Below are 72089 nucleotides of genomic sequence, written 5' to 3' on the forward strand. Positions count from 1 at the left end.
AAAACTCATCCTGCCAGTGCTTCTGCATACCAGCCAGCCCCTCTAATCCCTTAAACTTTACCCCAAACTTTGGACAGGCAAGACAGATTTGAGAGTCTTGCCTCCTGTATCCTTGCTGGTGCACGTTGCAATAAAACTTTTTCTTCTCTGAAAAGCTGATGATGTGCTATATTGTTTTTTTATGTGCATCAGGCATTGGGCCCTCTTGCCTAGTAACAAATGTACGTTTTCATATTTTGCTTCATCATACCTAAGGTCAACTCTGACTCCAAGGAAATTTATTTATTCATATTTGTCTTTCCATGTAGCTCCCAGTTGGAGACATTTTTAATCAGTTTTCACCAGTGTCTATGGTAGGCATGGTGAACACCGAGCTGAATAACAGACCAGGATCCTAATGAGTAGGAAAAAAACACATGATCAGCTATAAAAACAGCATCTTAAAGTCTGCTATCAGGAAGAACAATTAAGGTAGATATACAAAGGAATGATGTTCACAACAGTGAAAAACAGTTATCTCAGATTTTCCTCTGCTATAAACTTATATAAATACCTGTGGTTGTCAAGAACAGTCTTTTTCCATAGGAGTAGTACAACTCATGACTGTTCTCTTGGTCAAACAAAAGAGGAAAAATCAGTATTATATATTTCAATTGAGAAGAAATTATTTTTAAGAGATCCATGTACTCCCTCAGATAAGTGGGAATTTCCAAAAATTTCACATCAAAGGTTGGGAATAACGTTGGGAGAGCAGGAAAATTACAAAGGGAATACCTCTTGAATATCAGAGAGGTCATAAGCTTAATAAGGTGAGTTACATAAATTGTACAGAGAAGTTGGAATCAAAGAAATGAAAATTCCAGGAAAAACTGGAGGCGGCATATTCTACTTCCACAGTCTAATACAAATCACAATTTCTGGCTCTGAGCTTTGAGTTCTGAAATCAAGGGCACTTCTTAAACACTAGGACACTTGTTCCTTTTACAGCTGCCAACCCAAAGAATAATTTCAGAGCCCTCTTTATGTCTTTCTTCCTTAGACTGTAGCTGAAGGAGCTCAGCATCCGTGTGAGCACAGTGTACATCACTGAGGCTGTGGCACTTGATTGTGAGCTGTGGATTGCAGCAGAGCTGAGGTACATACCTAGGTTCATACAATAAAATAAGGAGACAACTGAGAGGTGAGAAGCACAGGTGGAAAATGCTTTATACTTCCTTAAGCTGATGAGATTCCTCGTATTGAAAAAAATATCTTAAAGCATGAGTAAAGGATCTCAAGAAAGGGACTACCACCCCACAGCACAGCTCCAAAACACACCACCGTGTTATTAAGAAAAGTGTCTGAACAGGCAAGTTCGACCACCTGATTGAGTTCACAAAAAGAGTGAGGAATTTCCACATCTGTACAGAAGGACAGCTGCAACACCATTAAGCTCTATAACAAGGAATGCAGGACTCTTATGATCCAGGACACCAGAACCAGCAGTGCACAGAGATGGGGGTTCATGATGACCACGTAGTGCAGGGGGTGGCAGATGGTCACAAACCGGTCATAGGCCATCACAGTCAGGATAAAGATGTCCAATTCCACAAAGAGTATAAAAAAATACATCTGGATGATGCATCCTGCATAGGTTAGGCCTTTTCTCTGAGTCTGGATGTTCAGGAGCATCTTTGGGATGGTGGTGGAGGTGGAACAGATGTCCACAAAGGACAGGTTGGAGATAAAGATGTACAGGTCTGGAGGTGGGCGTCTGAGTGATGGTCAGGATGATGATCAGGTTTCCAAACACAGTGGTCACATGCAAGGAGAGGAAAAGCTCAAATATGAGTGGCTGCAGTTCTCGATTCTCTAACAATTCCAGAAGAAGAAATTCTGAAATTCCTGTATTGTTCCATGTTTCTATAGGTGCAGGTGACCAACAGGAAAGAAGAAAATAACGTGGTTAATTTTTAACACACTGGCACTACTCACATAGTTAAATAATTCTCTTGGCCTTCGGCAGTCAGGAAATTAACTTCAATGTTGTGTGTATGGATATGGTCCCCTTCAAGCAATCCCTTGTTTCATCTCTGATTAGGTATTTTGAGCCAACATCAGCCTTTTCCCCAAGAGGTCAAGTATTCCATAGTTTTAATGACAAAGTAGTTCCTGCATTTGAGGAATATCTCTTAGTGTCAACCATGTTCCAGGCCCTGTCTAGTCAATGAGCACAGAATGCCAAAAAAATTAGCTTCTACAGTCCAGTGATGGTGAGAGAATATCAGCAAATTAAAAAATGTATAAAATATCAGATGGTGACTGGCACGCTGATGAAAATGAAAGCAGGAATGAAGGTGAGAGTAGACACACACCCACCCACAGCACACCGTGTCCTGGGCTGTGTTACTTCCATGTTTTTCTCACCAGCAGTCACACTGATTAAGCTAAGAGAAGATATGACACAAATTATCTAGATAATATTATGTTAACCCCTAAAGAGTATATAAATGTTACCCAGAAATTTCAGTTTGTGAGCCTCCCACGTAAGATAAACTTGGAACTCCATATTGGTATGGCCATTTTATTCCCTGATGTAAAAAACGTAAAATCCCTGTGTGTGTGTGTGTGTATGTGTGTGTTTGTCTGAGAGAGAGAGAGGGAAGAATTGAAATGGATGTGTAGGGTAAAAATGATCCGATAAGCCCAGGTGGTCCTGAGATACTGTGAGTGAGGAAAATCTTTCTTGGTTCTGGTGGCATTCCACCCAGTTGTATCTCTTGTTACCCAGCAAAAATGATAAAAGAGTAAAAGTAAATGGTCCAGAAAAACACCTTACAATTGAACAACCCAAGAGAAAAGTCAGCAAAGAGATACAGTTGTATTAAGCAAAATTGAATGGAGTATCAAAACATAACTGAAACACATGATATACAACAGCAGTAAATGACAAGCATGAACCTGGATTGATAATGAAATTAGCAAAGACTTTGACGTAAGAGACTATAGCATGATATGTACCTAGAACTTGCCGGCACATAGCAGATATTCCGCTATTATTTTTTGAATGAATCAAGAATTAGGTCTCACTAGATACGGACATTTAGCATATGAGAAGGTTGTATTTCAATTTACTTGGGAAAGGCTGGATTATTCAATAAAAGTTGACATACATGGCTAAATGTCTGGAAGAAAATGAAGTGGTTCTTTATCTCACACATCTTTAGAAAATCAGAGAGATTAAAGTCCCCAGTGTAAAGAGGAAATTTTAGCTGAAGATATAAAAAACTTCATATAAAATCTAAAGGGGGGCAAAGCTATCATAATTAAGGTGAGAAAATTAGAAGTAAGAAGAAAGACATATTCAACCATGTAAAATTTAAAACATTTTTGTGGTCAAAAATATCCAACAAAAAGTCAATTGAAAAACAATAGTTTGTAAAATACATTTGAAGTGCAGCTAACTGTAGAAAAACAGGCATACAATATATGGGCATATAGTAATAATAGACACATGATATCATGTTCAAATATACGGATCTTTGTTCACATGGAGTAACAGTTTAAGCAAACAAGAAATCTCTTTCATACCATCAGCCTGGGAAAACATTTAAAGATCTCTCACCTTGATTGGGGTTGGAACTTTAAATAGGTAGCAAAAATGCAATAGAGGGAACATTATAAGACTGACTGATAGATTTGAGCACACAAAAATTATAAACTGTCATACATTCCTCACAAATACATCCGTGCATACATAAAAGAACTAAATGTGTAAAGAAAGTCCAATTCTTTAAAAGAATTCAATCAAGAAAAAGGAATAAAAACATATGACACCACTATCCAAAAGCACAGGACTCACTGAGACAATTTGTAAAGGAGAAACTAAAGGGCTAACAAACCCACAAATATATTGAGCCTCACGCTGATGAAATAGTTGCAAAGTAAATCACATTCGTATACACTATTTCACCTATTAAATGCATCATTTTTTTGCGTGAATACCCAGAGTAAGAGAAGATACCCTGATCTATGTGCCTCATCCACCATTGTTGCAAGGATGTACTTACAAATATTCCTTGGTTGGATCTTTTTCATCAATATGGAAACAGTCTAACATGCTCCATTTTAAAATGAAAAGAAATACTCTCACTTCACTGTATGTCCCTCCACAGCTAATACTCTATTTGTCTACTCCTGCTAATTAATAAGATCCTTGGACTTAGGTTCTACTTTTGCAGGAAACATCTATGCCTCCCAAAGCCTACTTTCATTGGACATCCATCAATACCATTTAATTGTCAACATTGACACTTGCATTTCTGAGTACAATGTTCTTTTTTTCTTTTCAGCATCATAAATATATATATCAATTTATTAATAAAGCCAGCAAACAACCACAGAGATCTGGGCTATCTGTCACAGGCAGGGCTGGTTCTCAGGTGACCTCTGCTACAAGTTATTGGCTTCCATTTCACCTGATCCTGTCCTGCAGTGTCTATTGGGCATTTGGACTCACCAGCATGGGGATTCTGAGAGGAAGGTCTCCCTGCCAAAGTCAAAATTTCTTCTGGATTGTTGACAATGGAGATCGAAGCTCTGTTCCCAGACAAAACAACAGGAAGGAGCCAAGCATTGGTCTCCCAGCCAGATTTAGGATTCCAAAAGGAACAACCGTGTTCTGTCCAACCAAAGGTTCATGTGCCGAGGGACTGCAGCAGAGGATGTTTTTGCAGCTCCCTATACCTGCTCACTCATTAGGCATGTTTTCTTCTTGTTATTCCAACCTCTAAGTAGATGATTTCCCTGTGGGGCAATGGTCTGGACAGAATGGAATTTTTTTCTCTGTTCCTAGGAGACTATGTAATAAGGAAGGTGAATTTAGTTTTTATTACTCATTCTCCATTAACTCTCTGTTTCCAGAGCTTTAAAGCCCCCCAAACCTCATCACAACCCTGAGTTAAAGTTTTCTCCGAAGTCTAACATTGAAGATTTGCCTTGACTAGGTCCCTGGGGTCTCAGAGCTTTGACTTGTGGTGGGGGCACAACCCTGATACCTCTAAAAATTACTACTCTCCTCTTCAGGAATGGAGGGCAGGTAACTTTACTCTTTTAACATGAAATCTTGGGGGTTATACTCTTTAGCTTCATGACAGTTTGCCAAGACAAAAGGAATTTTATACTAATATCACAAGTTAAGAGATGTGATTTAGGCCCTCATTATAAGTGTTCATTAATTATGAGATATATTTAGATATTTTTATGCAATATAACCTGAGTTTAGTACCTTGTAGGCGTTGTCTGTTGGATTTAATTTTATGAAAGTCAACTCTGCGAGGTAGTACTAATATGAATTCCATTCTCCCTTGCAGAAGCAGAGCTTGAAGAAGTTTAGTGACCTGCCCAAAGTTATAGTCCAGGAAAGGAAAGGGGTTTGATTGTATTCTATCAGGATGCTGCCATTTTTCAAATTCTGTGCCAGTAATCCCCATTAAAAGATGATTTTGCCCCTGAGGATATTTGGCAATATTTGAAGTGATGCTAAATATGATAATGCCCATGACAGCACCCAACACAAATAATTATCCTGCCACATATGTGAACATGAGAATGTGAGAAAACCATGTCTTGAACAGCACTTCTCCAACTCCAAAGTGCATATGTATCCCTGAGGATTCAAATTTAAATGCAAATTCTGATTTAGCAGATCATGATAGGTCCAGATATTCTGAAATTCTAACAAACCCCTAGGCGGTGTTGATGCTACAGGTTTTGGTATGGGGACCAGTCTTTGAGTAGCAAGGCTGTGGTCCCATATTAGAGTCAGGTGTAGGAAGTTTTGGGTCTTATGAGCCAGAATTGTCTATGCATGTAATATGAAAAGAATAGTGTATTCACTCATCCCATAGACTATATAAACTCTATGTTAAATTACTTTATATACAGACTCCTTAATGACATCAAATGATATACTTCTAAAGAGGATTTTGTTTGATTTTTTTATATAAGGGCCCTTGAGTGACACCAAATAATATATTTCTGAAAAAGACTTTATTGTAGGCCAAGTAAAAGTCTTCAAATGCTGTCTGCATCCTAATCCTCAGAAACCTTAAATATGTTATATTTTTATAGTAAGGATGGATTAAGGTAGCAGATGGAATAAGGCTGCTAATCAGCTGATCTTAAGATAAGAAGTTTGGCCAAGCATATGCATCTGGGACTAATGCAACAGCCATGGTCCTCTGAATGTGGAAGAGAAAGACAGGGGAGTTGGAATCTGAGAGAGATTTGAAGATGCTACACTGCTGATTTTGAAGATGGGGCAAGAGCAGTTAACCAAGAAATGCATGAGGCTATTAGAATTGGGAATAGGAAACTTAGGAGATTCTCTCTTGAAGCCTCCATAAGGAATCTGGCTCTGCAGACTCTTGATTTCAGCCCATTGAGACTCATTTCGGACTTCTGACCTCTTGAATGATAGGAACATAAAGTCATTTGATTTAAACCCCTAATGTGGTAATTGTTAAACAGCAATGGGAATGTAATACAGACAGTATTTTTTTTGAGAAAACCAAATACAAACCTCTCAATTCATTTATTTAGCTTCCCTAGGATAAGGGCATTTTGTGTTGAAATCCCACCTTATGTAGAAGAAAAACTTTAAAGTCAATTTGGAGATTATGCCCAGTTAGCTGGTACAAAGAATTCCACATTGCATAAATGTAAAAGTGGACCTGACTTTGAGTTCAGGCGTCAATATCACAAGTAATTCATTCTTAAAATGAAGCTCACCAGCAAATCAATCAATATGATACAGTACATTAACAAAATGAAAGATAAAAATCAGTGATCATCTCAATAGATGCAGAACAAGCATTTGACAAATTCAACATCCATTTATGAAAAAAACTCTCAACAAAGTGGGCATAGAGAAAATGTGCTTCAACATGGTAAAGACTATATACGACAAGCCCATGGCTAACATCATATTCAACAGTGAAAACCAGAAAATTATTTCTCTGAGATCAGGAACAAGACAAGGATGCCCACTCTCACTACTTTTATTCAACATATTACTGGAAGTATTAGCCGGAACTTTTAGGTAATACAAAGAGACAAAAGACACTCAAATCAGAAAGGAAGAAGTAAAACTGTCTCTATTTTCAGATGGCATAATATTATATATAGAAAACCCTAAAGGCTCCACCCAAAACTGTTAAAAAAAATGAGCAAATTCAGCAAAGTTGTAGGATTCACAATTAATATACAGAAACCTGTTGCATTTCTACACACTAACAATGAACTATAAGAAAGAGAAATTAAGAGAATAATCCCATTTACAATTGCATCAAAAATAAAACACCTAAGAATAAATTTAACCAAGGAGGTGAAAGACCCGTGCCCTGAAAGCTATAAGACATTGTTGAAAGAAATTGAAGACAGAAATAAATGGAAAGACATTCTGTGCTCACAAATGACAGAATTCGTATCGTTAACATGTCCATACAACTCAAAGCACTTTAAAAGCAATCTTTCTAAAAAGTCCAAGGGCATTTATTGCACAAATAGAGCAAAAAATTCTAAAATTGTATGGAACCACAAAAGACTCCAAATAGTCAAAGCAATTTCCAGAAACAAGAATAAAGCTGGAGGCATCACACTCCCTGATTTCAAGCTATGTTACAAAGTTATAGTAATCAAAACAGTATAGAATCAGCATAAAAACATGCACATAGATCAATGAAACTGAATAGAAAGACCAGAAATAAACCCATGCATAAGTGGTCAATTAATTCATGACAAAGGAGCCAAGAATATGTAATGCAGAAAGGACAGTCTCTTCAATAAATAGTGTTGGAAAAACCAGACAGTTACATGGAAAAGAATGAAACTAAACCACTGTCTTACACTATACACAAAATGAACTCAAAATGGATTAAAGACTGGAAAGTAAAACCTGAATACATGTAACTCCTAGAAGAAAACATAGAAGGTGAGCCCTTTGACATCAGTCTTGGCGATGTTTTCTTTTCATTTTACACCAGAAGCAAAGGCAACAAATGCAAAAGTAAACAAGTGAGACTACATCAAACTAAAGGGTTCTGAACAGAAAAGGAAACCATCAATGCAACGGAAAGCCAGCCTACAGAATGGGTAACAGTATTTGCAAACCATATATCAGATTAAAAGTTAATATCCCAAATGCAGAGGGAATACAACTCAATAGAAAAAATCCAAACAATTCTGTTTTAAAAATAGGCAGAGGATCTGAATAGACGCTTTTCCAAAAAGACATACAAAAGGCCAACAGGTACATAAAAAGGTGCTCAAACTCACTAGTTAACAGGGAGATGCAATTCAAAACCACAATGAAATATAACCTCAGGCCTGTTAGAATGACTATCATCCAAAAGACAAGAGATAAGTGTTGGAGAGGATGTGGAGAAAAGGGAACCCTTGTGCACTGTTGGTGGGAATGTAAATTGGCACAACCACTATTGAAAACAGTACAGAGATACCTCAGAAAATTAAAACAGAACTACCATATGATCCAGCGATTCCACTTCTGGGTATTATTTTGAAGAAAATAAAGTCATTATCATTTTTTACAACAGTCAAGATAAGGAAACAACCTAAGTGTTAGGGATGTTAGAAAACAAAAAATTAAGGTCACCTATTCTACTTTAAATCCTTGTGTCTTAATTTCTACATTATTTTTATTATAGTTCAACCATTCATTCTTTTCATTTCCATCCTCTCCAATTATCTCTCAAATTTCCTTTCAGTGTTACAGATGGGATTATGAATGAGTCTCTGTGTGTATACATGTGTGCAAGCATGTTTATTTGAAATAAAATTATATATAAATATACATATACTTACACAATTCCTTGCCCGTGAACTTGTTCTTGGACTCAACAAAGTGTTTCCACACATTTCATTAATTTCTCACAATATCCATCTGAATTAGGTTTATTATCCCATGTTACTGTCAGAAATAAGGAAACTGAGGCTCAGGGAGATTTGATTTTTAACATTTACATAAGGAAGCAATTAAAGGTTTTGTGCATTTTCTTAAATTAGATATAAATAAATCCATGCTGTGTCTTCTTAATTTTTTACATCTTCCTTAATTTAGCAAATTTTACATTTTAATATGTGCAATATATTACATGAAATTTTACTCCAATAAATTAATTAGAAAAAATCTAATGATGCACATCTCCAGGTAGGATCTAGAGCACAGGGAGCTGAGGCACACGAACAGGGCAGAGGGGAGATATACCTTCTAACTGGGTAGAAAGCAAAGTGTCATATATGGATATAAAAGCAGTGGATTAAACTAGGCAATTCACCTTTGTTAACTAGATTAACCTACATATAGAGAGTAAACCGATATAAATTGGTTCAAGATAGAATTTTTACTACAGCCTCACACGGCATCATGGATGAGCTACAGAAACACAATATAGAAACCCACAGCTGACCACAGACTCACGAACACCTGAACAATGATCAGAACAACTTGCCACAATGTAATTCCACTTAATAATAAAGGCATTGCAATAAACAATTTGATTTAAAACAGCTTGTTAAGCAGCAATATCTAACTGATACAATCAACAAAGCGAACAGCAATGAGAGAAGTTGTCATAATCTGTTGCTTTTTACTTTGGCATTTGTGCTGATATCGGAGGCAGCATTCATGATTATTGTTATTCACGTTTATTTCAGGTAACCGTATTAACAAATGGCTATACTGGGGTTCCAGATAAGTTGGACAGGTTGAAAGGACATGTATGTTTGTGCAGAAAAATTGGTGACCCTAAATCACATGACAGGGCAGGTATTCAAGCTCTCTTGTGAACTATCCTTTGGTCATAAGATTGAACATTCCTGAGCATGGAGGAGATAAGTAAGGATGACTTTAATGGTGCTTATTCACGCCTTTTTAGTGGTTATGACAAAATTTAGAAAAGGGGAGATATTTTAGAGCAATAGGGGAGTCATAATTGTAGGCACCACTGAAATTTTTGAAGCAAAAAAAGAAATGAATCAGTAAAAAACATAAAATATACCAACCAAACATTCACTCCAATGCATAAACCCACTCACATGTGGACACCAATATTCCATACTTCCATGAGTAGATGTATGGCAACTGGAAAAATTTTCTGTGGTTAACAAAATGTGTGGTTTAAAATTTTGCTTCCCCATATTTAAGGTCATCTCTGATGCTAAGACCATATCAAGCCAATCTATTTATTCAAATCTGTCTTTCAATAGAGACGCCATTGGGAGATATGTATTTGATAATCAGTTTTTGTCAGTGACAGGTAGACATCGGGGCACCAGGCTGAATAAGAAAATAACACTATGAGACCAATTATAAACCTCAATGGTGTCTTAAATTTGAAATTATCGGGAAGAATAGAGTTGTGATGTAGAGAAGAATGATGGACCCAAAGTGGAAACTTTGATTTCAGATTTTACTCTGCAATAAAATTATATAATGGCTTTAGTTGACAAGAGTAGTTTTTTCCATGTGAGTAATACAATTTGTGACCATTCTTTCAGAAAAATCTACTGATAAAGGACTTAGGAAGATAGCTGACATTTCAGAAAAAAAAAAAATTTTTTTAAGATTGGCAACTGAGCTAACAAACTGTTGCCAATCTTCTTTCTTTTTCTTTCTGCTTTATCTCCCCAAATCCCCCCATACATAGTTGTATATCTTAGTTGCAGGTCCTTCTAGTTGTGGCATGTGGGATGCTGCCTCAACGTGGCCTGACGAGCAGTGCCATGTCCACGCCCAGGATTGGAACTGGCGAAACCCTGGGCCACCACAGTGGAGTGTGAAAACTTAACCACTCGACCAGGGGGCCGGCCCCCAGAAAAAAATATTTTTAAGAAATCTAATTTGGGTGGATTCCAAGATGGCGCCGTGAGTAGTCCTCTTTGTCTCTCGCCCTTCGAGTCTACAATTATTTGGACACTTATCGCTTGACAAAGGATATCCAGACAGCATCTCAGGACGTCTGAGACACCCACGCGACTATACATCGGAAGGCGGACGGACTTTCCTCCGGGAGGATGTGGAAATAGGTGAAAACTCTCCGACCCCAACGGGCAGCCTAGTACCCGCAAGCGGCTTTCTTCCAACGGACGCCCCCAGAGGATCCACACACATCTAGGGCAGGAGCGAGAACACAACAGAGGAGCGACGGTGGAAACAGGTGACCAGAACCCTACTTAAACCCCCTGCAATTACTCCTAAACGCAGAGGGAAACTTTGGAGTTGCACACCTGAGCCCGCGGGGAGAGTCTCTCCCCGCCATTGGCGGGGAGACCCAGCCTGGTGCTCGGGGCGCCCGGAGGGTCCCAGAGAGACGCCCGCCCCGGGGGACTAGGGATTGCTGGAGATCTCGGAGAGGACCGGGGCGGGGGAACTTTCAAAGGCGCATCCGGCGACCCGGTGGGGAAGCGCCGGAGCTCCGCCAGGCAGCAGACAAAACTCTCTGTCTGCCAGTAGCAGAGGGGCCACGCTGAGCACTCAGGGCTCCCGGCAGAGGCCCGGAGAGAAGCCCAGAGGGCGGGGCGACCCCCAGCTGCCGTTGCCCGCCCCGGGGGACTAGGGATTGCCGGAGATCTCGGAGAGGACCGGGGCGGGGGAACTTTCAAAGGCGCATCCGGCGACCCAGTGGGGAAGCGCCGGAGCTCCGCCAGGCAGCAGACAAAACTCTCTGTCTGCCAGTAGCAGAGGGGCCACGCTGAGCACTCAGGGCTCCCGGCAGAGGCCCGGAGAGAAGCCCAGAGGGCGGGGCGACCCCCAGCTGCCATTGCCCGCCCCGGGGGACTAGGGATTGCCGGAGATCTCGGAGAGGACCGGGGCGGGGGAACTTTCAAAGGCGCATCCGGCGACCCGGTGGGGAAGCGCCGGAGCTCCGCCAGGCAGCAGACAAAACTCTCTGTCTGCCGGTAGCAGAGGGGCCACGCTGAGCACTCAGGGCTCCCAGCAGAGGCCCGGAGAGAAGCCCAGAGGGCGGGGCGACCCCCAGCTGCCGTTGCCCGCCCCGCGGGACAAGGGATTGCCGGAGATCTCGGAGAGGACCGGGGCGGGGGAACTTTCAAAGGCGGGTCCGGCGACCCGGAGGGGAAGCGCCGGAGCTCCGCCAGGCAGCAGACAAAACTCTCTGTCTGCCATTAGCAGAGGGGCCACGCCCAGCATTCAGGGCTCCCGGCAGAGGCTCGGACAGAAGCCCAGAGGGCGGGGCGTCCCCCAGCTGCTGTTGCCCGCCCCGTGGGACTAGGGATTGCCGGAGATCTCGGAGAGGACTGGGGCTGGAGAGAGTTCCAGAGACCCAGCTTAGTAGCCTAGGGGGAAACCCTACAGGCTCACAGAAGCCTTAGGGAAAGCCTCTGCACAGCACCAGTAGAAGGCACCCAGCCGCCAGCCACAAGGCTGGAAGACCCCAGGGCAAAAGCAGCATAGCTAGGTGTACTAACCACAGACTGTAGAAGATGCCAATAGCTCTCCTGCGACCCATAGAGGACAAGTGAGATTTGGTGGGTGCCGACAGCAACGGAGCGACAAATATAAGTGATCCCACCCCTGGCCGCTGGAAAAGCCCATAACACCGTTGCAGACCCCAAGGAGAGAGCGCATCTAGGTGGGCAACAACAGTAGGCCCCTGCAGCCTGAAGCCCCCCGTGACGGCCCCCACGGCAGAGGAGGGAATCCAAAGGGCCACTGTGGCTACGAAGAGGGGCCCAGGCCCAGTTAGCAACTACGGACAGGGTTCCTGGTTGGTGAAGTATAAACAGCTGCTCCCCCCACCGCAGCAGCTGAAACAAGTGAAAGGAGCAACTAAACTCTATCTCCATGCGGAGGCACAAATCAACATCATCAAGCAATATGAAAAAATACATTAAATCTCCAGAACAGAAAGAAAGTAACAAATACACAGAAAACAATCCCAAAGAAAATGAGATATATAACCTAAATGATGATGACTTCAAAACAGCCATCATTAAAATACTCACTGAGTTAAGAGAGAATTCTGACCGACAACTCAACGAGTTCAGGAGCTATGTCACAAAAGAGTTTGATACGATAAAGAAGAACCAAACAGAAATATTGGAAATGAAGAACACAATAGAGGAGATTAAGAAAAATCTAGATGCTCTGAACAGTAGGGCCGATAATATGGAGGAAAGAATTAGCAATTTGGAAGATGGCAATATAGAATTGTTGCAGGCAGAGGAGGAGAGAGAAGCAAGACTTAAAAGAAATGAAGAAACTCTCCGAGAATTATCAGACACAATTAGGAGATGCAACGTAAGGATTATAGGTATACCAGAGGGAGAAGAGAAGGAGAAAGGGGCAGAAAACCTATTCAAAGAAATAATGGCTGAGAACTTCCCAAATCTGGTGAGGGAGATGGATCTTCAGGTGACAGAAGCCAATAGATCTCCAAACTTTATCAATGCAAGAAGACCAACTCCACGGCATATAGTAGTGAAGCTAGCAAAAGTCAACGACAAGGAGAAAATATTAAGGACAGCCAGGCAAAAGAAACTAACCTACAAAGGAACCCCCATCAGGCTATCAGCAGATTTCTCAGCAGAAACTTTACAGGCTAGAAGAGAGTGGAATGATATATTCAAAAATCTGAAGGACAAAAACCTACAGCCGAGAATTCTCTACCCAGCGAAAATATCCTTCAAATACGATGGAGAAATAAAAACTTTCCCAGATAAACAAAAATTAAGGGAGTTCATTGCCACAAAACCTCCTCTTCAGGAAATCCTCAGGAAAACCCTCATTCCTGAAAAATCCAAAAAAGGAAAGGGGCTACAAAACCAAGAGCAGAGGAGATATGTAGAAGGACAACAACAGAGAGTAGCAGCTCTACATCAGAACAGATTAAACCATGGGACGAGAAACAAAGGAAACTGAAGAAAACCGGAAAACAAGACACAAAATGGTAGTGGTAGGTCCCCACGTCTCAATAATCACTCTAAATGTAAATGGATTGAACTCCCCAATCAAAAGACACAGAGTGGCAGGATGGATCAAAGAACAAGATCCAACAATATGCTGCCTCCAGGAAACACACCTCAGCCCCAAAGACAAACACAGACTCAGAGTGAAGGGATGGAGAACAATACTCCAAGCTAATAATGAACAAAAGAAAGCAGGTGTCGCTATACTAATATCAGACAAGGTAGATTTCAAAGCAAAACAGATAAAGAAAGACAAAGAGGGACAGTATATAATGATAAAAGGGACTCTCCACCAAGAAGATATAACACTTATAAATATATACGCACCCAACACAGGAGCACCAAAATTTGTAAAGCAACTCTTAATAGAACTAAAAGAAGACATCAACAACAATACAATAATAGTAGGGGACCTCAACACACCATTAACACCAATGGATAGAACATCCAGACAGAAAATCAACAAGGAAATAATAGAATTAAATGAAAAATTAGACCAGATGGACTTAATAGATATATATAGAACACTTCATCCAAAAACAGCAGGTTACACATTCTTCTCAAGTGCACATGGAACATTCTCAAGGATTGACCATATTTTGGGAACCAAAGCAAACATCAATAAATACAAGAGAGTTGAAATAATATCAAGCATCTTTTCTGATCATAACGCTATTAAACTAGAAATCAACTACAAGAAAAAAGCAGAGAAAGGTGCAAAAATGTGGAGACTAAACAACACGCTTCTCAACAAACAATGGATCATTGAAGAAATTAAAGAAGAAATCAAATATTATCTGGAGACAAATGAAAATGAGAACACGACATACCAAATCATTTGGGATGCAGCAAAAGCAGTCCTAAGAGGGAAATTCATCGCAATACAGGCTCACCTCACTAAACAAGAAAAAGCTCACGTAAGCAACCTCAAACGACACCTAACAGAACTAGAAAAAGAAGAACAAACAAGGCCCAGAGTCAGTAGAAGGAGGGAAATAATAAAAATAAGAGCAGAAATAAACGATATTGAAACAAAAAAGACAATAGAAAGGATCAATGAAACAAAGAGTTGGTTCTTCGAAAGAATTAACAAAATTGACAAACCCCTAGCCAGACTCACCAAGAAAAGAAGAGAGAAATCGCAAATTAATAAAATCAGGAATGACAGAGGAGAAATCACAACAGATACCAATGAAATACAAGAGATCATAAGAGAATACTATGAAAAACTATATGCCAACAAATTGAACAACCTGGAAGAAATGGACAAATTCCTAGACTCCTACAATCTCCCCAAACTGAATCAGGAAGAAATGGAGAATCTGAATAGACCAATCACAAGTAAGGAAATAGAAACGGTAATCAAAAACCTCCCCAAAAATAAGAGTCCAGGACCAGACGGCTTCTCTGGAGAATTCTACCAAACATTCAAAGAAGACTTAATACCTATTCTCCTCAAACTGTTCCAGAAAATTGAGAAAGATGGAGAACTCCCTAACACATTCTATGAAGCCAACATCACTCTGATCCCCAAACCTGACAAGGACAACACAAAGAAGGAGAACTACAGGCCGATATCACTGATGAACATAGATGCAAAAATCCTCAACAAAATTTTGGCTAACCGATTACAGCAATACATCAAAAAGATTATACACCATGATCAAGTGGGATTTATACCAGGGACACAGGGATGGTTCAACATCCGCAAGTCAATCAACGTGATACACTACATCAACAAAATGAAAACCAAAAACCACATGATCATCTCAATAGATGCAGAGAAAGCATTCGACAAGATCCAACACCCATTTATGATAAAAACCCTCAGTAAAATGGGTATAGAAGGAAAGTACCTCAACATAATAAAGGCCATATATGATAGACCCACAGCCAACATCATACTCAATGGACAAAAGCTGAAAGCCATCCCTCTGAGGACAGGAACAAGACAAGGGTGCCCACTTTCACCACTCCTATTCAACATAGTTCTGGAGGTGCTGGCCAGAGCAATTCGGCAGGAAAAAGAAATAAAAGGAATCCAAATAGGTAACGAAGAAGTAAAACTCTCGTTGTTTGCAGACGACATGATCTTATACATAGAAAACCCCAAAGAATCCACAGAAAAACTATTAGAAATAATCAACAACTACAGCAAAGTAGCAGGGTATAAAATTAACGTGCATAAATCAGTAGCATTTCTATACACTAACAATAAACTAACAGAAAAAGAACTCAAGAACTCTATCCCATTCACAATCGCAACGAAAAGAATAAAATACCTTGGGATAAACTTAACCAAGGAAGTGAAGGATCTATACAATGAAAACTACAAGACTTTCTTGAAAGAAATAGGCGATGACATAAAGAGATGGAAAACATTCCTTGCACATGGATTGGAAGAATAAACATAGTTAAAATGTCCATACTACCTAAAGCAATATACAGGTTCAATGCTATCCCAATCAGAATCCCAAGAACATTCTTCACAGAAATTGAACAAACAATCCTAAAATTCATATGGGGCAACAAAAGACCGCGAATTGCTAAAGCAATCCTGAGCAAGAAAAACAAAGCCGGCGGAATCACAATCCCCGATTTCAAAACATACTACAAAGCTACAGTGATCAAAACAGCATGGTACTGGTACAAAAACAGGTCCACAGATCAATGGAACAGAATTGAAAGCCCAGAGATAAAACCACACATCTATGGACAGCTAATCTTCGACAAAGGAGCAGAGGGCCTACAATGGAGAAAAGAAAGTCTCTTCAACAAATGGTGCTGGGAAAACTGGACAGCCACATGCAAAAGATTGAAAATTGACCATTCTTTTTCACCACACACCAAAATAAACTCAAAATGGATCAAAGACCTAAAGATTAGGCCTGAGACAATAAGTCTTTTGGAAGAGAATATAGGCAGTACACTCTTTGACATCAGTTTCAAAAGAATCTTTTCGGACACTGTAACTCCTCAGTTGAGGGAAACAATAGAAAGAATAAACAAATGGGACTTCATCAGACTAAAGAGCTTCTTCAAGGCAAGGGAAAACAGGATTGAAACAAAAAAACAGCTCACTAATTGGGAAAAAATATTTACAAGCCACTTATCCGACAAAGGGTTAATCTCCATAATATACAAAGAACTCACACTGCTTAACAACAAAAAAACAAACAACCCGATCAAAAAATGGGCAGAGGACATGAACAGACATTTCTCAAAAGAAGATATGAATATGGCCAATAGACACATGAAAAGATGTTCATCATCGCTAATCATCAGGGAAATGCAAATCAAAACTACACTAAGATATCACCTTACCCCCGTTAGATTGGCAAAAACATCCAAAACCAAGAACGACAAATGTTGGAGAGGTTGTGGAGAAAGAGGAACCCTCATACACTGTTGGTGGGAATGCAAACTGGTACAGCCACTATGGAAAACAGTATGGAGATTTCTCAAAAAGTTAAAAATAGAAATACCCTATGACCCAGCCATCCCATTACTGGGTATCTATCCTAAGAACCTGATATCAGATATCTCAAGAGTCCGTTGCACCCCTATGTTCATCGCAGCATTATTTACAATAGCCAAGACGTGGAACCAGCCTACATGCCCAGAAACTGATGATTGGATAAAGAAGATGTGGTATATATACACAATGGAATACTACTCAGCCATAAAAAAAGACGAAATTGGCCCATTCACAACAATGTGGATGGACCTCGAGGGCATTATGTTAAGCGAAATAAGTCAGTCAGAGAAAGACGAACTCTATATGACTCCACTCATAGGTGGAAATTAGCATATTGATAAGGAGATCTGATCGGTGGTTACCAGGGAAAAGGGGGGGTGGGGGGAGGGTACGGAGGGGGAAGTGGTGTACCCACAACATGACTAACAAAAATGTACAACTGAAATCTCACAAGGTTGTAATCTATCATAACATTAATAAAAAAAATAAATAAATAAATAAATAAAAAAATAAAAAAAAAATAAAATAAAATAAAAATCATCTCGTTTGAAATAAAAAAAAAAAAAAAAAAAAGAAATCTAATTTGTCCCACAAAAGAAATGGACATTTGCAAATATTTTTCATCAAAGTTTGGGAAAAACTTGGAGAAATTAGGGAAGTAGAGAAATGGAAAACTGTCCATATATCAGACAAAGCAGAAAGCTTAATCAAGCGACTTACTTAAATTGTATAGGGAAGCTGAAATCAAAGAAATGGAAATATCAGGCAATAGATAGAAGGAACAAGTGCTATTTCCACAATCTAATCAAAGAATAGCAATTTTCTGGCTCTAATGCTTTGAGCCCTGCAATTACATAAGATTCTTCAGCCCCAGGACAATTAACCCTTTTGCAGCTGCCATCCCAAAGAATCTTTTCAGAGCCTTCTTTATCTCTTTGTTCCTCAGACTGTAGATGAAGGGGTTCAGCATGGGGGTGAGCACAGTGTACATCACTGAGGCTGTTGCACTGGAGTGTGAGCTGTGGGTAGCAGCAGAGCTGAGGTACACGCCTAAGCTTATACAATAAAATAAGGAGACAATGGAGAGGTGAGAAGCACAGGTGGAAAATGCTTTATACTTCCCCTGAGCTGATGAAATTCCACATATGGAGGAAACTATCTTACAGTATGAGTAAAGGATACCAGCCAGGGAACCACCACCCAGCAGCACTGCTGAAAAACACATCACTGTGTCGTTGAGAATGGTGTCAGAACAGCCAAGTTGGACCACTTGTTTGATTTCACAGAAAAAGTGGGGGATTTCCAAGTCTGTACAGAAAGAAAGCCATAACAGCATTAAACTCTGTAACAGGTAATTCAGGGCACTCATGATCCAGGACACCAGAAGCAGCAGTGCACAGAGAACTGGGCTCATGGTGACTGGGTAGTGCAGGGGGTAGCAGATGGCCACGAGGCGGTCATAGGCCATCACTGTCAGAAGGAAGGTGTCCAACACTACAAACAGCATGAAAAAATACATCTGGGTGATGCAGCCTTCATAGGTTATAGCTTTGCTCTGCGTCTGGATGTTCACTAGCATCTTTGGGATGGTGGTGGAGGTGAAACAGATGTCCACAAAGGACAGGTTGGAGAGGAAGAAGTACATGGGTGTGTGGAGGTGGGAGTCTGAGCTGACAGCCAAGATTATGAGCAAATTTCCAAACACAGTGATCAGGTACATGGAGAGGAAAAGCCCAAATATGAGAGGCTTCAGTTCTGCTTCCTTTGATAATCCCAGAAGGAGAAATTCTGAAATTTGTGTGTCATTTCCTGCTTCCATGTGGTGGTGGTCACAACTAGGAAAGAAAAAAATAACAGGATAAATTTCTACACATATGTTTGTGTTGATCAGATTGCCTTTAAGGGATCTCCCCGGATACATGTGATTAGGAATTCCTGTCCCATGCTCAGCCTTTACCCCAAGAGGTCACATATTCTACAGCTTTAATGTAAAATTCTTTCATGTATTTGAGGAATTTATGTTGACTACTGACAATCTTCCAGGTAAGATTATAGAATGCTAAGAAACAAAACTACCTAAAATCCAATGATGAAGAAAGAACATAAACTAGAAAAAATATATATATACATCACGTCAGATAATGACGGGTGCTATAAAAAAAAAAAGCAGGTATAAAATAGGATGAATGAAGATGCTATATTTTATTGGGAGTTCAGGAAGACCTGCAAAACAAGGTAAAATTTGACCAGAGTCCTGGTAGACAGAGCAAGAGACACTAGGTTATCTGGGGGCAGCCTGTGCCCTGTTGAGAAAAGAGTCAGTGCAAAGGCCCCAAGGATGGCACTTGTTTCAGATATTCAAGGCTCAAAAGGAAGCCAGAGTGTTGAGGGGAATGGGCAAGACGGAGAGAATGAGAGGTGGTGTCAGAGAACATTGAGAAACAAGGTGGTCTCCCTGCTGGAGCTGAAACTTCAGGACACAGGGAGTCCCTCGATCACATGTTGTACATTTGTAATTTTGTTTCAAAGGAATCCTATTGATAGAAGTGGATCTCCTCTTTATCTCCATCTGCTAGTTGACATTGTGGTATCTGTCTTTTAAGGGTCACAAGCTTAGGTATCACTGTCCAGAGAACTGCTCACACCCCCACAAAGTACACACACACACTCACACACAGCACACTATGGCCTAATGCGGCCGTGTTACTCCCTGACTCTTCTCACTTCCAGCCACAATAATTAGGAAGGGAATGATATAAGGCAAGTTGCCAACATCAAATTACCCTTGACAAATAGAAATGGCAAGTAATAGGATATATTGGAGTATATGAGGAAGCCATTTTGTGTAAACCGAATTTGGCCTGACCTTGTTTTTCCAAAAGGGCCTGACCAAGGCCATTGAGCATGCATTGTGTATCTGCTTTAGACTTTCCCTATGGCAAGAACAAAGGCCCTTGAGATAAAGGTGCAACTTCCCTCCCCCTCCCAACGTTGGCATTTCCTTAAGGATTAAGCATCTTTCCTTAGGCTAGGAACTGATTGCTGCACTCACCTGTGACCACCCAGCTCCAGACAACAGACTTGCTTCCTACTGTGCCCGCTGAGAGAGCAGACCCACTACCTGCTGTGTCCATCAAGCGCTGTGCTGACAGGGCAATCTTGTGACTATTGTGGGAGGGACATTTCGATCATATGTAAAGCATCCTCTTTGGGGGTGTATAACCACCCTGTGTACCCCTACTTCTTTGGTGCCCTTTCTTCCTTCGGGAAGAAAGGCCCCAGGCCATGGTTCTCAGATTTTAGCTCAGGATAAACTCTCCCAAATTTTCATTTATAGATTGACTATGAATTATTTTTGTTGACACCCTAAAAATGTAGAAATAGTACCCAAATTCAAGTCTGTAAGCTTCCCATGGACATGTCAACATGGAGCTCCACTTTAATATGACCATTTTGTGCTCTATATTAAAAGAAAATTTAAAAAGCCATTCAGAAAATAGAGAGAGGAAAGAAAGGGATACATGGAGAAAAATAAGACCTGGTAAGCTCAGGTAGTCCCTGAGAGATTGTGATGACGAGAAAGCTTCCTGGGGTCAGGCAGCATTTCAGCCCCAGTTATAGCCCCTTGATGCCGAGAATAACAAATAAAGCAGCAAAAAACAATGTACCTAAAAGAGAAAGGACCCTGTCATAAAACACTTCTCTGAATGATTTTACATGTAAAACTTTTGAATCAGAAAACTGAGTTTTGAACTTCAGATTTACCACATTTTAGCTGTTTGAACTTGGAGGGACAACAGTTCCATTCTAGATGTTAACATGCTCGCTCAAATAGCAGGGATACTGGTGTCCATCCTCCCATGGTGGTAAACAAATTCGGTTGATATATGTAGAAAGCTCAGCATAGTTTCCTCCTGTTACTAAATGAATGGATATCACTGGTGATGAGATTTGGCCAATGTTTTATTCTACCTGGCAAATGTCCCCATTGCTTCCCCACCTCCAGGTAGTGAAGTATAGCAAAGTAGAGTCATTAACAAATCCTTTTTTCATGTTAAATATGATTTTTTCATGTGAACACCCAACATGAGAGATGACACTATGAAACGTATGACTCAAGAACTACTGTTGCAAGGTGTTATCTAACTCCACAGCTCTTTCTAATAAATACAGAATGTGCTCAAATGCATCCCATCTTAAAAAGTTAAAAAAAATGCCTTCAGTTCACTGCACACACCTCCACACCTAATACCGTATTTTCTTACTCCCCTTACCTGCAAAACACCCTGGATATGTTCTAACTGTATTAGAGCCACTTTATGCCTCCAATTCCTTCCTCAGTCTTACCCAAGTAGACTTCCATCCCCATTCCTTATTTGTCAAAAATGACCCTTGTGTTAATGAGTCCGACAGACACTTCTCTTTTTAATACATTAAGTAAATTGATTAGACTATTTGACAAATGAACACAACAATCTCTCCACTCTGGGCTAGCCTGGTCAAGCTCTCAGGTGAGCTCAGGTAAAAGTTCTCCACTTCCATTTTCCCTGAACCGCTCCTGAAGAACCTACTGGGTTCTCAGTCTCACCTGGATAGAGTCTCTGAGAGGAAAGTGTCCATGTGGAAGCCCAAATTCCTCCCTGGATGGGTGATGATGGAGACTGAAGCTCTGTCCCCTTCTGGACAGCATTGGGAATGAAGCATTGGTCCCCTCGCTGGACTTAGGAATCCAAAAGTAACAACCATGTCCTGCTCAGCTCCAGGTGCCCACCCTGAAGGACTGCAGCAGAGGAGATATCTACCACCCTCTATGTCTGCTCATTAGGTGCTGTTTCCGTTGTTGCTCCCACCTCTGAGCACATCATTTCCCCTTGAGACTGGTCTGGAAAGAAAGAAAATTTTTCTGCTGATACTCTGTTCCCAGAAGACCAGGTGAGAAATGAGGTGAATGCATTGGCATTACTCCTTCTGATGAACTCAACTGTCTTCCAGAGTTTTAACCTCCTTTCACCTTACGCTAACTTTGAGTTAACATTTTTTCCAATTTTGCAAGTGAGGACCCTGTCTTGACTAAGTCCCACGGACCTCCCAAGTATTGACTTGTGGCAGGAACATCTCCTGATATTTCCAGAAAATTGGTATTCCCCTCTTCAACCACGGAGAGAGGCGTGTTTCTTTGCTACAAAACCACAGGAACTATAATCCTTGGCTTCATGAAGCTTGTGACAAATCAACTAGAAGATCCATGCTTGTAACTCTACTTAAGAGTTCTCATTTATTTCTTCTCTTTAAAAATGTTTGTAGATTTTAAAACATATTTAGATATTTTTATACACCATGAACTGAGCTCAGAATCTTATATGGATTGTCTGGTTTAATTTTTACAAAAGTCCATTGTATGTGATCAGTACTTTCATGAACCTCAGTTTACATCTGCAGAAATGGGACTCAGTAGGATTATGTGATCTGTCCAAAGTTATGAACTGAGTAGAGGATAAGCTTTGATTGGAACTCCCTCAAGATATTTCCACTTCTCATACTTGATGTCCGTGGGTCTCATATGGGGCGATTTTGCCTCCAGGGAACATGTAGCAATGTCTGAAGAAATTTTTGGTTGTCACAACCAACGTGGGAGGTGCTACTGCCTCCTAGTGGGTTGAGGCCAGGGATGCTGCTACACATGCTACTATGCACAGGACAGCCCATCAAAAATAATTATCCAGCACAGATGTCAACAGTGGGAGGAGGGAAAGTTCTAGACCAGAACTTCTCCAGCATCAGTGTGTGCAGGAGTCACTTGGGGATCATCTTCATGAGCAGATTCTGAATCTGCAGGTGTAAGACGGGCCCAGAGAGTCTGAATCTGCAACTCGCTCTTAGGTGGATGCTGCAGATCCCGGTCTGTGGACTTTTCTTTGAGTGTCAGGGCTGTGGTCCAGTGTCAGAGTGAGATGTAGGTATTATGAGGCCTTCTCCACCAAGACTCCTCCACCCAGCTCAGGTCTCACCTTAGGTCGTCAAATGATGGACTCAGTAGCCCAACTTCTGCACGCTCGAGTTTACATGTGATCCTTGAGTATTTACCTCATAACAGGAAATGACTCCTTAGGCCTTTGATTCCTTATCTATAAATAGGGAATTCCACCTATGCTATGGATTTAGTGTGCAAAGCTGGTAATAATTTAGAACTAATAGGAAATTACCTGGCCCACAGCAGATGCTCAATCTACAGCTGTCATTGTGACTATGTCCCAGTTCTGTGTTTACTAAGCTCATTGTGACGCCAAAGAATCTCTAGGGACAGGAAGTGAGCCCAGCATTTGCCCTACTCCTGGGAGACAGCGAGTTGTGGTCTTGAAGGGGGATCTTCTTCCAGGGCCCCGCCCACAGAGAAGAGTGCTTGAGAGGCCACCATTCTATGCCCTGTTGTACTCAGGGGCATCATCCTTGAGCCCCCCTACAGGCTTCAAACGGCCACAGTAAGAATTTTAGACTCTTCAAGATGCTTTATTATGTTGCTATGTTCCACTTGGGAATATCTGAAAAGCAGCTGTTTCTTGGTGAATCAAATTATTCCACCAACTCTTTGTATCTTCCTGTTGCAAGTCTATAGCATAAAATTAATAAATGTTTGTTGTCCAAAAAAAGTGTTAAATATTTGTGTGCCTGTCTGCCCTATATAGAATTTAATTTATTTTTCACGATAATTTATTCACTTCTCCATTCTCACAGGTAGGTGTACCTGCCCACCCACTGCCTTTTAGACTACAAATAAAATTTCCCCAGCTTTACTGAGATGTAATTGACATATAACATTTTATGATTTTTTTTTTTAAGGATTGGCACCTGGGCTAACAACTGTTGCCAATCTTTTTTTTTTCTTCTGCTTTATCTCCCCAAACCCCCCCTGTACACAGTTGTATATCTTAGTTGCATGTCCTTCTAGTTGTGGGATGTGGGACAACGTGGCCTGACGAGCAGTGCCATGTCCGTGCCCAGGATCTGAACCCTGGGCCGCCGCAGTGGAGTGCGTGAACTTAACCACTCGGCCACGGAGCCAGTCCCCAACATTTTATAATTTTAAAGTACACATTACAGTTTGATATACACATATATTGCATAATTATTACCCCAATAAGATTAATTAATATATCCAGCAGTTTATATAATTACATTTTTTTGTACTGAGAACATTTAAGATATACTTGCTTAGCAATTTTCAAGTATATAACACAGTATTGTTAACTATAGTCACTGTGCTTCACATTAGATCTACAGAACTTACACATTTTATAACTGGAAGTTTGTACCCTTTGACCAACATGTCCACATTCCCCTCAGGCCGCTGTCGTAGGTGACCATCTATTTACTCTTTGGTTCTATGAGTTTGGCATTTTTAGACACCACATATAAAAGAGATCATAAAGTTTTGTCTTTCTCTCTCTGACTTATTTATTATAATGCCCTCAAAGTCTACCCATGTTGTTGCAAAAGAAATGAGTTTCTTCTTCTTTATTGCTGAATAATCTTATATATATGTGATAAGATAATAATCTTTTATATATATATATCCCATTTTCTTTGTCCACTTGATGGTGGAGACTTAGGCTGTTTCCATGTCTTGGCCATTGTAAATAATGTTGCAATGAACATGGAGTGGGAGCAGATATTTCTTCGAGATAGTGATTTTCTTTCCTTTGCATGTATATCCAGAAGTGAGATTGCTGGATTATATGCAGCTCTATCTTTGATTTTTTGAGGATATTCCATACTGTCTTCCATAGTGGCTGTACAAATTTGCATTCCTATCAACAGTGTACCAGTGTTCTCTTTTCTACACATCTTCACAGGATTTACCTTTTGTCTTTTGTTTGTTTGTTTGCTTTTGATTTTTGCTGAGGAAGATTGTCCCTGAGCTAATATCTGTGCCAGTCTTCTTCTATTTTGTCTGTGGGTTGCCACCATAGCATGACTGCTGTGTGGTGCTAGGTCCACACCAGGGACCCAAACACGTAAACCTGGGCCACCGAAGCAGAGCACATCGAACATAACCACCAGGCCACAGGGCTGGCCCGATCTTTTGACATTTTGATAACTGAATTCCTAACAGGTGTGAGAGGTATCTCGTTGTGGTCTTGATTTGCATCTCCCTGATGAGAAGTGAGGTTGAACACCTTTTCCCATATCTGTTGGTTATTTGTTTATCTTCTTTCAGAAAATTTCTAAGTCCTCTGCCCATTTTCATTCAGATTATTGATTTTTTTAAAAGATTTTATTTTTTTCCTTTTTCTCCCCAAAGCCCCCGGTACATAGTTGTATATTCTTCGTTGTGGGTCCTTCTAGTTGTGGCATGTGGGACGCTGCCTCAGCGTGGTTTGATGAGCAGTGCCATGTCTGCACCCAGGATTCGAACCAACGAAACACTGGGCCACCTGCAGCGGAGCACGCGAACTTAACCACTCGGCCATGGGACCAGCCCCTGATTTTTTTCTTTCTTTTTTTTTTTTGGTCATTGACTTGTATGAGTTCCTTATGTATTTTGGATGGTAACCACTAATCAGTTATATGGTGTCCATATATTTTCTCCCATTCTTTAGGTTGCATTTTTATATTGTTGAAGGCTTTTTTACTGTGCAGAAGCTTTCTGGCATGAGATAGTCTCTCTTGTTTATTTTTCCCTTTGTTGCCTGTGCTTTTGGTATCATATCCAAAAAATCATTGCCAAGACCAATGGCAAGAGGCTATTTCCTTGTGTAGTTTTCTAGGTGTTTTACTGTTTCAGGTCTTACATTTAAGTCATTAATCCATTTCAAGTTTATTTTGTAAGTGGTGTAAGTTAGGGGAACTATTTAATTCTTTTGCAAGTGAATATCCAGTTTTCCCTGCACCATTATTAAAGAGACTATCATTTCCTCATTGAGTATTCTAGGCTCCCTCATCAAATATTAATTGACCATAAATGCAGGGGATTCTTCATGGGCTCCTAATTCTGTTCCATTAGTCTATGTGTCTGCTTGTATGCCACTACCACATGGTTTTGATTACTACAGCTTTGTAATATAGTTTGAAATAAGAAAGTGTCATGTCTCCATCTTTGTTCTTAATTCTCAGGATTTCTTTGGCTGTTCAAGTTTTTAATGATTCCATATAAAATATAGAATTGATTTTTTATTTCTGTGAAAAGTGCCATTGCAATTTTGATAGAGATTTGTGTTGAATCTATAGATGTCTTTGAGAAACATGGATGTTTTAACAAAATTAATTCTTCTGATCCATAAGCATATGACGTTGCTTCATTTATTTGTGTCTTCAATTTATTTCATGCACATCTTAAACTATTCAGTGTACAGATATTTCACTTTCTTGGTTAAATTTATTCCTAAATATTTTTTTCTTTTCAAAGCTCTGAACTACAATAAAAGAGGCAGCAGAAACTGTGAAGAGTCAAAAAACCAAAGATGGCCACAGAGGAAAGTGTAGGAAGCATTTTTCCTACGTCACATCTTTTAGTCCAGAGAAGTTTGGTTTCAAAAGAGTTCCCCATAGTGAGATGTTAACCCATGAATAAAAGGAGAACAAGAAGACCCCAGTAGTCCTCATCACTGCCTTGGTCATCTGCAGTTTTTGAGACCAAAGACCCCCACAGTCTTTGCCAAAACTGAGCCCAGCTCAAGGAGTTGCCCACAGATCCCACTGCTGTATCTCCTGCCCAAGGCTGAAACTGTCACTTTGGTGAGACCTCTGCCTGAGGCCCAAGTCACTGCTGCAACCCACTGTCCAGCATCAGGACCCACAGTGCTTCTCCATCTACGAGGACCAGAGGTGCTGCTGCACTGCCCTCTGCCCTGGGCTTTAAGTCAGGGGTTTAACCCACCATCACCAGTGTTGATCCTGCTCTGTGCCTTCCCCCCTGGGTCCTGAGTCAGAGCTTTGACCCTCTCACCAGCACGATCTGCTGCAACTCTGTGCCCCACTTCTGGGTCCTAAGTTATGGCTTTGACTCTCCATCATCAGGAGTGTGCTGTTGCTGCTCTCTGCCCCTTATCCTGGGTCCTGAGTCAGGGAATTGAACAAAGAGTTAGAAATCATGATAAAACCCAAACAGAAATTAAGGAGCTGAAGAATACAACAATTGAAATTTTAAAAATAGAATAGAGAGCTTCAACAACCAGCTTGATCAATCAGAATAAAGAATCTTTGAACTTGAAGGCAAATCTCTTGAAATTATCCTGTCAGAGGAAAAAAAATGATAATGAGAGTAAAGAAAACCTGTGTGAGTTGTGGGTTACCAATAAGAAAAACAATAATTGCATTATGGAAGTCCCAGAAGGAGAAGAGAAAGAGAAACAGGCAGAAAATTTATTTAAAGAAATGATAGCTGAAAATCCCAAATCTGGGAAGAGATATGGACATCTAGGTACAGGAAACTCAAAAATACCTGGACAGATTCAACCCATTTCCGATGTGTGTGGATATTCCCCAAAGAGCCAACCAATTCTCCAACACCAGCTGGGTGTTCTATAATTCAACTCAGTTCTGACACTGTCCACCTGGAGATAGTTTGAGATTCCATAGGATAAGAGCTCAGTCCCACAGACTGCTCCCAACTTCAGATGCCAATCTCAAGTCCAGGTTGTTACCTGTGCTCCTGACCAATTGGCTATAATTCAAAGGTTCCCTTGACCCCTCCTTGAACTCAATTAATTTGTTAGAGTGGCTCACAGATCTCAGAGAAACATTTTACTTACTAGATTACCAGATTATTATAACAGGATATAACTCAGGAACAGCCTGATGGAAGAGATGCATACAGCAAGGCACGAGGAAAGGATGTGGGGCTTCCATGCCCTTTCTAGTGCACCCCTCGACTAAACCCCCATGTGCTCACCAATCTGGAAGGTCTCTGAACACCTTTGTAGGGGAGCATAATTTGCCACCTCAAGATGTGTCTCCTTGGCATGAAGATTATTTGGGGCTGGTTACTTTTTTTTTTTTTGCTGAGAAAGATTAGCCCTGAGCTAACATATGTGCCAATCTTCCTCTACTTTACAAGTGGTGTAGGTTCACATCCAGGATCTGAACCCATGAACCTGGGCCACCAAAGTGTAGCGTGCTAAACTTAACCACCAGGCCATGAGGCTGGGGGCTGATTACTTTTAAGAAACTGCAGACATGAGAGAAGCTCTGAAAACCAAATAGAAGTTACCCTCTGTAAGAGGCATTTACATTTGTAAGGGAAATCTCCATTTGTAAAGGTGTCTCCCTCTCTGTACCGGAAAGAGAGGAATAACCTTATCTCTAGAAACTCTTATCAAAAGAAGACAAGGACTTAAATCTGCATAATCACCTTACTCTTGTTTACTGTGCTTTTCTGGTAATCTCCCATAACTGACTCCCCCACCCCCAACATCCTGCTTTGTCTTTAGCTGAAAATGGTATTTAATGGTGGCAGCTTTGGCCATTCTGTGAGTTACTCAGCTTTCCTGGGTTTCTCCCAGATACACATGTTATTAAACTTTGATTTTTCTCCTGTTTTTCTCCTGTTATTCTGTCTCATGTTAATTTAATTCTTAGACCAGCCAGAAGGACCCAGAGGGTAGAGGAATTATCTTCCTCACCTACACCTTCCTCATGGGTTTTCATGAAAGTTTTATCACACAGGCATGATTGATTAAATCATTGGCCATTGGTGATTGAATTTAATCTCTAGCCCCTCCCTCATCCCAGGAGATTAGGGGATGGAACTTAAATTTTAACCCTCTAACCACATGGTGGTTCTTCTGGCAACCAGCCTCTATCTTTATGTGCAGTCCAAAGATCACCTCACTAACATAACAAAAGACACTGTTATGGCTCTCACCACTAAGGAGATTCCAAGAACTTTAGGAGCTCTATTCCAGAAATAGGATGAAGACCAAATATATATATTTCTGATTATAAATCACAATGTCACATTTATAAACAGAGTACTGGGTGGAACCCTGATTGGAATTCCGTCAGGTTGCTTCCAGTTCTCAAACTCTGGCACAGTGGTTCTCAATCAGATGATTTTGCCCCTGGGGATATTTAACAATATCTGAAGGGAAACTGCTCAACTCTTCTAATCCACAGGACGATATCCAGTACAAATATTTATATAGGACCAAATGTCAACAGTGAGAAGGTGAGAAAACCTATTCTAGACCATCACTTCTCCAAATTACGTGCATACAAACCAATAAAGTTTATAATTCAAATGCAAATTCATCATGTTTCCAGTGGGCCCAAAAGCTCTGTATTTCTTACAAGCTCCCAGGTGGTGTTGATGCCGTGGGTCCTGGTCTGTGGACCACAATTTGAATAATGTAGGGGGGGAAGACACTTCCTCTACCCTCTGGGTCCTTCTGGCTGGGCAACAAATTAAATTCACATGAGACAGAATAAAAGGAGAAAATTAAATAAGTTTTATAACATGTATACGTGGGAGAGACCCAGAAACTGAGCAACTCGCCAAAATGGTGGAGGATCTTACCATGGGAAAACTATCTATATATCAAATTGAACAAAAGTTTAATAAAGTGAATTACTTAAATTTTATAAAGAAGTTTAATCAAAGAAATGGACACTCATGGAAAAAATAGGAAGAGCAAGTTTTACTTTCACCATCTGATCAAAGAAAATCAATTTCTGGCTCCAAAGCTTTTAACCCTGCAATCAAGGGCACTTCTTCAGACAAGGACAATTATTTCTTTTATAGCTTCCATCCCAAAGAATGATTTCAGAGCCCTCCTTATATCTTCATTTCTCAGACCATAGATGAAGGGGTTTGCCATGGAGTGACAACAGTGTACATCACTGAGGCTGTGGCACTTGATTGTGAGCTGTGGGTAGCATCAGACCTGAGGTACACTCCTAGGCTCGTACAATGAAACAAGGAGACAACTGAGAGGTGAGATGCACAGGTGGAAAATGCTTTCTACTTCCCCTGAGCTGATGAGAGTCCACATGTGAAGGAAACTGAGTATGAGGAAAGGCTGCCAGCAAGGGCCCACCAGCCAGCAGCGCAGCTGCAACACACATCACCATGTTATTGAGAAAGGCGTCAGAACAGGCAATTTGGAACATCTGATTGTGTTCAAAGAAAAATTGGGGAATTTCTAAGTCTCTGCAGAAGAACAATTGTAACACCATTAAGCTTTGTAACAAAGAATAAATGGTACTCATGAAACAGGACACCAGAACAGCTGTGTACAGAGCTGGAGTTCATAATCACCATGTAGTTCAGGGGGTGGCAGATGGCCACAAAGTAGTCGTAGGCCTTTACATTCAGGAAAAAGTCATCTAATCCTGCAAAGAAAATGTAAAAATACATCTGGGTGATTCAGCCTTCATAGGTTATGCCTTTTCTCTGGGTCTGCATGTTCAGCAGCATCTTTGGTATGGTGGTAGAGGTAAAACAGATGTCCAAAAAGGACAGGTTGGAGAGGAAGAAGTACGTGGGTATGTGGATGTGGGAGTCAAAGATGGAAGCCAGGGTGATGAGCAGGTTTCCAAACCCAGTGATCAGGTACACAGTGAGGAAAAGTACAATATGAGGGGCTGTAATTCTGGTTCCTCTGAAAGTCCCAGAAGAAAGAATTCTGAAAAACATATATCATTCCCTGGTTCCATGTGCAGGAGGTGACTACCAGAAATAGAAAAAATAAATGACTAATTTTCATACAAGCAAGTGTTAGTAACCTACCACAAATGCCATATGTAGAAATATATTTTAGAATCAAGAAATTAATTTCAGTATTTTATGTATGGTCTGGTTTTCATTAGGGCATCACTAGTGCTATTTCTCATTAGGAATTCCTTTCCCACTGGCAACTTGTTCCTCAAGCATAATTTATACTACTGTTTTACTAAATATCTTGCATGTATTTGAAGAATATATTTGGAATATAGACCATTTTCCAAGAACTTTCCAGAGAAAAAAATGCTGAAAGACTGAAGTCCCTAATCTAATGATGGAGAAAGAATATAATCAAGTAAAAATAATAATATAATGTGTGATGGTGACAGATACTATGATGAAAGGAAAACATATAGAAAGGAGAGAGTGGTTAGGGGATGTTACCTTTTATTGGTAATTCAGGCAAGAGCTGCAAATAAGGTACATTTTAACAGACACCTTAAAGAAGAGTGAGTGGGGACACAAGTTCATCTGTGGAAGTATGTCCTGGCAGAAGGAATAGCCAGTGCAAAGTCTTTGAGAGAAACGATTGTTTTAGAGAATCAAATTTCAAAATGAGCCAGCATGTTGAGGAAAATGAGCAAGTGGAAGAGTGATGAGATGCTTTCAGAAGATGATGAGGAACAAGGTGGCCTCCCTGTTGATGTTAAAACTTCAAGACACAGGGAGTCCCTTGTCTGCACTATGTAAACCTTGCACTTTATTAATCTTGTTGGAAAAGTGTTCCACAAAGTGAAAAAAATCCCATCTTTAGTACCTTCTCTTGATTATGTTCCCTGTGTAATGAGTCACCTTGGAATACATGAGTCCAGGTACCCCAGCTCTGAGGACTCCTCTCAGTTCACAAGGCTCATACACACAAGTAGAGCATGGTCTCCTCGTCTGTGCTATTTCTATGTCCTTCTCACTCTCTTCCTCAGTATTTAGGCTATGAGTGGATACAACTCAAGTTGTTCACATCAAATATACATCCCCTAAGGAATTTAGAAATTGTACCCAGATATTCCTATTAAAAGCCTCTTGTGGACAAATAGACCTGGGGCCCCATAATGAAATGTCCAATTTCTGCCCTGTATTTAAAGGAACAATCTGTTGAAGAAACTAGAGGGAGAGAGAAGAATGAGATAAACGTGAATAAGAAAAAGATCTAAAAGTTCAGTTGGTCCCTAAGAGTCTTTGAGGGGAAAAAACCAAACTTCATTGGTTTCTGACAGCTTTCCAACCCCAATTACATTCCTTTGATGCCCAGCAAAATCAAAAAAGGAGAAAAAATAAATGTGTTCAAATGACACAAGTAATGATAAATTTATGGTGTGAAATACCTTACAGATTGAATATCTCAAGTGAAAATGGACCAAAGAAAATAAACCAATAATTCACAAAAGGAGATACTGTACAAAATACAACAAAAGTTGGGGAATTTTTATCAAGTAGTGGAAGACATTTTCCCTGTGCCTAGTGTATGTTTATTGACCAGTTGGATTTTTATATGGTTGAATAGAAAATGAGGCAAGCCCTTTTCTCTCTTCTCTTATGTGGCAGGTTTTCTTTTTGTCTTGTACGTGGTTTGATCTGTTTCTTGACAAGTCCAATGTGCACACTCTAGTCCTGGTTACAATCATCATCCAACCTACAAAGTCCTCCCCAGAATATGCTCTATAAAATCCTGCACTCACCATGACAATTCCATCCTTTGACACTGAATCACTTCTTCGTATGATTTATCCCTGGGCACATTATATCATACACAGATTTATTTTGTTGTACTCTGACTTAAGCAATATAATGTAAGATCCAAACAAGAAGGGCTTCACCAGTTTTATTCACCTTTGTATTTTCAAAAATGTATGTGAATATGCGTGCACCTATGTAGGAATAAATTTAAGTAAATATGAAGCTATGAAATAAAAAGAATGACTGAGAGAATGAAACTAGGTTAAATAGAGTGGTTCCAAAGCAACGTATTAAACAAAATGAAATGGAGTGTTAAAAACTAACAGAAACATGATATGAAACAGCAATAATCTAATAATATCAACATGGATTAATAATTAAATTGTCCAAGACATAGACATAAAAGAATATAATACATAATGTTCCTGGAAATTATGGCACATAGCAGAGGCTCAGTTATTATTTGCTGAATGGATTAGGAATTAGGTCTCAGTATATGAGTACCTTTCATGTATAGTAAGGTTGTATTTCAATATATTAATAAATACTGGATTGTTGAATAAATTTGGCAAAATGGATATTGACCAGGAAGAAAATTAAGTTGATCTCCCCTCAGTCATATTACAAAAAATCAGAGGGATTACCCACTCATCATAAGAGTAAGCAGCACTTTTGGGGTGAACTTCTAGAAAACTACATGTTAAAATCTATGGGTGGGCTAAATCATCTTAATAAGGCAAGAAACTCAGAAGTATGAAGATAGAAATATTTGACTAAAATAATGTAAAATATTTTTATGACCAAAACATCCCCCAATGTCAGTCGAGAAATAAAAATTTTTAAAAATCATTTGACAGGCTGATAACTGTAGAATAACATATATATAATATATCAGCATATAAAATTAATAGGCAAGTCAAAATGGTGATCAAATATATGAATCTTAAAGTCATGTCAGCATTCTGGTGGAATGAGTTGTTCCCTTTGTCTCTCCCCTCTAAGTTACAACTAAATGTACATTCATTAACCAGCAGAAGATTCCCTGCACAGCACAACAGGAAATCTGAGAGATCCACACAGCCAAGCATGTGAAGGTGAGTGGACTGAGTCCCTGGGAGGCAATGGAACTAGATGAGTGCATCCCTCCACTCCCAGGCAGCAGTGAGCCAGGCCACAGATCCTTACACAGTGGCTAGCACAACTGTAAGAGGAGGTGGGGAAGATCCAAGTCTACCTAAACATTTTCAGAGTGGTAGCCTGGCCCATGGGAGTGCCCAACATACCCCATTGGCCCTGCCTGTGGGAACACTGCCCCCAAAGTAGTGGCAGCTCAGCTACCACAAAGGCACCCACCTGCCAAGTGCAGTGTAGGCAAGAAGGTGCCTCTCCTGCTCAGAAGGTAACCCACTTGCAGAGCACAGCAGCCCAAAGAAACCACTGAATGGTGGCTCAGGCCCCGCATAGGATCCCCTCCTGCCTACTGCAGGAGTTCAGCCAGTACCCAGCCAATCACATTGGCCTTACCCACCACTCACCTACCAAGCACAGAGGCCCCACCTACAATGCCTGACCAGCCTGCCCAGTGCAGACACCCTGCCCATGTGAGCACAAAGTGAAGAGTGGCTGTGGCTGGCACATACAAATGCAGAGCATCTCTACCCTCACAATGTCCAGCAGAAAGGGCAGGATCAGAAAACACAGCGCTTGCTCCCCCCAAGTGGTGGCAGGTAGAATCTGTGACCTGAAACTACCACAAATGCACCACAAAAGGATAAATTCATCAAACACCATGAAGAACCACAGTAACACTTCAGAGCAGAAGGCAAATGACGAGTCTCCAGAAGCCAGTCCTGAAGTCACAGAAATTTACAGTCTAAATGACAGAGAATTCAAAACAGCTGTGATAAAGAAACCAAATGAGTTACAAGAAAGCTCAGAAAGACAGTTCAATGAGCTCAGGAGTGAAATTAATGAGCAGAAGGAATGCATCACTGAAGTGATTAAAGCTATAAAAAAACAACCAAACAAATTCTGGATATGAAGAACACAATTAATGAGATAAAAAATTATCTAGAAACCATAAAAAATAGAGCAGATGTTATGGAGGACAGAATTGGTGAATTAGAGGACAGAAATATAGAAATGCTTCAGGAAAAGGAGAGAGAGCTAAGATTTTTTTTAAATGAAGAAATTCTTTGAGAAATATCTGACTTAATAAGGAAAAGCAACCCAAGAATTATTAGTATTCTAGAGGGAGAATAGAGGGAGAAAGGAGGAGAGAGCTTGTTCAAAGAAATAATAGCTGAGAACTTCCACAACCTGGGAAAGAACTGGACTTACAAGTGCATGAAGCCAATAGAAGTCCTAATTACATCACTGTAAATAGACCTCCTCCAAAGTATATAACATTAAAACTAGCAAAAGTCAATGAGAAATAAAATGTACTAAGGGCAGCCATGCAGAAGAAAATAAACTAGAAAGGAACCCCCATCAGGCTTTCAGCGCTTTTCTCAGCAGAAACTTTACTGGCTAGGAGAGAGTGGAATGATGTATTCAAAATACTAAAAGACAAAAACTATCAGCCAAGAATACTCTATCCAGTGAAACCATCCTTCAGATATGATAGAGAAATAAAATCTTGCCCAGGTGAACAAAAGCTGAAGGAGTTCATCACCACTAAATCTGTCTTACAAGAAATGAGAAAGGGAGCTCTCCCACTTAAACAAAAAGGCAAAGGTTTACAAAGCACTGAACAAGGAAATAAACAGACAGAAAATTGCAGCTGTCCATCAGAACAGGTTACCAAACAATTGTAACACAAAAGATAAAGGGAAGGAAAGCATCAAAAATAATTATAAACACTTCAATTGAGTCACAAACTCACAACACAAAAAGGAATAATTTGTGAGAATAACTCAAAAAGGGAAGAGGAAAAGGGTAGAAACTACTTAGGCTAACAGAGATCAGAGGCTATCAGAAAATGGACTATCTCATCTATGAGTTCTTTATACAAGCCTCATGGTAACCACTAAACAAAAACTCAAAACAGAGCCACAATTCATAAGTAAAGAGAAAACTAAGAAAACCATCACAGAAAACCCCCAAACTGAAATAGCAATCAGAAATACAAGAGGAAAGAAACAACAGAAATATATCACAACCAGAAAAAAAGAGATAAAATGGTAATATTAAGGCCTCATATATCAATAATCACTCTAAATGGATTGAATTCTCCACTCAAAAGATGAAGAATGAACAAAGGATTTAAAAACAAGACCCAACAATATGCTGCCCGCAGGAAATACATCTCAGCTCTAAAGACAAACATGAGTTAGGAGTGAAAGGATGGAAGATGATACTCCAAGCAAATGGCAAGTAAAAGAAAGCAGGTGTTGCCATACTTATATCAGGCAAAGCCGATTTAAGATAAAAAATACAATGAAAAAAGAGGGGCAGTGTACAATGATAAAAGAGACATTCCCCCAAGAGAATATAACCCTTATGAATATATATGCACCTAACACAGGAGCACCAAAGTATATACAGCAACTACTAACAGACCATAGGGAGAAATTGACAACAACACAGTAATAGTAGGGGACCACCCACTTACGCCAATGGGGAGATTATCCAGACAGAAAGTCAACAAGGAAACAGTGGCCTTAAATGAAACACTAGACTAGATGGACTTAATAGATACATATATATTCCATCCAAAAACAGCAGAACACACATTCTTCTCAATTCTTCACATAGAACATTCTCAAAGATAGGCCATATGTTGGGAAACAAGGCAAAATTCAATGAATTTAATAAGACTGAAATCATATCAAGCATCATTACCAAACAGAATACTATGAAACTAGAAATCAGCTACAATCAAAAAGCTGGGAAAGGCACAAATGTGTGGAGATTAAACAAGACAATATTGAACAAGCATTTGATCAAGGAAAAATCAAAGGAGAAATCAAAAAATACCTGGACATAAGTGATAATGAAAATGCAACATACCAACTCTCACAGAATGCAAAACTGGTACCAAGAGGGAAATTTATAACAATACAGGCCCACCTCACCAAACAAGAAAAGTCTCAAATAAACAACCTTAAACAGCATCTAAAAGAACTAGAAAAAGAAGAACAAATGAAGTCAAAAGTTGACAGAATGAAGGAAATAATAAAAGAGCAGAAGAACAAAGCCCAAAACCAGTAGAAGGAAGGAAATCATAAAAATCAGAGCAGAAATAAATGAAATAGAGACTAAAATAACAACAGAAAAAATCAATTAAACCAAGACCAAGTTATTTGAAAAGATAAACAAAATTAACAAACCTATAGTTAGACTCACTAAGAAAGAAAAGAGAAAAGACTCAAATAAATAAAATCAGAAATGAAAGAGGAGAAATTAAAACATACACCTCAGAAATACAAAAGAATATAAGAGAATACTATGAAAAGCTATACACCAACAAATTGGATTATCTAGAAGAAATGGGTAAATTCTCAGAATCATGAAACCTTCCAAGACTGAATCAAGAAGTAATAGAGAATTTTAAAAGACCAGTTACCAGTAAGGAGATCAAAACAGTAATCAAAAACCTCCCAAAAAATAAAAGTCCAGGACCAGACAGCTTCTCTGGTAAATTCTACCAAACATTCAAAGAAGACTTAATGCCCATCCTTGTCAAACTTTTCCAAAAAATTGAAGAAGAAAGGAAGCTTCCTAACTCATTCTCTGGAGCCAACATTATCTTGATACCAAAACCAGACAAGGACAAAAAACACACAAAAGTTACAGGCCAATATGACTGATGAATATCAATGCAAAACTCCACAAAAAAATACTAGCAAATCGAATACAATAATACATTAAAAAGATGATACACCACGATCACGTGGGATTTATTCCAGGGATGCAGGGAAGGTTCCACAACTGCAAATCAATCAATGTGATGCACCACATTAACAAAATGAAGAATAAAAATCACATGATATTCTCAATAGATGCAGAGAAGGCATTTGACAAGATACAGCATCCATTTATGATAAAAATTCTGAATAAAATGGGTATAGAAGGAAAGTACCTCAACATAAAAAAGGCCATATATGACAAACCCACAGGTAATATCATTCTCAGTGGAGAAAAACTGAAAGCTATCCCTCTAAGTACAGGAACCACACAAGGATGCCCACTTTCACCACTCTTATTTAACATAGTATTGGAAGTCTTAGCCAGAGCAATCAGACAAGAAATAAAAGGGATCCAAATTGGAAAGGAAGAAGGGAAACTGTCACTATTTGCAGATGACGTGACTTTATATATAGAAAACACTAAAGAACCCAGCAAAAACTTTTAGAAATAATAATGAATGTAGTAAAGTTGCAAGATACAAAATCAATGTACAAAAATCAGTTTCATTTCTATACACTAACAATGAAGTAGCAAAAAGAGAAATTAAGAATACACTTCCATTTACAATTGTAACAAAAACAATAAAATATCTAGGAATAAACTTAACCAAATAAATGAAGGACCTGTTCACTGAAAACTATAAGATTGTAGAAAGAAATTGAAGACACAGGAAATGGAAAGATATTCCATGCTCTTGGATTGGAAGAATTAACATCGTTAAAATGTCCATCTTTCCTAAAGCAACCTATAGATTCAATGCAATCCCTATCAAAGTTCCAACAACGTTTTCACAGAAACAGAGCAAAGAAACCTAAAATTTACATGGAACCACAAAGACCCCGAATAGCCAAAGGAATCCTGAGAAAAAAGAACAAAGCTGGAGGTATCACACTCTCTGATTTCAAAATATACTACAAAGCTATGATAACCAGAACAGCATGGTACTGGCACAAAAACAGACACACTGATCAATGGAACAGAATTGAGAGCCCAGAAATAAACCCACACATTTATGGATACCTAATTTTTGACATGGAGCCAAGAATATGCAATGGAAAAAGGAAAGTGTCTTCAACAAATAATGTTTGGAAAACTGGACAGCCACATGCAAAAGAATGAAACTAGACCGTTATCTTACACCATACACAAAAATTAACTCAAAATGGATTAAAGACTTGAATTTAAGACCTGAAAACATCAATCTTCTGGAAGAAAACACAGGCAGTATGCTCTTTGACATCAGTCTTAGCAGTATATTTTCAAGTACCATGACTGACAAGGGAAACAGTAGAAAAAATAAACAAATAGGACAACATCAAAATAAAAAGCTTCTGTACGGCAAAGGAAACCATCAACAAAATGAAAAGACATCCTAACAATTGGGAGAAGATATCTGAAAATCATATGTTTGGTAAGGTGTTAATATCCAAAATACATGAAGAACTCATACATCTCAACAACAAGAAAATCTAACCACCCAATTCAAAAAAGGGCAAAAGATCTGAACAGACATTTCTCCAAAAAAGATAAACAGATGGCCAACGGGCATATGAAAAGATGCTCAACATCATTAACTATCTGGGAAATGCAAGTCAAAACTACAATGACATATCACCTCACTCCCATCAAAATGGCTATAATTAACAAGACAGGAAACGAGTGTTTGAGAGGATGTGGACAGAAGAGAACTCTCATACGATGCTGGTGGGAGTGCAAACTGGTGCAGCCACTATGGAAAACAGTATGGAGACTCCTCAAAATATTAAGAATAGATCTACCATACGATCCAGCTATTCCACTGTTGGGTATTTATCCAAAGAAGACAAATGCATAAAGATAGATGCACCCCTATGTTCATTGCAGCATTATACACAATAGCCAAGACGTGGAAGTAACCCAAGCGTCCATTGACTGATGAATGGATAAAGAATACGTGATATATATATATAATAGAATACTACTCAGTCACAAAAAAAGACAAAATCATCTGATTTGCAACAACATGGGTGGACTTTGAGGGTATGCTGTTAAGCGAAATGAGCCAAAGAGAGAAAGATAACCCCGCATGATCTCACTCGTATGTGGGAGATAAACAAGTGCATGGCTAAAAAGAATCGATTAGTGGTTACCAGAGGGGAAGGGGGTTGGAGATAGGTGAACGGGATAAAGGAACAGATACGTATGGTGACAGATGAAAATTAGGCTATTGCTGGTGAGCACAGCGCAGTCTATATAGAAACAAATAAACAATAATGTACACCTGAAATTACACAATGCTGTAAATCATTATGACCTCAGTGAAATAATTGGGAAAAAAAGGAAAAAATTAAAAAAATCAAAAGTGCACAGTAAGCTTTAATGCCTTTTTTATGTAATTGTTAAAAATGTAATCGCCCTGAACACCACCTTCCTTGTTCCTGAAGGTAATGTGTGATAGTAAACATAGCTTCAGGTGAAAGTTAAGATATTCAAGATATAAATAAATCAAGATATAAATGAAGTGTGGACATATTTTGTTGAGTCTAAAAGGAATGTTCAAAGGTAAATTTGTGTGTTTGTACATGTGTGGGTAATTGTATACATTTTTATTTCAATAGTTATACTCACACACGTATAGGTACACAAACTTTTATAACCATGTTTTATGTTGAAGCAAAATTGAGAGAAAGTTGAAGATAGAAATGAAAAGAATGAATGTTTGAATTAACGTGAAATTTTTAAAATGTAGCAATTTATACAGAAAGGTTTAAAGTAAACAGTACACATGAATTTAAATGATGAATTACTCTTCCCAGCTTAATGCCTCAACGGCATCAAAACCTAAATCACATTTATATTACGCAATGAGAAAATCTCTTCCAGCTAAAGAGGCAAAATATCTTCAAAGTGATTTAAATTTTTTTTCTACTTAAGGTGGGATTACACAAAATGATTTTACCCAGGGGATCTAAATGAATGAACTGAAAAGCTTAATCTGTTTCCTGAACAAAATTTTATTGGATAAATGTTTCTACTTAATTTCTAATGCTAATATAAGATTTCCACACTAGTCATTTAAAACAAACACATTTACGCTCCTGCAGTGCTGGAGGTCAGAAGTCTGAAATGGGTCTCGTTGGGCTAAAACCAAGATGCTGGCAGGGATGGATTCCTTCTGGATGCTTCAAGGAAAAATCTACTTACTTTCCTATCCAAGTCCAGGTTATAGTGCAAAAAATGTAAATGTGTCTCTTCTAAGTAAGTTTCATAATAATGGACCAAATGGCAGTTCCTAGTATGAAATTCCTAATTGCATTGGAAAATGTGTTGAAACAAAAGTGTGTAATGCCCAAGGTTTATATCAAAGAAGAAAGTTCTTCCTAATTGGAAGAGTAGAAGAACTGTTTTCTGTAGATATCAGGGGCTGTGTCTCCACCACAAGCCAATAGTTTGAAGATTGAAAAGATCCGATGGAGACAGGATCTTCAGTCTTAACTTTGGAGAAAATTTTAAATCAGGGTTGGGCTAAGGGTCTGGGAGGTTAGACCTGTGGAAGCCAGCAGAGTTCATGAGGAAGAACAAATAAAACCTGGATTCATTTGATGTTAATCTGGTCTATCGGGAAAAGAGGATCTTCAGGAAAGCTTTTCCTTCTGTCCAAACTAGCGTCCCTCAGGGAAATCATGTGCTTAGAAGTTGGAGTAAGAAGAGGGAAATGTGCCTAATGAGCAGACATAGGGAGCTGTAAATGTCTCCTCTGCTCAGTCCCTTGGCCTGTGCAAGCTTGGGCTGGATGGAACATCATTGTTGCTTCTGGAGTCCTAAGTTTGGCTGAGACTAATGCTAGACTCCTCCCTGCTGTCTAGTGTGGAGCTTCAGTCTCATCATCAACTATCCAGGAGGAATTTGGACTTCCACTCGGTGACCTTCTTCTCAGAGTGTCCAACCAGGTGAGTCCGAGAGCCCAGCAGGTACTGCGAGAAGGGGTCAGAGAGAATCAAAGACAAGCATATACACCTGCGGTCACCTGAGAGCCACCAGCCTGGACCAAAGCTAAGAGACTGCACAGTTGTTTTCTTGCCTGATTAACTAATTAACCAACGCATTTTTCATGCTGAAAAGAAAAGTGAACACTGAACTTAGCAACACAGCAGTGATTGCTGACAATTAAGTGATAGCAGCCCAATTAGAGAAGGGAATGGGAGGCATAAAGCGCTTCCAGTAAAATGGAACATGTCGAAGGGGTTTTGCAGTTAGAGGGAGTAGAAAAATAAGAGTATCACACAAAGAAGGATGTCCAGTGAAGTGAGGGCATTTCTTTTATATTTTTAAGATGGGGCATATTCAGTGATGTTTCCACATTGATGAGAAAGATCCAGACCAATGTATTGCTTGTGAATATTACCCTGCAATGACAGTTTATGAGACATTCAGTCCACAGTAGCTTTTTTCACTCTGAATATTCACAATAAAAGATTTATGTAATAAGTAAAAAAGGTTATGCTTTACTTTGCAATTATTTCATTACCTGTAAAGCTGAATATATTTGTGTTATTCATTTGTTTTCTCTATTGCAATTTGTCTGTACAAGTTCTTTACATTTGTATAGTGAGGTCAGTGTTTTTATTCCTGTTTTTGGTTGTATTCTTCTAAACACGGAAATAGAGTTTTTGTCACGAACTTTGTGGTTTGCCATTGAGCTCTTTCATGTATGTATAGATGTATATGTGGGGAATTGTGAGTATTTATTAACAGTGTGGTGTCAATTCTATCACTCAGTCATATTGTGTTCTCTCTATTGCTTTTTGATGTTTTATTTTTCTTACTGAAATATTAAGCTGTCTCTTTCTTATTCTTCACTTTTGAATTTTTGCTATAAACAAAAATAAAAGTTTTTCCGTATACTTAGTGCTAATAAGTTACCATTTATACATATTACCAATTTGTTTTTACATCTCTGCTGTTTCCTGGTTCCTTTCAGCATTTTGTGATTAGATCTGTTTCCAAACTTTGCAAGGTCTTCGACCTTCATCTGAAGACATCCTTGTTTGCACTTGACCGGAGATCACCTTGACCTTCTTTAAACATGTGTGAATCTATATATCTTTATATTAGGTTAAATTATAACTTGATTCTGCTTTTCCCTATATTTTAAAAGGCTTTCTATTATATTCTCTTATTTCCAAGTATTTGGAAGTTTACTCTGGAATTAGTAACCCATGTTGATATCACTAAATTATTATTTCATGTCGTACATAAGTTAGTTTTAGATTCTCCTTCAATTTTGCTTATTACAGTTATTTTGAAACCACTATACTTAACCTAATTTCATTCCTACCGACAATCTTTATTCCACAAATTCTTAGTTTCTTTTAAAACTTCTCTTCCTATGTTATGCACACATACATATTCATACCCTTTATACGAAAGCGTGACTAGTATCCCGTGCTTGTCATCAGTGTTCTTTATGTTTCGGTGCGTTCGGTTTTCCTCTGCATCTGCTCTTCCTTCTCACCCAGTAACACCCCAGGGACTTGCCTCCAATCAACAAGTGAAACACTGACATTATTTCGGTGTCTGCATAACATTTCATGGTGTGACTGTGCTACTCAGACTTTGAAAGCCTTTTATATTCTTTCTCAGTGCATTGCTATTATAGAAATTACACAAAAATATTTTGATATTATTCTGTTAAAACTCTGGCTCCCCACCAGAGGAATGTTGTTCCCCAGGGGATAATGAAAAATGTCCCTAGACATTTTGGCTGTCACTTGGGGAGCTGTCAGTCGAGGCCAGGGATGCTCTAAACACCCTTCAGTGCCCAGGACTCAGCCACCACAAAGCACAGTCTGCACCAGAATGTCAATAGGATGTATGTATAGACGCATATGGGGGGACTGAGGCACACAGAGTAAGGAATATTTGTATTTTTGATATTTACAGCTGTTTTCAGGTTGTTTTCTAGCCTTGTAGCAGATTACATTTCTGGCATCAAAATTAGAGAATACTCCTTTGCTTCCTGTTTGAAATTTCGAAACCCAATGAATGGCACAACACTTTAAATGTTTTCCCAGACTGATCAGTGTGGAAGAGATTTCTGGGTTTTTTCTTAAACCATTACTGATTTTGATCCAAGATTCATATATTCAATCACCTTTTTGATTTGCATATAATTATTATATGCCCAAATATTGCATGCCTACTTTCGTACATTTATCAGCATTTCAACAGAGTTTTAAAACTGTTATTTCCCCATTGACATTTGATTGCCTATTTCTGGCCAATATGAAGTTTTAAATTTTGTGTAAATATGTCTCTTTTGACGTCTGCATTTCTTGTCTTATATAAGAAGGTTTTATCCACCTGTAGATTTTATATGCAGTTTTCTAGATGTTTATCTAAAATATATTGGTTATTCTTACACTACGTTCATAACCTCTGATTTTTTTGAAGATATCTGAAGTTTGGGAGAAAGTTCATTTTCTTCCAGATAGACTATTACCGTTTTGCATATTGTTTCAATCAGTGGTTGGTTCTCCATTCAACTTTACTTACTAAAGTGGTTTTAATACCATGCTACCAAACTTGGTTTCATTCTCTCTTTATTTTTATTTTAACTTTTCATATTATTAAACTTTTTTCATGTAAGTGCACATATATTCACATCCCTTTGTGAAAATATGAAGATGAGTACAAAAGGTGAAGTCCCTACTCTTCTGGATCATGCATTATAATGGCAAGGATGGAAGACAATGAAATAAATGTGTTATGCCATATGTCCTCAGGCACAGCCACACAAAGAAAGTTGTTCAGTGTAAAAAGAGAAAAGTATCACGACGTGACCAGGATTTATAGAGCATGGTCAGGGGAGGCCTTTGCATGTTGAATGAAGACCAGAACCAAGACTAGCGTGTGCCCATTAAGTTTCTCAAAAAGAAATCAAAACCCAAAGCTCGAGAACAACAAAGAAAAAATGCCAACTAAGAAAAGGGAGAAAAAGGCTTGCCTCATGCTCTGTCAGATCTTATAAAACCCAATTAGTCAAAGAATGTAGAATAGGCACTGGAAAAATATATCTTCTTGATATTAAAAATGTCCAACTTCTGTTGTACTTTATTTCCTTTTTGGGTTATTCCTTTTACATGTTGTTCTCTTGGGGTGTTCAATTTATAAGATGTTTGACACCGTAAAATTATCACTACTTTAACTTTCGACACATTTTTTTTTGTTTTTTATTTTTCTGGGTATCAAGGGGATGTGATCAAGATTAGAATTCCCCAGAACCAAGGAAGATTCTTATTACTCACAGTCTCTCAGGGATCACCTGATCTTATGGGATTTTTTTTTCTCCTCATCCATTTTATTTTTTTATCTCTTTTTGTCTCTCTCTTTACTGAACAGATTTTTTTTTAATAGAGAGCTGTAAATGGCCATCCCAAAATACAGCCCCAAGTTTATCTTCCAATGGGAAGCTTATGATTTGGAATTTCAAGATACCATTCCTATGTTCTTTAGGGAATAGATCATTGATCTGGACACTTTGCATCATTTCCATTTCTAGCCTAATCAGTGTGGCTGGGGTGAGAGGGGCATGGAAGTACCACAGCCCAGGAGGTCTTGATGTGTGTGTGTGTGTGTATATGTGTGTGTGCCCTGTGGAGTGAGAGCAGTCCTCAGAGAACAGGTATACCTGGGCTCATATATTTCAAGGTGACTTATAATATAGAGGTGAGAACTCAATAAACAGAAGTTACTAAAGACAGGCTTTATTTCAATTGATGAGCTGTATTTACAACATAATAAAGTGCAAGAGGTACATGGTGTGGATGACAAACCATGTGTGTCTTGAGGTTTCAGCAGTGACAGAGAAGCCGTTTCACACCTTGACCTTTGCTCACACTGTCTCATCACACTCGTTCTTTCTCATTCATCTCGCAACATCACCTGTCTTTTTTTGACGGGAACACCTGAAGCAAGCACTTCCTCTGGGCCTCTGCACTGGCCATTCCACAAAGCGGAACAAAGAAAATCATCACCACTAATAAACAATCTTTTACTAACAGGAGGAAACAATGCTAAACTTCTTACATATATTGTCAACCACCTCAGGAGGATGGACACTGCTATCCTCACCATTTAGTGAGAACATAAACATTCAGAATGGTTTGGTTGTCTCTCGCAGTTCAAACACTACGTGGTAGATTCAAGATTCAACACCAAATTTTGTGATTCCAAAAGTTTGATGTAATATAATTTAGAAGTGTTGTTTACCATTTCACTTTAAGGATCTCCCACCATTGTTGTACATTGTGTATTTCCTTTTGTAAATTGTGGTTTCATTCCCTTTGCTCATTTCTCTGGTGAGATAGTCAATCAGTAAGATGTCTTCATATTGTAAAGGTTTCACTCCTTTCTCTTTTGAATGTTTGGGGTGTTTTTTGCTTTATTCATTATTCTGGGCATCAAAGGGACATAAATGGGGTTGGAATGATGCCAGAACCAAGGAAGTCTGCTCCTGAGCACAATCTCTCAGGGACCACCTGAGCTTACTAGATCTTTTCCCCCCACTTCATGTTTATTTCTTTCCTCTCTCACTCTGTTTTTGAATTACTCTTTATATTTCTTTTAATACAGGGTACAAAATGGTAGTTTTATAACAAAGCCCCTTTTTCCACATCTTGGGAGGCTCACCAACTGGAATTTGGGCACTATTTCTACATTCCTTAGGGTAGAGCCAGTTTCATTTCCACAACACGCCTTGCATCATTTCTTTCCTAATTATTATGGTTAAGGGAGAGAAGAACCTGATAGCTCCATGGTCCCAAGACGTCACAGTACATCGTGTGTGTGTGTATGTGTGTGTGTGTGTGTGTGTGTGTGTGTGTGTGTGTGTGTTTTGTGGAGCATGAACAGTTTTCGGGGCAGGGGTACCTCAGCTCATACACTCTAAAATGTAACAGTTAAAATACAGATGCCAGAATATTAACCATGGATGGAGATGAGGAGGATACCATTTCTAGTCACAGATTTTCTTGGAAACAAAATTAATAAACGGCAAGGAACAACATGATCGAGGGCCTCCCTGTGCCCTGAAGTTTCAGCTGCAGCAGGGAGCCGCCTCATTCCTCAGCATCCTCTGACACCATCTCATCACTTTCCCTGTTGCTCATTCCCTTCAACACACTGGCTATCTTTTGAGCCTTGAATATCTGTAGAAAGACCTTCCTCAGGACTGGCTCCTTCCCCTGCAGGGCACACACTTTCCCCAGACAACATGATTGCTGTGTTTGGAAATCTGCTCATCATCTTGGCCATCAGCTCAGACTCCCACCTCCACACACCCATGTGGTTCTTCCTCCCCAACCTTTCCTTCATAGACATCTGTTTCACCTCCACCACCATCCCAAAGATGATGTGGAGCACCCAGACATGAAGCAAAGTCGCAACCTATAAAGGTTGCATCATGCAGATGTATTTTTGTGTGTTATTTGCAGAGTTGTACATCTTCCTCCTGACCGTGATGGCCTATGTCCAGTTTGTGGCCGTCTGTCGCCCCCTGCACTACACAGTCATCATGAACTCTTGGCTCTGTGGCCTCTGGGTTCTCGTGTCCTGGATCACAAGTGCGCTGTATTCTCTGATACAAAGCTTAATGGTGGTACAGCTGTCCTTCTGTGCTCACATGGAAATCCCCCACTTTTTCTATGAACTTAATCAGGTGGTCCAACTTGCCTGTTCTGACACCTTTCTCAATGACACAGTGATGTATTTTGCAGCAGTGCTGCTGGGTGGTGGTTCCCTCACTGGGATCCTTTACTCTGATCCTAAGATAGTGTCCTCCATGCTTGGAATTTCAACAGCTCAGGGGAAGTACAGAACATTTTCCACTTTTGCATCTCAACTCTCAGTTGTCTCCTTATTTTATTGTGTGGTCCTAGGCGTGTACCTCAGCTCTGCTGCTACCCACAGCTCATACTCAATTGCAATGGCCTCAGTGATGTACACCGTGGTCACCCCCATGCTGAACCCCTTCATCTACAGTCTGAGAAATAAAGACATAAACGGGGCTCTAAAAATAGTCTTTGGGGAGAAGACTATAAAGGTACAATTGTCCTGGAGCTGGAGAAGTTCCCCTGAATGCAAGGCTCAAAACCTCAGAACTAGGGGCTGGCTCTGTGGCCGAGTGGTAAGTTTGCATGCTCCACTTTGGCGGCCCAGAGTCTCACTGGTTTGGATCCTGGGCACGGATATGGCACCGCTCATCAAGCCATGCTGAGGTGGCGTCCCACATAGAACAACCAGAAGGACCTACAGCTAGAATATACAACTATTGCTGGGGGGTTTTGGGGAGAAGAAGAAGAGAAAAGAGAAAAAAAAAAAAAGAAAAGAAAAGATTGACAACAGATGTTAGCTCTGGTACCAATTGTTTTTTAAACCCTCAGAACCAGGAATTGTGATTTTCCTAATCAGATTTTGGAAATAAAACTTGCTCTTTCTATTTATTTCTGGAATTTTCATTTCTTTTACTTCAACTTCCTTGTACAATTTAAGTAACTCACTTGATTAAGTGCTCTGCTCTGTCTGACATATAGACGGTTTTCCCTTTTGTCCTTTTTTTTTCTTGAGGGAGATCAGCCCTGAGCTAACATCCACCACCAATCCTCCTCTTTTTTGATGAGGAAGATTGGCCCTGAGCTAACATCCGTGCCCATTTTCCTCTATTTTATATGTGGGACACCTACCATAGCAAGGCTTTAGGAGCAATGCGTAGGTCTACAGCCAGGATCTGAACTGGCAAACCCTGGGCTGCGGAAGCTGAGTACATAAACTTAACCACTTCACCTCTGGGGTGGCCTCCCCTTTGTCCATTTTCTTACTTTCACAAAGTTTTTCCCAATCTTGAATTAGAAATATTTATAAATTCCTATTTATTTCTAGGGGCAACAAGGATTTCTTAAATAATTTCCTCTCAAATTACATATGTCATTCCAAGGAATTTTACCTGGTTTTCCTGGAAGAATAGTCATGAGTGGTATCACTCATATGGGCAAAAATGCACTTGGCAACTAAGGCCATTTACATAATTTTATTGCAAAGAAAACTCTAAAACCATAGTTTTCACTTTGGGTTCATCATTCTTGTCTGTGTTACTACCTTAACTGCTCTTTCTGATATTGTAGACTTTATGGGTTACTGAGTTTTATAACTGGTCCCCTGGTGTTATTCTCCTGTTCAGCTCAGTGTGCAGATTGTCTACCATAATCATGGCAAAAATTGATGGTCAAATGTTGATCTCCTAGTGGAGTCTACATGGAAAGGCAAATTTTGATAATAGCCTGACTTAATATGGTCTTAGAGTCAGTGATGGGTTTAAATATGACGAAGCAAAATTTTAAATCACATATTTTATTACTATACAAAATATCTCTTCTCATGTTGTACATCTGCTCACTGAAGTGTGGAAAATTGGTGTCCACATATGAGGGGGTTTATGCATTTGAATGAAAGAATTATTGGTGTGTTTTTAGATTTTCTTGAACTATTTTTCTGTTTCTGCTTGAAAAATTTTAGTTCTGCCTACAAATATGATTCCTCTAGTGCTCTAAATAAAATATCCCCCTTTTTCTAAATTTTGTCATAATCACTAAAGGGACTGCAAATGAAAAATGTCAAGCTTACACATCTCCTTCTTTCTCAGAAATCCTTTCAATCTTCATAATCAAGTGGTGGCTCATGAGAGCTTGAATTCCTGCCCAGCCATGTAACAGGGCCAGCAGTTGTTCTCCACAAATAAACATGTGCCTCCAACCTCTCCAAGTCCCCTGCAATGCAACCTCAATATAGCCACTTGTTGTACAACTATCCGAAGTGAACTTGAACAATAGAATGATCATGAGTGTTGTCTTCAATTAGAATATGTGCCAAATAAGAAGAAATTGATGATCAAATTGCCATCATTTCTGTTTGCTTTGATTATTGTACCAAATAGCTATTGCTGCATAATAAGTCATCCTAAAGTCAAATGGTTTAACATAATACCTTTATTATCCCATGGGATTATACCTTTATTATCCCATGGGATTATATGATGTGGAGTTGTTCTGACCTACACTGAGCCCCTTATGAGGCTTTGGTCAGCTGTCCATCTATACATTATGTTTTTAAGACTCATCTAGGATCATATGTGTGGCCATAGGGCATTTTTGTCTTGAACCAATTAGTGTCAATCTACTACATTTGTATTTAGTGTTTCAATGTTAATCTTCTACTTACAGGGAAAAGAGCTTATCATGTGAATTACTAAACTTAGTTCACTGTTTCTATATCCATATATGACACTTTGTTTTCTTCCCAGTTAGAAGAGTCCCCCACACCTATTCAGAATGACACAGCTACCTGCGCTCTAGATCCTACTCTGAGCCGTGCACCATTCTCTCCATTTAACTAACTTATGAGACTATGATAACCTTCAATAGACCATACATATTTAAAATGTACTCTTTCTGGAATTAAAGGAGCCATACAGAAATTGAGAGTGCACACTGCATCATTACATTTTTATATAATTCAAGAAGGTGTACAATAAGCTTTATCTGCCTTATTATATAATAATTAAGAATTTAATCTCCTGAGCCTCAGTTTCCTGATTTCTGAAGGTAATGTGAAATATTAAACTTAACTTCAGATGGATGTTGTGAGGTATAAATGAAAATGTGGAAATGCCTTTTTAATTCCAAGAAAATGTTCAACAGTAATGAAGATATATATGTACATGTTATGTGCATTTATATATTTTTTTCAAATAAGCACACTCACACACATATATATATACCTATACACAGATGCATGTATAATCTCATCTTTTACATTAACTGGACTTAAGAGAATGTTAGAAAGGATAGAAATGGAAAGAGGGAATGTTTGAATTAACATGAAATTCAAAGAATGTAGAAAAGTAGACACAGAGATTTAAAGTAGAATGGTTGACGCTAATTTTAATAATGGATTACTTTTCCTATCTTAATGCCCCAAAGCCTCAAAGACAGAACAAAAATGGGAAATTCGCTGTACCATCTATTAATACTGAATTTCTCCCAATTGACTTTAGATTTCTTCTTCCATTTAAGGTAGGATTTCAACACAAAATGCGCTTACACAAGGGAAGCTAAATTAAAGAACCATGAGGCTTAAATTTAATTCCCTGAAACAAAATTTTATTGAATAAATTAGGCCTTAGATTATTCCTGCTGCTATAACAAATTGTCACACTAGTGGCTGAAAAAGGACAAATCCATGGTCTTACAGTTCTGGAGTCAGAACCCTGAAATGGGCCTACATGGACTGAAAGCAAGATATCTGCAGGGCTGAGTGTTTTTGGAGGCTCAGGGAAGATTTCTTTCCCTTCCTATTCCAGTTTCTTGGGGCCACCTACATTCCTTGGCTCATGGCCCTTTCTCCATCTTCAAATCCAGTAGCTTAACATTTTCAAATCTCTCTCTGACAGGAACTTTTCTGCTTGCCTCTTCAACATTTAGAGGACCGTGAGGGTTACCTTAGTCCCACCTGGGTAACCATGCTATTCTTCTTATCTTAAAGTCAGCTGGTTAGGAAACTTATTCTATCCACCACGTTAATCGTCCCTTGCTGTAAAAAAATAACACATTCAAATGTACTGGGAACTAGACCGTGGACATATTTTGGAGGCTTTTATTCTGCCTACTAAAATTCTTCTTCTGATGTATATTATTTGCTGACATCCGAGGACCCCATACAAAAGAATTAAACACAGGATTTATCACAGCTTCTGGAATGAGTAAATAGACTGTTCCTTCAAAATTACGTACAAATTCACTTTTTGGTGAAGACCTCAAACCACCTACACCTTACTCTAACATAGCACCACAGCCTTACTACTCAAAGAGTAGTCCATAGATCAGGGTCTGTACTATTAACATTATCCCAGAAATTGCAGAATCTCTGGGCCCACAGGATCTGCTGAAGCAGAATCTACATTTGAACTAGCATCCTGGGTGATCTGCATGCACAATGAAGTTGGAGAAGTGGAGAATGGATTTCCCACAGTTGACATTTGGGTCACAATAGTTGTTTATGCTGAGCGCTGTCCTGTGGATTGCTAGTTTTTAGCAGCATCTCTTCACACGTTGCCAAGTATCTACAAAGGCAAAATCATCTCTGGTTGAGAATACTGCCCCAGAGTTTGAGAACTGAAGCATCCTGACAGAAATCCCATCAAGGTCCCATCTCTTACTTGTTGTAACTTTGGGCAGATCTCTAAACCCCTCCAAGCACAGAGAATGGAGTTCATTATAGTATTGCCTCATAGAAGGGGCTTTTATGAGACTTGAATCACGCAATCCCTAAAAGCTGCTAACCTTAGATTATAGTGCATAAAAAGATACCAATATTTCTCTTATAATTAACAAATATTTTATAATGAGGTGTTAAATGATAGCTTTGAATCTTTAATATAAAAATTAAATAGAATTTTGGGGCAAAATTTTCATGGAGCCAAGGAATGTAGTGCTCAAAATCTTATATCAGAGTAACACAACTCTGCCCCTTGTTGAAGAGGAGGGCAGGAATTTTCTGGAGACTCAGGGGCTGTGTCCCCACCACAAGTCAATGCTTTGAAGATCCAAGGGATGTAGCCAGACAGGCAGTTTTGTCAGTCTTACGTGTTCGAGAAAACTTTAACTCAGAATTGGGAAAAGGTGCTAATAGGTTATACCTCTGGAAGGGAGGAGAGTCCCTGGAGAAGGTGTAAAAAACAACTGGATTCACTTGACTCCTAATCTGGTCTCTTGGGAACAAAGAATCAGGAGGGAAAGTTTTTTTCTGTTTAGACCAGTGTCCCACAGGGAAAGAATGTGCTTCGAGGCTGGAAGAACAATAGGGAAATATGCCTAATGAGCACTGTAGGAAGCTGTAAATATTTTTTCTGTTGCAGTCCCTGAGTGTGTGCAGCCTTGGGCTGGATGGGACATGGTTGTTTCTTTGGGCTCCTAAGTGTTACTGGAAGAACAATTCTTACCTCCTTCCTGCTGTCTTGTCTGGGGACAGATCTTCGGTCTCCATCATCAACCACCCAGGAAAGAATTTGGGCTTTCACATGGAGACCTTCCTTTCAGAGGTCCCTTCTAGGTGAGTTCAAGAGCCCAGTAAATAGTCTAGGAGAGGGATAGAGAGAATGGAAGAGAAGAATGTTTACCTGAGGTCACCTAATAACTAATCCAGCCTAGTACTGAGCCCAGAGATCACAGTAGTTATTTGCTTGCTTGATAGATTATTAATTTGTTCTTATTTATAATGCTGAAAGGAAGTGAATATTGAACTCAGCATCACAGGGGTCGTTGCTGACAAAGAAATCATGGTTAAGAAGCCAAATTAAAACAGGGAATGGAAGGTGTAAAGTCCTTACAATAAAGGTAGGACATAATGCTGAGGATTTTTGCAATCAAAGGGCATAGAAAAATAGCAAAATAGGTGTGAAAGGATGTATAGTGAAGTGAGGGCATTTCTTATTTTTAAGAATGGGGCATATTTGACTTTATTTCTGTATTGATCAGAAATATCCAGATCAGAAAGATATTACCTTACAACAGCTGTCCATGAGACACACATTTTGCAGTATCTTCTCTCATTTGCAGTATTTACATGAAAGAAATTTTAATTTAATTGGTGAAAAGGGGTATGCAAATAACTTTACCTTGCAAACATTTCATTACCTGTGAGGCTGAATATGTAGCATCCAGCATCACAGCCACACACAGCCGCCATAGTATGACAAGCTACAGGTGGGTCCTGTGGTTCCTAGACCAGGAAAGGAGCATAGGCCACAGCAGAGAGAGCACTGAATCTTAACCACTAGACCACCAGGACTGGCTGTTAGTGAGTTAGCCATTGGCTATTTCTATTGTAAATTATCTGTATAACCCCCTTTACATTTGTATAGTGGATCAGAGTGATTTTTTTCCTCTTTATGACTGCATTTTTTCAAATGAGAAATTGAAGATTGTTTCATCAGTTTTGCTCTTTTTGCCATTTAGTTCTTTCACGTATAAGTGTATGTAGTTTTTTAGTAATGTGTAGTCAAATCTACCAGTCAGTCATATTTAGTTCTTCCCGTTGCTTTTTTAACTTTATTTCCTTGCTTAAAACAAAATGATAGGAAGGCTCTTCTGTACACTTAGTGCTAATAAATCACCCTTGTATCTGTTACTAACTAGTCTTCGCATCCTTGTTAGTCCTTATTTTTCCTTTTGGTCTTTTGTGATCAGATCTAGTTCTAAAAGTTGCATCATCTGGATTTTGGCCATCATGTGGAAGGCATTCTTGTTTCAATTTGACTAGAGATCACCTTTACCTTCCATAAAAATGTGTGAAATCCACATATCTTTATATAAGAGGAATTATAACTTAGATATTACTCCTCCCCACATTTTATGCCTCTCTTTTATACTATTTTATTTCCAAGTCTTTGGCAGCTTAGTTTTCAATAAGTGACCCATGTTGATGTCATTAAATTATTACTACTTTATGTCTTTATATAAGTTAGTTGTAGTTTTCCATTCAATTATGTTTCATATAGTTCTTTCGAAACCACTATATTTAACCTATCAATATTCTCATGGCCATTCTTTGTTCCATAAATTCTTAGTTTCTTTAAAAGTTTTCTTTCTACATTTTGTGCACACATATCCATACAGTTTAAACTCAAACGCACACTTAGAGTACCGAGCACTTCATAAATTCTCTGTATGTTTTAGTGCAGTCTTCTTTCTAGCTTGTCTCTCCCTTTCCTTCTTGCTCAGCAGTACCTTGTGAACGTCCCTCTAATCAACTAGCAAAGTGCTGATTCATTTATTTGATGCCTGCAAACATTTCATGGTGTGGCTGTGCCATTCGCACTTTTGACGGGCTTTCATATTCTTTCTCATTAAATCACTATGATGTGAATACTACAAAAATATTTTGGAATTAATTTAAAACTGCTGTTCTCATGAGGGATATTTTTTCCCTCATTACACTACACTCATATTACACTGAGTAATATCCAGAGGCATTTTGGCTGTCACACTGGGAAGACGTGGATGGATGCAGGGATGCTCTGGGAATCCTACAATGCCCAGGACAGACCCCACACCAGAAGGCCATCTGCCCCAGAATGCCAGTAGTGCTGAGACTGAAACACTGAGTTAGAGAATACCTATATTTTCACTACTTATACTATTCTTCAGAGTGTTTCCCAATGTGTAACACTTCACAATTCTGCCAGCAAGATTAAGAGTACTCTTTTGCTACGTGTTTAAAAGTTCCAACCCCAATCAATGTGACAGCTCTTTAATGTCATCCCAGGCTGATGGGTGTGAAAGAATTTTTTGTCATTCCCTTAGCTATTACTGAGTTGAGCAAAAGTCATACATCACATCAACTTTTGATTTATCTATTATTATTATAAGTCCATGTATTATACGCCAATTTTTCTACAGTCATTAGAATTTTAAATGATTTGTACAGATTATGTTTCTCAATTGACTTTTGAGGACACTTTTAGCCAAAACAGTTTTATATTTTGCTTACTTAAATATGCCTGTCTTCTTACCTCTGAGTTGCACTCCTTAATTAACGTAATATTGTCACTTCTTAGATTTTATATGTAGTTTTATAGATGTTCAACTAAAGTGCATTGTTTACTTAAAGTGAGGTCTTTAAGCTGTCTGATAATTTGCAAGAAGTGTATAATGGGAAATCAATTTATTTTCTTCCAGATAGATAGGCATTTATGCCAGCTTTTATTCATCAATCCAACCTTTTCCAAATAAATTGAAATGTGACCTTGTCATGTATTAATGCCCATATGTACTGACCTAATTCCTGAATCATTCAACAAGTAATAAGAGAGCATCTACTGCATAGCAGAAGTTCTATTAATATTTTGTCATGCTCTTTTGTGCCATGTTTCTGTGAATTTGATTATTAATCTATGATGATATTGTTAAATTATTCCTATTGTAGATCTTATTTCTGTTAGTTTTTTATGCTCCATCCAATATTTTTTCTAAAACATTTGTGTTGAAACCACTCTGCACAGCCTGGTTTCATTTTCTCTGCCATTGCTTTTATTTCATAACTTCTTATTTTCTTAATTTAGTTTCTATATAAGTGCACATATATTTACATAACATTCTGAGAACACAAAAATGAACAAAGTTGGTGAACTACCTGATCCTTTGGATCTTGTGTCACTATGGAGAAGTCAGAAAATAATGAAATAATGTGTATATGACATAATGTCCTCAGGCATAAATCATACAAAGCAAGCTACTCAGTGTAAAAGGATAGAATTTTCATGGTGTGTGCAGGATTTATAGAGTAAGATCTGGGTAGGCCTTTGCATGTTGGATGAAGACCAAAACCAGAACAAGAGGATGCCCACTGCATTTATCACAAAAAAAAAAAAGACAAAACTCTAAATCCAAGAACAAAGAAAAGATGCCACATAAGAAAAATGAGGAAGAGGTTTGACTCATACACTATTGGACTAAGTAAAAACTAATTGGTCAAGTAAATATGGAAAAGACACAGGAAATATAAACCTTCCAAGACTTTATGTAAAACATGCCAACTTTTGTTATACTTTACATATTTCCTTTTATCAATTTTTGGTTTATTTCCTTTTTTATATTTTTCAGTTCTTTGGTTGACCATCTCACTGTGCTCATCCAGTCTTCTCCCAATAACTGTGAGTATCCTTATGGGTTTTTGTTTGAACTCTTTGTCAGGTAGGTTGCTTATTTCTGTTTCATTTAGTTCTTTTTCTGGGGTTTTGCCCTGTTCCCTTGCTTGGAATGTATTCCTTTGTCTCTTCATTATGCCTCTTTCTCTGTGCTTATATCTATGTATTAGGTGAGTCAGCTATGTCTCCTGAGCTTGGAGAAGTGGCCTTATTTAAGAGATGCCTTTTGAGGGTCAGCAGTGTGCTTTGCTCTTGTCATCAGTCCAAATGATCCAGGCCTGACCCCTTTGTGGGTTCCTTATGTCCTTCTGCTGTGGCAGGGTTGCTCTTAATGGATGTATGCAGGGAGTCTAGTCTTTCCCTCCCTGGCCAGCTGTTTGTAAATCTGGTTTGGGGAGCCTCAGCACTGTTGGCTTTAAGGTCTGACAGCACACTCCTGTTGCACTTTTCCTGATAATTGGGTGCATACCCAGTGTAGCTGGTTGTTAGGCTCAGGGGCTTAAAGTTGCTATAGGTCTCAGGCCTACAAGGCTGTTGTCAGTTCTCTTAGGAGTGCAGCTGAGCAGGGCTGGCCCTAGGCATGGGAGCACACAATTGTTTCAGGCTTTGGAAGGTGGGGCTGATCCTTTTTATGGCTATTTGTGAAGCTCAGGTCTTCTGCTGCTGATAAGCCCCACCCCCTACAGGTCCACACACATCATCAACAGAGTCCTGGTCCATGCACACTTCCTAACCCCCTGGAGCATATCCTGACGCTGCCCTGCAGAGACCCCCACCTCTCCACCAATGCCCCCTACAGTTCACCTGGTCCTCACACATGCCCTGCCCCACAGAGGTGGACACACTCACCTGCCTGTAGAGGATCAAGGCACCCAGTCAATGCAGACTGAAAAGTAGCCTGAGGGCTTGCTTTTGGGTGGAGCTGGTTCCTAGGGCTGGCTGCCTGACCTGGCTGAACTAGATTAAATCTGAGCTCTAGTGGATGTGGCAGACCCCTTGGCTAACAGGCCAGGGGAAGAACTTCAATGGCTTTTCTGAAAGGATCTGTATCAGCATGCCTGGACTAGGCGACAACAATGGCCACCACCAATGTCTCAGTCTCTGGAGAGGTCTCTCCTCTTACCAAGATGCACCCAGAGCCTACTAGGTGAGTCTCTTTTCACCAAAGGGCTGTTAGCCTTCTTTCTGGTGATTTTAGGGTGCTCACTGAGATGGGTAAATTTGTCCATGGTCTCTTTAAGAGCCAGGCTTTTTGGCTTTCCTCCAATAGCTTTTCTGGGGGTATTCCCCACTGCACTTAATAGCCAGTGAAGCCAGATAGTAAGACCTTCGTCTCAGTTGGGCTGAGTCTGAAGGATGCTTATAGTGGTAACGGCACCCACTCTGGACCTCACTCCTCCAGGGAGGGCTGCATACCTTAGAGTGGCTCCCACCTGGCCGGCTGTGAAACTCTGCTGCTCATGAAGGTGGCTTTTTTTTCTCTCCGGAAGGAATTTCTGCCTCTTCCGCCTTAGTCAGGACTGTCCCTTGTTATGGGGGTTCTTTTTATCCAGTTTTCAGTTTTCTATCCAGGGTAATTTTTCCAAAAATAGTTGTAACCTGTTTGTGTTCGTGGGAGGAGATGAGTGCAGAGTCTGCCTACACCACCATCTTGAAGAGATCTCCCTGTTGGTTTATTTCCTGTGCTCATTTTTCTCTTGGAGTATTTAATCTATCAGGTATTTGACACTATAAACATATCAATATTTCCATCATTAGGATAAAGATACTTTTCTTTTTTATTATTTTTCCTGGGCATCAAGGAAATAGAACAGAAATTGGGATGTTGCCAGAACCAAAGAAGCTTCTCTTTATCACATAGTATCAGGGAACATTGGAGTTTACTGGATCTCTTCCCCTTAATGTTCATTTCATTTCTCTCTGCCTCTCTCTCTCTCTCACTGTGTGTTTATTGAACATACTTTTCTTTTATCTTTCTTTAAAACCAGGGCAGAAAATGACCATAGCAAAATAGAGCCCCAAGTTTATTGGTCCTGGGAGGTGTACAAACTGGAGTTTCTGGGTACCATTTTACAGTTTTTAGAAGAAAGGTAATCTGATCTGACCAACTTGAGTTGCATCCACTCATAGTCTAATCAGGGTGAGGGAGGGTGAGAATGACATGGCAAAAACACATCCCCAGAGGCCATGGTGGTAGTGGTGGTGGTGGTGGTGGTGTGGGTGTGTGGGTGTGTATGCCTTGTGGAATGAGAACAGTCCTCAGAGCAGGGGTACATGACCTTATATATTCCAAGATGACCTTCATAATACAGAGGCCAGAACTCAATCAACAGATGATAGTAAGGAGGGAATTTATTTCGCTTCATGGGAGGACTTTACAACCAGATTTATAAAGTACAACAGTTACATAGTGTGAATGAATGACCTCCTGTGTCTTGAAGTTTAAGCAGCAGCAAGGCCACCTCATTCTTTGAGATTGCCTGGCACCAGCTCTGATCACTCTCTCTCTTACTTATTCCCCTTCTCACACTTACTTCCTTTTTTGGACTTGAATATCTGAAAGTGGTATAGTCTTTGGGGCCTTTGCAGTGGCCATTCCCTCTGGCCGAGACACACTTCCCCAGATAACCTCATGTCGCCCACTCTCTCCTTCTTGTGGACTCTGTTCAAATGTCAACTTCTTTACTGGCCTTACCTGAACACTAATTTTTTAAAAAATCTCCTATCCACTCTCTCCTTATACTTGCTTTTGTTTTCTCCAGGGTGCCTGTCACCATCTGACATATATACAATGTTTTTATTTTCTCATATTCATTCACCATGAGGGGATTGTAGGGCCTTTTGGTTTTCAGCACCCTGTGTATATTGCCAAGATAGTGCTTAGGACATGGCTGACACTCACATGTTCCCAAATGCATGAAAGAATTTCTCAATGAAACTAGAATGCACCACCTCTTGGAGAAATTGGCATGTTGGACAAAAACTCAAAATTAGAGATGAAACAGGGGATTCTCTGAAAGGGAACAGATCCATTCACAAACCATTGGGATTATTTTCTAGACCACAAAATATAAATTGTAGAATTTCAACCATGTGAGTAATGCCAGGTTGTGTAAAAATTAGTCATGGTATTTTCCTCTTTCCAAGTAGTCGCCTGCACCACATGGAACCAGGGAACCTGACAGGAGTTTCAGAATTTCTTCTTCTGGGACTTTCAGAAGAACTGAAATTGGAGCCCTTCATATTTGGGCTTTTCCTCTCCATGTGCCTGATCACTGTGTTTGGAAACCTGCTCATCATCCTGGCTGTTAGCTCAGACTCCCACCTGCACACACCCATGTATTTCTTCCTCTCCAACCTGTCCTTTGTGGACATCTGTTCCACCTCCACCACCATCCCAAAGATGCTCCTGAACATCCAGACTCAGAGCAAAGGCATAACCTATGAGGGATGCATCACCCAGATGTATTTTTTTGTACTATTTGTAATGTTGGACATCTTTCTCCTGACTTTGATGGCCTATGACCGGTTTGTGGCCATCTGCCACCCCCTGAACTACAGGGTCGTCATGAACCCCAGGCTCTGTGCACTGCTGGTTCTGGTGTCCTGGATCTTGAGTGCCCTGGATTCCTTGTTACAGAGCTTAATGGTGTTGCAGCTGTCCTTCTGTACATACTTGGAAATCCCCCACTTTTTTTGTGAACTCAATCAGATGGTCCAACTTGCCTGTTCTGACACTTTCCTCAATGATATGGTGACATATTTTGTGGCTGTGCTGCTGGCTGGTGGTCCCTTTGCTGGGATCCTTTACTCATACTTTAAGATAGTCTCCTCAATACGAGGAATTTCATCAGCTCAGGGGAAGTATAAAGCATTTTCCACCTGTGCATCTCACCTCTCCGTTGTTTCCTTATTTTATTGTACGGGCCTAGGTGTGTACCTCAGCTCTGCTGCTACCCACAGCTCACACTCCAGTGCCACAGCCTCAGTAATGTACACTGTGGTCACCCCCATGCTGAACCCCTTCATCTACTGTCTGAGGAACAAAGACATGGAGAGGGCTCTGAAAAAATTCTTTGGGATGGCAGGTATAAAAGGACCAATTGTCATAAGGCTAGAGAAGTGTCCGTGACTGCAGGATTCAAAGTTCAGAGCCAGATATTGTGGTTTGTATCAGATTGTAGAAGTAGAACATGCCTCTTCTATTTTTTCCTGGAATTTTTATTCCTTTGATTTCAACTTCCCTGTACAATTTATGTAGCTTACTGTATTAAACTATGTAATTTCTCTGTTATGCAAGAGTTTTCCCTTTGTCATTTTCCTACACTCCCGATGTTATTCCCATCTGTGGATGTGAAATATTAGGAAATTCCCATTTATCTCAAGGGACTACATGGATCTCTTAAGAATAATTTCTTCTCAAATGAAATATATCATACTGAGTATTTTGTTTGTTTGTTTGACTAAAGAATAGTTATGAGTTGTACTGATCCTATGGATAAAACTACTCTCAGCAACCACAGTCATTTAAAGTTTATAACAGAGGAAAATCTGAGACAACTGCTTTTCACTTTGGAGAACATCATTCCTTTGTATATTACTAACTTAAATGCTCTTCCTGATAAAGCAGACTTAACATACTGGTTGTTACAACTGATCATGCATCTTTTTCTACTCATTAGGATCCTGTTCAGTTATTCAGCTCAGTGTTCTCCATCTGTGCCGTAGTTACTAGTAAAAACTGATAACAAAATACATGTCTCCAATTGGAATCTAAACAAAAAGACAAATATAAATAAATTGATTAACATAATATAACCTTAGGGTGAGAGTAGACCTTAAATATGATTAAGCAAAATGTTAAATCATACATTTTTACTATACAAAAAATGTGTATATATGTGTATGTATGTATATATTTGTATACATTTTTCTTTGAAATAACCACACACACATATACATACATGCACACAGAATCATTTATACTTCCGACATCATGTTGAAAGAAAGCTTTAGAGAAAGTTGAAACTTAAAGAAACAAATGTACGAGCATTTAAATTAACATGAAATTTCAGGAATGTAGAAATTTAGACATGAATATTTAAAGTGGAATGACCTTAATTTTAATAATAAATTACCTTTCCCATCTTGATGCCTCAAATTCAGAACCACATTTACACTTACGCAGAGGGGAATTCACTGTATCAGCTAATGGAGCCAAATATCTCCAAATTGACTCTAATTTGTTCCTTCTATTAAGCTGGGAATTTAACACAAAATGCCTTCACCCAAGGGAATCTTAAAAAACGAATAGAGAGGCTTAAACTCAGTTCCCACAAATAAACATTACTAGAGAAATGTCTGAATTAGATTTTATTGCTGCTGTAACAAATTACCGCCTTAGGCTTTAAAAAAACACAGAAATTTTTTTCTTAAAGTTCTAGAGATCAGAAGTCAAAATGAGTCCCACTAGGCTAAAGTCAAGATGTCTGCAGGGCTGAGGTAGGTTGGGTTGCTCCAAAGAAGAATGTATTTCCTGCCTAAATCATTTTCTAGTGGCTAACTGCATTCCTTGGCTCATCCCCTCCCTCTGTCCTCAAAGCCAGCAGCATAGCATTTTCAAATGTCTCTCTGACTCCAATTTGCTTTTTCTGTTTCCACATTTAGATAAGCATTGTGATTACATTAACCAACCTGAATAATACAGACCAATCTTTTTATTAGCAACCTTATTCCATCTCTGGCTTAATTCCCCTTTGCTCTATAAACTAATATATTAAATACTTCTTGGGTTAGGATGTGGACATCTTTTGAGGCCCTTATTCTGCCTACTACAAAATCATTTTCAGATGTATATTACTTGATGACATTCAAGCGCCCCTATATAAAAGAATCAAACACAGACTTTATCATGGCCTCTACAATGAGTGAAATATTTTTCTTTCAGAGTTACATACAAAGACGATTTTTGCTGGAGAAGACCTAAAACTACCTACAGCTGGTTCTAACACAGGACCACACCAGCTGCTCAAACTATTATCCATAGACCAGGACCTGCAGCATGAACACCACCTGGGAGCATGTTACAAATGCAGGATCCTCGGGACCACCTGCTGAATCAGAGTTTGCATTTGAACTAAAATCCATGATGATGTATAAGCACGATGAAGTTAGAGAAGTGCTGGTGTTGAATAAGGTTTCTCACCCTCTCACTGTTGACTCTTGGGGCTGGATAAATATTTGTGTTGGGTCCTGTCCTGTGCATTGCTGGTGTTTCACAGGATCCCCTCACTCATTGCCAAATATCCCTATGGGCAAAATTATCTCTGTCTCAGAGTTTGAGAACTGGAAGCATCCTAACAGAATTCCAGTCAAGTGTCCATCTCAATTTGGTGTATAACTTTGAGCAGAACGTTAAATCCCTCCGTGTAACATTCCTGAAATGGAGAATGGAGAACATAATAGTACTACCTCATAGAATGGACTTTTCTAAAAGCTAAATCAGACAGTCCCTACAAACTGCTAAGCTGGATTATGGCACATGAAAAGATTTAAATATATGTTTTAAAATTAACAGGTATTTTATAGACAGCTTCTAACTTGTGATATGTTTGAAATCCCTAATTGTTTTCAAAAGTACCATAAAGTCAAGGAGGGTAGTACCCAAAGTATAAAGGGACAAAGTTCTCCCTCTTATAAATAGGGGAAAAATAATTTTCTAAGGATATCATACGCTATGTTATCACCACAAGTCAAGGCTTTGACGAGCCAAGGGACCTAAGCAAGACAGAATCCTCAGTCTTCAACTTTGAAAACTTTAATTCAGGATTGGGATAAGGTGCATGGAGGTTTAGATCTGTGGAAAGCAGATGAGTTAAAGAGAAGGAACAATAAAAACTGAATTCATCTGGCTTACAACCTGTTCTCCTAGGAACAGAGGATCAATAGGAAAAATCCCCTTTCTGTCCAGACCAGTGTCCCACAGGGAAATTATGTGCTTAGAAGTTAGAGTAACAAAAGGGAAATGTGCCTAATGAGCTGATATAAGAAGCTGTAAATATCTCACCTGCTGCAGTCCCTCAGTGTGGGCAACCTTGCTGGACTGGACACAGTTGTTTCTTTTGGACTTCTAAGTGTGGCTCAGGGACTGATGCTTCACTCATTCCTGCCGTCTTGTCTGGGATCACAGTTTCAGTCTCCAGCATCAACCATCCAGGAAGGGGTTAAGATTTCCATAAGGAGACCTTCCTCTCAGACTTCCCATCCAGGTAAGTCAGAGAGACCAATAGACTCTGCATGAGTAGATAAGAGAGAATGGAAGCCAAGAACATTTACCTAAGGTCACCTGAGAACCAATCCAGCCTAGTCCAGGTACCAGAGATCTCCATGGATGTTTGCAGGCTGATCAATCAACAAATGTATTTGTTGAAGATACTAAAACAAAAGTGAACATAGCACTGTGCAATGGAAGTGTCCACGTGAACAATTAAAGGATGTTAATGAAAATCAAATTTGAAGAGAAAATGGGAAATGTAAAGTGCTTCCAGGAAAAGCAGAACATAATCCAAGGGCGTTTATTAATCAACAGGAGTAGACAAAGAGGGCTTTCCATTTTATTTTTAAGATGGGGCATATTTGACTATGTTTCCATATTGACAAGAAAGATCTAGATCAAGGATTAGTTACAATTACATCCTTGCAACAGCTGTACATGAGACATACATATCACAGTAACTTCTCCCTTTGGATATTCACGTGAAAAACCATTTAATACGTGAAAAATAATATGCTAACAAGCTTTACTTTGCAATTATTTCACCACATTTGAGGCTGAATATATATGTGGGTTTGTTAGCCATTTATTTTCTCTATCATAAATTATCTGTGCCAATCCTTTGCTTTCATATGCTGGGGCTAAAGTGCTTTTATTCCTGTTTTTTATTGCATTCTGTCAAACAAATTATTGGCAGTTTTTTCACAAACCGATTGTTTGCACTTAGTTCTTTTAACGTATAGCTATAGATGTATAGATATAGATGTATAGGTGTATTTGTGGGAAATGTATGAGAGTCTATAAATTTCATATGGTCAAATCTATCAGTCAGTCATTTTCTATTTTCTTCATTGCTGTCTTATTTTTTATTTTTTGTTACTGAAATAATTGAGTAGTCACTTTAATGTTCTTTGCTTGTGAAAACTTAGTTTAAACAAAAATTACAGTTCATGTTGTCCCGCATGCTAATTGCTAATAAAACACCTTTATAAATAATATTTTCAACTTGTTGTTTCATCTCTGTTTTTCTTATTTTTCCTTTTGCCCTGTAGGGATTAGATCTATTTCTAAAGATTGCATCATGTTTGGCCATCATCTGGAAGGCATGTTTCTTCGCATTTGAACAAAGGTCACCTTTGCCTTCCATAAGTACATTGGGATCCATATATCTTTATGGAAGATGAAATTATAATTTAGGTACCATTTTCTACTCATGTTATAAAAACGCTTCTATTATATTTTTTTATTTTCAAGTATTTGGCAGTTTAATATTGTTTAGTGACCAATGTTAAAGTCATTAAATTATTACTAATTTATGTCTGTATGTAAGTGAGTTGTAATTGCCATTCATTTTGTTTCATACAGTTCTTTTGAAACCACTAGACTTAAACTAATTTCATTCTCACTCTCATTTTTCCCATAAGTTCCTAATTTCTGTTAGAGTTTCTCTTTCCCTATTATGCATACACACATATTCATGCGGTTTCATGCAAATGCACGATTAGAATCCTATGCACATTGCAAAAGCTCTTTGTGTTTTAGTGCAGTCTCTTTGGATGCCTTATGTCCTCTTTTCCTTCTTAGTCAATAATACCTCAGGGACTTGCCTCCAATCAGCTCATAGGAGGCTGGTTCATTATTGCAGTGGCTGCAGAATATTTTGCAGTGTGACTTGCCTCTCACACTTTTGATCGTCTTTCTCCTTAAATTGCTATTATATCACTGATACAAAAATACTTTGCTATCTTTATGTTAAAACTTTTCTTTACAGCTAAGGACTATTTTCTCCCCCAGGGTAACTTGAAAAATATCTGAACACATTTTATCTGTCACACTGGTGAAGGGAGGGCAGAGGCCAGGGATGTTGTAAACACCCTGGAAGGCTGAGGACACACCTCACCTCATACAATGTTCTGGCCAAGACATCAATAGTGTCAAGATTGAGAAACCTGAGGTGAGTATTTTTAACATTTATACCAGACTTCAAGAATGTCTCCTCTACGTGTTGTAACACTTCACATTTCTGCCAACAAAATTAGACCATACTTCTTTGTTATCTGTTTAAAAGTCCCAAGTCCTAACAATCTGACAGCTCTTTAAATCTTCTTCCAGGCTAATGTGTGTGAGGGAGAATTCTTTTTGTTTTCTTAAACTATTACTCAGTTTGGCAAAATTATTATATTTAATCAACTTCTTTATTTGATTATTATAATTATAAGCCCATCCGTTAAATACCAAATTTTATACAGTTATCAGCATTTCAAAAGATTTTGACATATCATTATTTCTCAACTGGACTTCGGGGGGATATTTTTGGTCTTAAAAAGTTTAAATTTTTTTTAGTTAAATGTGTCTGTCCTATTACTTCTGAGTTTCTTGTCTTAATTACTATGGATTTGCCCACCCATAGACTCTACATGTAGTTTTCTAGATATTCATTTCACAGTATTGGTCACTCTTACACGGAGGTCTTTAATCCTCCTGATTTTTTCTAAGATTGGAAGATAGAAAATCACTTCATTTATTTCAGACTGATAGACATTTATGGCAGCTTTGATTCTACAATCCAACATTTTCCAACTAAATCGAAACATAACCTTGTCATATACTAAATGAGACCTAATTTCTGATTCATTCAGCAAATAATAACAGAGCATCTGTTACATACCAGAAAGTTCTAGGAACATTATACATTATACATTATAGTCTCGTATGTCAAGGTCTTTGGTAATTTAATTATTAATCCATGTTGATGTTGTTAAATTACTGCTATTTTATACCTCGTCTCAGTTAGTTTTCAATGTTCCACCCGATTTTAATACAGTTCTATTGAAATCACTCTATTTCATCTAGTTTCGATTTCACTACCATTCTTTCATTTCACAACTGCCCATTTTCCTGAACTTGTTTCTATATAAGTCACATATATTACATAAGTTTGAGAAAACAAAGGTGAACAAAGCAGGTGAAGTCCCTGCTTATTTGATACTTGCATTGTAACAATTCAGAGTACAATGAAATAAATATGTGTCTAACATTACGTCCTCGGATAAATCATATTAAGAAAGTTATTTGGAGTCAGAGGATGCACTGTCATGGTGTGCACAGGATTTATAGAGTATGGTTTGGAGGGGCCTTTGCATGTTGGACAAAGACCAGAACCAGGACTAGAGTGTGCTCATTGGACTTGTCAAAAAGAAATCAAAACTCAGGCCATGCCCAGTGTCCCAGTGGTTAAGTTTGACATGCTCCACTTTGGCACCCCAGGTTTGATTCCTGGATGTGGACCTACACGACTTGCTGTCAGTGGCCATGCTGTAGCAATGGTTCACGTACAAAAAGAAGAAGATTGGCAACAGATGTTACCTCACAGCAAATCTTCCTCAGCAAAAGAAAAGAAATCAAAACTCAGAACCCAAGAATAACAAAGAAAAGATACCACATGAGAGAAGGAAAAGGGGCTTGTCTCATCTGCTATCAGACCATATAAAAGCCAATTGGTCAAATACATATGGACTAGGCACAGGAAACACAAGTTCTGTTGCTTGATTTTAAAAATGACCAACTTTCATTGTTCATTACATATATGTATATCCTTTTGCGATGTGTTAGTTTATTCTCTTTGCTCATATTTCTCTTGAGCTATTTAATCTGTAAAGTGTTTTGTACCATAAAAATATCACTACTTTTGTCTTTTGGACTATTTGTTTTTCCACTTTTATTACTCTCTCTGGAAAACAAGGGGTATAACTGAATCAAATGCCACCAGAACTAAGGGAGATTTTCCCCACTCACAGTCTCTCAGGATTATTAGATTTTACTCCTCATATGTTTCAATTTCTCTCTCTCTCTCTCGCTCTCTCTCCCTCCCCCCCCCCCCCCCACACACACACATTTTTATGTTTCATTAAATCAGGGCAGAAAATGACCATACAGGTAGGGAGCCCTAAGTTTATTTTCATTGGGAGGCCTACAAACTGGAATTTCTGGGCAACATTTATACACTCTTTAGGGGTTAAGATAACATGATCTAGATAATTTGTGTGGTATCTTCTCTTAGCTTAATCAATGTGACTGTGGGTGAGAAAGGCATGGAAGTAACACAGCCCACGACGACACGGTGAGCAATGGGTGGGTGTGTGTCTACTCTCACTTTCATACCAGGTTTCATTTTCAGCAGCTTACCTGTCACCTTTGGATATGTTAATTTTTAATTTGCTGACATTCTCTCACCATCACTGAACTGTAGAAGCTAATGTTTTTCATCATTCTGTGCTCATTGACTAGACAAGGCCTGCAACATGGTTGACACTCAGATATATTCCATAAATGCAGGAACTAATTTATCATTAAAACTATGGAATGCTTGACCTCTTGGGGAGAAGGCTGATGTTGGCACAAAATACCTAATCAGAGATGAAACAAAGGATTCCTTGAAGGGAACCATATCCATACACACAACATTGAAATTAATTTCCTGACTGTCAAAAGCCAATAGAATAATTTAACTATGTGAGTAATGCCAATATGTGTGAAAATTAACCACGTTATTTTCTTCATTCCTAGTGGTCACCTCCACCTATGGAACCATGTAACAATACATGAATGTCAGAATTTCTTCTGGGATAGTCAGAGGAAGCAGAACTGCAGCCTCTCATATTTGAGCTTTTCCTCTCCATGTATCTGATCACTGTGTTTGGGAACCTGCTCATCATCCTGGCTGTCAGCTCAGACTCCCACCTCCACACACCCATGTACATCTTCATCGCCAACCTGTCCTTTGTGGACATCTGTTCCACTTCCACAACCACCCCAAAGATACTCCTGAACATCCAGACTCAGAGCAAAGGCATAACCTATGCAGGACGCAACATCCAGATGTATTTTTTTAAACTCTTTGCAGGATTCGACATCTTTCTCCTGACTGTGATGGCCTATGACCGGTTTGTGGCCATCTGCCACCCCTTGTACTACATGGTCATCATGAACCCCAGGCTCTGTGCACTGTTGGTTCTGGTGTCCTGGATCCAGAGTGTCCTGCATGCCTTGTTACAGAGCTTAATGGTATTGTGACTGTCCTTCTGTACAGATGTGGAAATCACCCACTTTTTTTGTGAACCAATCAGATGATTGAACTTGCCTGTTCAGACACTTTTCTTAATAACGTGGTGGTGTGTTTTGCAGCTGGTCTGCTGGCTGGTGGTCCCTTTGCTGGGATCCTTTACTCATACTTTAAGATATTTTCCTCATTAGGAGGACTCTCATCAGCTCAAGGAAATATAAAGCATTTTCCACCTGTGCTTCTCACCTCTCAGTTGTCTCCTTATTTTATTGTATGGACCTAGGCGTGTACCTCAGCTCTGCTGCTACCCACAGCTCACAATCAAGTGCCACAGCCTCAGTGATGTACACTGTGCTCACACGGATGCTGAGCTCCTTCAGCTACAGTCTGAGGAAGAAAGCCATAAAGAGGGCTCTGAAATCATTCTTTGGGATGGCAGGTATAAAAGCACTGAGTGTCCTAGGGCTTGAAAACTGCCCACGATGTCAGGTTTCAAAGCATGCAGAAATTATGATTCGTATCAGATTTTGGAAGTGGAACATGCCCCTGCTGGATTTTTCCTGCAGTTTTTCCTATTTTTTCCTGAAATTTTTATTTCTTTGATTTCAACTTCTCTGTACAATTTATGCAACTTCCCTTATTAAGTTTGTTTTCTCTCTGAAATTCAAGAGTTCTTACCTTTGTCATTCTCCTACTTTCCAAATATTATTCCCAACCTTGGATTTAAAATATTTGGAAATCCCCACTAATCTCAAAGGACTGCATGGATCCCTTAAAAATAATTTTTTCTCAAATGAAATAGATCATATGAATATTTTTGTTTTGTTTGACTGAAGAATAGTCATCACTTGTACTGCTCCTACAGAAAAAAATACTCTTGGCAACCACAACTATTTATATGTTTATAACAGAGGAAAATTTGAGACCACAGTTCTTCACTTTTGTGAACATTATTCCTCTGCATATCCACCTTAGCTGCTCTTCCTGATAGCAAACTTTAACATACTGTTTGATATAGCTGATCATGTGTTTTTTCTACTCATTAGGATCCTGTTCTGTTATTCAGCTCAGTGTTCACCATGTCTAATATAGACACTGGAAAAAAAATGATAATAAAACACGTCTTCAAGCAGAAGGTACACAAAAAGACTAATATGAATAAATAAATTGCCTGTTAGAGTTGACCTTAAATATGATGAAGCAAAATATTAAATCATACATTTATTACTGTACAAAATAAATAGTGTATATGTCTGTGTATTTGCATAAATTTTTCTTTCAAATAACTACACACACGTATATGGACATGCACACAGAATCATTTATAATCTTGTCTATTATGTTGAAAGAAACCTTTAGAGAAACTTGGATGGTAAAGAATGAACATTTGAATTAACATGAAATTCCAGGAATGTAGAAATTTAGACATGAATATTTAAAGTAGGAATGAGTGACCTTAACTTTAATAATTAATTACTTTTCCTATCCTAAAGCCTCAAAGTCGGAACCACATTTACACTTGGGCAAAGGGGAATTCACTGAATCAGCTAATGGAGCCAAATATCTCCTGATTGATTCTCATTTGTTTCTTCTACTAAGGTGGACTTGCACCACAAAATACCTCTGCCCAAGGGAATCTGAATGAATGAATTGAGAGGCTTGAACTCAGTTCACAAACAACAGGTATCGGGTAAATGTCTGAGTTAGATTCCTACTGCTGTTGTAACAAGGTGCCACATTAGGCTTAAGAAACACAATTTCATCTTAAAGTTCTAGAGATCAGAAGTGAAAATGGGTCTCATTGGGCTAAAATCAAGATGTCTGCCAGGCTGGGATCCATCTGGAAGCTCCAGGAAAAAACACATTTCCTCCTTAATTCACTTCCTAGTGCACCTGCATTCCTTGACTCATCCCCTTTCTCTGTCTACAAAACCAGCAGCATGGCATTTCCAAATGTCTCTCTGACTCCAAATTAAGTCCTTTCTTTCTGCATTTAGAGGACCATCATGATTACATTACATCAACCCGGATAATTCACGCTAATCTTTTTAAGATCAATAATTTGCAAATTGATTCATCTGCATCGTAATTCCCCTTTGCTCTGTAAACTAACATTTTCAAAACTTCTTGGGTTAGGATGTGGACATCTTTTGAGACCCTTATTCTGCCTCCTACAAAGTCATTTTCAGATGTATATTATTTGATGACACTCAAGCAATCTTATAGAAAGGAATCAAACAGAATTTATCAGAGCTTCTATGAGTGAAACACTTTTCTTTCAAAATTACATACAAATACATTTTTGGTGGAGAAGACCTAAAACTGTCTGCCCCTGACATTAACACAGGAATACACCCTGCTATTCAAAGTAAGATCCACAGACCAGGACCCGCAGCATAAACACCACCTAGGACCACCCGGACCTTGGACCACCTGCTGAATCAGAGTTTGCATTTGAACTAAAATCCCTGATGATTTTCATACACAATGAAGTTAGAGAAGTGCTGGTGTAGAATGATTTCTCATCCCCTCACTGTTGACATTTGGGGCTGGATAAATATTTCTGTTGGGTTCTGTTCAGAGCATTGTAGGTGTTTGTCAGGATCCCTTCAGCCATTGCATAATACCCCATGGGCAAAATCATTTCTATCTCAGAGTTTGAGAACTGGAAGCATCCTAACAGAATTCCAGCCAAGGCTCCAATATGTACTCAGTTTATAACCTTGAACAGAAGATTAAATCCCTCTGAGCCCCACTCCTGAGAATGGTGTGCATGATAGTACTACCTCACAGAATGCGCTTCTCTAAAGATTAAATCAGACGATCCCTACAATGTGCCAAACTAGGTTATAGTGCATAAAATATCTAAATGCATCTTTTATATTTTTTTGTTTTTTTATTGCAGTAACATTGGTTTATAAAATTGTATAAATTTCAGGTGTACATCATGATATCTTTCAAATTCTGTGTGGATCACACCATGTTCACCACTCAAAGACTAATTATAATCCATCCCCACATACATGTGCCTAATCACCTCTTTCACCCTCCTCCCTCCCACTTCCCCTCTGGGAACCACCAATCCAATCTCTGTCTCTATATGTTTGCTTGTCGTTGTTTTTATCGTCTACTTATGAGTGACATCATATGATATTTGACTTTCTCCCTCTGATGTATTTCACTCAGTATAATACCCTCAAGGGCCATCAATGTTGTCACAAATGGCCGGATTTCATCATTTCTTATGGCTGA

The 72089-nt window shown here is 39.1% G+C and overlaps 2 protein-coding genes and 4 pseudogenes across 2 annotated transcripts; 3 read left to right on the top strand and 3 right to left on the bottom strand.

Annotated features, from left to right (window-relative positions):
* On the bottom strand, positions 971–1906 carry OR7A261P (olfactory receptor family 7 subfamily A member 261, pseudogene; annotated as a pseudogene).
* OR7A188 (olfactory receptor family 7 subfamily A member 188) lies at positions 18315–23712 on the bottom strand. Its single transcript, XM_070245872.1, has 2 exons — positions 22053–23712; positions 18315–19299 (listed from the first exon to the last, which is right to left on the bottom strand). The coding sequence occupies exons 1-2, from the start codon at positions 22208–22210 to the stop codon at positions 18315–18317; spliced, it is 1143 nt and encodes a 380-aa protein (XP_070101973.1). The 5' UTR covers positions 22211–23712.
* Positions 30172–31114, bottom strand: OR7A229P (olfactory receptor family 7 subfamily A member 229, pseudogene; annotated as a pseudogene).
* Positions 46949–47880, top strand: OR7A203P (olfactory receptor family 7 subfamily A member 203, pseudogene; annotated as a pseudogene).
* OR7A17D (olfactory receptor family 7 subfamily A member 17D) lies at positions 59666–60634 on the top strand. The gene has a single exon (XM_001494078.2). The coding sequence runs from the start codon at positions 59666–59668 to the stop codon at positions 60632–60634; it is 969 nt and encodes a 322-aa protein (XP_001494128.2).
* On the top strand, positions 68357–69314 carry OR7A204P (olfactory receptor family 7 subfamily A member 204, pseudogene; annotated as a pseudogene).

Source organism: Equus caballus, chromosome 21, assembly GCF_041296265.1.
Source record: "Equus caballus isolate H_3958 breed thoroughbred chromosome 21, TB-T2T, whole genome shotgun sequence".
Classification (NCBI taxonomy): Eukaryota; Metazoa; Chordata; class Mammalia; order Perissodactyla; family Equidae; genus Equus; species Equus caballus.

Bases quoted from the DNA above. Each gene is read 5' to 3' on its own strand.
- OR7A188 (XM_070245872.1), bottom strand. From the start codon at position 22,210: ATGGTTGTTACTTTTGGATTCCTAAGTCCAGCGAGGGGACCAATGCTT. The intron at 19,300-22,052 runs GTGAGACTGAGA...TTTCTTTCCTAG, and splicing joins CTCTCAGAGACTCTATCCAG to TTGTGACCACCACCACATGG.
- OR7A17D (XM_001494078.2), top strand. From the start codon at position 59,666: ATGGAACCAGGGAACCTGACAGGAGTTTCAGAATTTCTTCTTCTGGGA.